Genomic DNA, 72,089 nt, shown 5'->3' with positions numbered 1-72,089 from the left:
AAAAAGAATGTTTTAAAAGGATACCCTCAACAATTCCATAGAGAAGGGCACAAGCCTGTACCCAAACATATACAAATTGGCATAGTGAGGAAAGTAGTCAGAGAATAGAGCAGAGTTTTTAGGCAGAAGCTGTAGTTTTCTGTAGATATTACAATAACAGAAATTCCATTTAACACCATTACTAGCCTAACATAGCAGTTTGCACATTTCACAGTATATCGTGTTTTAAAAAGTCGACGGCGTTTCAATCCATTTAAAGAATCAGAGGGATCATCATCAGGACAGAATAATGCCTAAATATTACAAGCCATGATAGCCTAAAGGGAAAAGAAAAATAAAGAAATCATACAAGGTACAGTCTAGAAAAAGACGCATAGTAAGGATACCATATAATGTACAATTTAGAGGAGCTCACACCGATGAGGTAATCATTTAAGAGCCGTGATAGTGACTTGGTTACACCCACATACAGTAGTGACAGGACTGTTGCCTTAAGGGCCAGTGCATAGAAAATTAGGCATAAAGGGTCAGAAGAACTGTGCCCTTAGTGTAAGAGACAGAAGTGCATGCTGCAATCTGTATTACGTCAAGTGATGCTTAAGAAACAACTGTATAGTGAGTAGATCAGGATTGTGGTGGTATCCACTACACTAATGGTGCGCAAGGTTGTAACTTTACTGACGGAAGTGCCAAAAGTGAGGATCTACAAACAACTATAAACGGTGAAATGATCTTGAGACTACCGGTGAAATGACAGATACCAGTGAAAACAAAGTGAGCAATGTAGGCATGCCGCAGATAACAAGTGCTTACCAAGGAAGTCAGCCTGACCACAGTGGGGGCCAGCCAGGTAGAAAACGGCGTGTTATTAGATCTAAAAATAACGAAACCGGGTAGTTAGGAAGTGCGGTTATCACTCAATTTACCGATATACGGAGTGAAAACAATTGGTTTCTTACCCAAGGAACGGAACAATCAAGGTACTGAGTTCCGTGTAATACCGAGTGAACGGGATCAGTCTCCTAAATGGAAAAAGGGCAAGGTGTTGAAATGGCTATGAGGCGACATGCGTGGCAGTGCGAGAGTGAAGATAAAAGCAAGCTTACCCGTTGTTCGGGAGATAGTACTTAAGGCGCGCCAGCGGTATGCTCGGTCGCGTGGGGGGAAGGAGCCTAAATCAAAAAACAGGGAATTAGATGCTAGAACCTCTCTGAACCCGATTTCCAAGGGGTAATTACCAGTCCAGTCGAACAAGTACGGGAGGCTTACCTTGTCAATGGGCTGAGATAGCTTCCCAGGCCGTTGCGGTGGCAGACCGGGAAGACCAAGCTATATCAATGCATGTGGTTGGCTAAGGGGGAGTCACATGCCATAATTAAAATAAAAGTAGGACAATGCGGCGGCCATATTGGGTGTGAGTTTGCATGCACCTAGATACTTGAACTCCTTATAGGTGGAAAGGAGCCACATGTGACGGTGGAAATAAGTGTTGGATGGTCCGGCAGCCCTAGTAAGTGAGTGATAACATGCAATAACAGTCAAAAAGTTTGAAAAGAATAGAAATTGTGTAGAGAGTTAGAATTGTGTTGAGATTAAAAACCTACAAAGTATACATGATTAATAGACATAGCTAACCCAACTTTCAACAGTTTATGTTAAATTGGTCCAGTCCTCCTGCTGGTTGAGTCCTGAATTCAAGCTGTCAGTTTGCAAGATCCATTTAAGCTCCTCTTTGTTTAGTATTTTCGATAGATCACCGCCTCTTGGGGGCAAGGTCACTTGGCTGATCACAGTCCATCTTACATCATTCTCGGTGTGTCCTTTATCAATGAAATGTTCCGCAAGAGGGGCATTCTCGGTTTTACATCTGATTCTGCTCCGATGTTGCGAGATCCTTAATTTGATTTTTTGTTTAGTTTGCCCCACGTAGATCAAGTCACACGGGCACAGGATTGCAAAACCAAATTACAACTGTTACAGTTAGTGAAAGTTCTCAATACATTTCTAGTTTCTCCAAAGACAAATTCTTTCCCTTCAATGCAAAAGTCACATAGTACACAACAGCCACATTTAGAATGTCCTTTCAATGGAGGAAGTGACCAAAGGTCCATAAGGGTGGAACTGGCCGATCTCGGGAGGGGGAGAGCAGCCCTCACCAAGTGATCTTTTAAGTTTTTGATTCTCTTGAACGCAAACATGGGAGTATCTAGATTCCCAGAGCTAAGAATGTGCAAAATTCTTTTTGATACTTTTGCGAATTTTGTTGGACACCGGGGAGAAAGTAGTGTTACAAACCAGTTTGTCAGATGGCTTTTTCTCTTTTGGTTCTAATAGTGTCTCACATGGGCAGTAGTAGGCCCTTTTCATGGCATTTTTTACTAGGCGGCGTGGGTACCCCCTAAATCTAAGTTTCTCAGCCAGTGTGTTCGCCTCCCTGAAATAGTCCACCTTGAGGAAACAATTACGTCTCAACCTCAAAAATTGGGAGTAGGGCAGGCTATCTTTTAGGGCTCGAGGGTGACAACTGCTATAGCTTAATAGCGTATTTCTCTCCGTTGGCTTACGGAACAAGGAGGTGAACAACAGACCATCCTTATGCTGTATACAAAGATCTAAAAAAGGGATATTAGTTTTGCTGTGGGTTAGGGTGAAGGTTAGACCATTACAGTTGTTGTTCAACCAATGTTGGAATAGTGGCAGGGCTTCAACTGGACTGCCCCAGATCATAAAGACGTTGTCTATATATCGTTTCCATTCAACCACCCCTAGGTGGAATGGGTTGGTAGATGGTAGGATAATGTCACATTCAATCCAGTCCATGTATAGAATAGCCAGAGTGGGAGCAAAAATTTCCCCCATGGAAGTGCCCTTCACCTGTTGGAAGTATTCATTGTCATACATAAAGAAATTACGGGTCAGGCAAATTTCCAGCAGTTGAATAATGAACAGAGTTGGTACAGTGTGAGGACGTGGTCGGGTATTCAGAATTCTCTCCATGACAATTAGGGAGTCTTTTTGGGGGATGTTCGTATAAAGCGAATCAACATCTAGAGTGCATAGAGTTTCGCTAGCAGGGTCAAAGGGATGGTTCTCGATAAGATTTATCATATACATGCTGTCCCGAACATAACAGTTTTTCCTGGGTACAAAATCTTTCAGAAAGTAGTTTACATAATGTCCAAGGGGTTCCAACACAGAACCACAACCAGAGACTATGGGACGGCCGGGGGAATTTTCCAGCTGCTTGTGAATCTTTGGAAGGGTATAAATAACCGGGGTTCTGGGGTGGTCAATGTTTAAGAAATTCAGTTTGTTTTTAGTGAGGAATCCGGTTTCGAATGCCTCTGTCGTGACATGTTTCATTACGCTTTGTAGCTCTCTGGTGGGGTTGATATGAAGTCTGCAGTAGTGGTCTGTATTGGAAACCTGTCGTGACAGTTCGATTTTGTAATTGTCTATGTTTTGCAGCACAATGCCACCTCCCTTATCAGCAGACTTAATAATTAAATCACTCCTATCACGTAGTGAGGAAATGGCCATTTTCTCATCAAGTGTGATGTTATAAGGAATGAACGTGTGGGCTTTCGCCAGAGTTGTGCTTTCCTTGAGAACGACTTTTTCAAAAGTTATGATCTCTTTGGGTATCATACTGGACGTGGGATAAAAGGATGATGGTGGTCGGAATGGGGTAAGGGCAGCTCTAGGTTGAGCGGGATTAAGGTAAAAAAATGCTCGAAGTCTTATCTTACGGAAGAACCCCATAAGTTCAGACTGGAGATTCAGGAAGTCGGGGTAGACTGTAGGTACCGACGAGAGTCCTTTACTTAAGATGCAGATCTCCTGCGATGAGAGATTATGTTCTGATGAATTAAATAGAGGGATAGTCATGTCTGAGGGATCAATATCCATTACCACTGATAAAACTTGCTCCTCGTTTGCCTCTCCCCTGGGGGGTTGTGCCATCTCGCTTGCTGTTTTATCCGGCCCCTTTTGGGTGTTTCCCCTCGTCCTCTCCCTAAAAAATGTGGGTTAGGGCTACGGTTGGCAATTCTGGGGCCTTCACACGAGTCAGAGTTATCGGAGAAATCAGCAGGGGAGTCAGTTCAACCAACCACTGTATTCCTCCGATTGAACCGGCCCCAGGGTCTGGGGTTTTGTGGGTTCTGGTTGAAGTTGCGGTTAGTATAAAAGTCTTTTTGAAGATAGGGGTATGTTCTCTCCTGAGTAAAAGATTTAATATCTTTTTTAACTTTTACAGATTTCTTGTTCTGTTCTATGCAATGAAATTCAGTTATATTTTTCTCAATTTTCTCTAGAAGTTTTTTAGCGTCAGTAATGGTGTCGTTTTCAGAGATCTGCTTCTCTAAATCTTTGATAATGTCAGCTAGTTTCTTAAGTTCCTCACCGGCTGTTTCTATGCCCAGAACTAGCCAATGTCTGGAGCAGGTAGTTCCTATATGGCTGAAACCAGTGATATATTTAGGGTTATCTGTGAAGAGCCCTGGGATATTTCATACCTGTAACCCCAGTGGTATGGTTTTGGATTTCAAGTATTCAGTTAGCATAAGGGTCATAAGCTCAAGGCGTACAAATTTCTTTTTTTGTTTTTCAAGGTCATCTAGAAGGTTGGGACTCCCTGAGACCGTAATATTGTCTTGGTCCGTGAACAGAGAGCGTCCAGCACAGATCTTATTGATATATTTGTCAGAGTACAGTGGGGGTGGGTCAGACATTTCAGTTAGACAGTGTTTGTAGGTTGAAACAAGGGGAAGGAGGGGATAAAAGTGTATGTCAAAATGACCTACGTAAGGGCAGTGAGGACAGTGACCCACTCCTAGAAGTGGAAGGACACAAAAAGCCCTTGCAATCAACCGATTGCGCAATCTAATTATACAAAACAACAAGGGCACCCATTCGATTCAGCACAGGATGTCGGGGAACATATTTATGAAAACAACAGTGGTCCCATTCACACGAGAGATAAGAGCACAGAATAAATATAGACACAATGGAGGCTATATTAAGTACTGCTGGACAGAGGTCCAATTTTTACTTTAAACAAAGAATGTTTTAAAAGGATACCTTTAACAATTCCATAGAGAAGGGCACAAGCCTGTACCCAAACATATACAAATTGGCATAGTGAGGAAGGTAGTCAGAGAATAGAGCAGAGCTTTTAGGCAGAAGCTGTAGTTTTCTGTAGTTATTACAATAACAGAAATTCCATTTAACACCATTACTAGCCTAACATAGCAGTTTGCACATTTCACAGTATATGGTGTTTTAAAAAGTCGACGGCGTTTCGATCCCATTTAAAGAATCAGAGGGATCATCATCAGGACAGAATAATGCCTAAATATTACAAGACATGATAGCCTAAAGGGAAAAGGGAAAAGAAAAATAAATAAATCATACAAGGTACAATCTAGAAAAAGACGCATAGTAAGGATACCATATAAGGTACAATTTAGAGGAGCTCACAGCGATGAGGTAATCATTTAAGAGCCGTGATAGTGACTTGGTTACACCCACATACAGTAGTGACAGGACTGTTGCCTTAAGGGCCAATGCATAGAGAATTAGGCATAAAGGGTCAGAAGAACTGTGCCCTTAGTTGTAAGAGACAGAAGTGCATGCTGCAATCTGTATTACGTCAAGTGATGCTTAAGAAACGACTATATAGTGAGTAGATCAGGATTGTGGTGGTATCCACAACACAAATGGTGCGCAAGGTTGTAACTTTACTGACGGAAGCGCCAAAAGTGAGGATCTACAAACAACAATAAACGACGAAATGATCGTGAGACTACCGGTGAAATGACCGGTACCAGTGAAAACGAAGTGAGCAATGTAGGCATGCCGTAGATAACAAGTGCCTACCAAGGGAGTCAGCCTGACCACAGTGGGGGCCGGCCAGGTAGAAAACGGCGTGGTATTAGATCGAAAAATAACGAAACCGGGTAGTTAGGAAGTGCGGTCATCGTTCAATTTACCGATATACGGAGTGAAAACAATTTGTTTCTTACCCAAGGAACGGAACGATCAAGGTACTGAGTTCCGTGTAATACCGAGTGAACGGGGATCAGTCTCCTAAATGGAAAAACTCGCAATGTGTTGAAATGGCTATGTGTCAGGGCTCCACGAATTTCCAATTCTTGTCTCTATGTCGACTTGCACAGGAACAGAAGATGCTTGCTTTCCAACTCCCTCTCTTCAATCAGTCGGAGCTAGATTAGAATCATAACTCCAAGCAATCAGAAAAAGGGAAGGGGAAAAGTGGAGAAAATAACCATAAGAAAAGAAAGGCACAGAAGAGACTGGTCCGGGTCCCTCGATACTCCAGCGAATCCTTCTCTGACTTAATCAGCCAAACTAGGTTCCTGTGAATACTAAGCACATACAAATATTTTAGCCTATAAACCTTAACTCTGTTCTACCTGCTTCTATTGATAACTAAACCTACATACCCATGGGACTGCATAGACCTGTAGCTCTTCTTTCTACTGTGGGGTTTCTTTATCTGGAGTTGCCTTTGTGTTCAGTCTCACTAAAATGAAATGACTCAGTTAATATTCCACTCTAGCTGCTCTCTTAGAATATGTGTTTTTTTTTAAATAAAAACTATAAACCTACCACGCTATGCAACTTTGTGTCTTTTATTCTTCCTCTTGTGTTATATGTTGGCTTGTGAATACCTCATCAGTACTGAATTCCACTATCCTTATAATGTGTTCTGTTCTTGTCTTTCTTCTTCTTTAGGACTGCTGCTTTTCCTGCTCGAGTTATTCGCCTCACTAGATTCAGGTAAGCTTTTCTTTCCTTTTAACTTCAAGAAATTGCCTAAATTGCTTTTTAACGAACTATTTACATTTCCCTGAAGAACGTATTTTATTTCTTGTTACTGAGTCTTGAAACACCTGCTTCTATAACGCTACTGTTATCCCTTTGAATTTTAATTGTCACAGGCTGTAAGCGTTATACAATTTCAGCCAAAAACAGTCTAGATTTAATTGTCACTTAGCTCTGTGAAAACCGTTTTTTCCCTCAACGTGAAGACTGCTTGCTCTGCTCCTGAAACGGCGACGCGTTGTCTTGACTAAGTCGCTCTGAAGTCTCTTTTCTGCCAGCTGCTAGTCTTCTAAGTGGCAATATCTGCAGGAAACTAATATACTGAGTTGATACTAGGAATATATCTCTTTACCACTCTGGAATTCTGAAAATAACTTTTCTCTAACAAACGTTTCTACTCTGACAGGATTTATCTAACTGACTCGGGCTGAATTCTCGGTGAAGTGCGCAGCTCTGATAGAGCGCGCGCCTCACCTGAACTCCGGTCTGGAATGTTCAGAACACTAGACTGGCAACTTAGGCTGGCAGTGGTCCTGCTCGCCCGCCATCTTGGAATCCGTGAATTCCACGCCTTGGACCAGGAAGGAGCCAAACTCCAGTCCTGTTTCATCATTTTGAGAACTCTTGCTGACCGTTCATTAGGAAGGATCCTGACACTATGAGGCGACATGCGTGGCAGTGCGAGAGTGAAGATAAAAGCAGGCTTACCCGTTGTTCGGGAGATAGTACTTAAGGCGTGCCAGTGGGATGCTCGGTCGCGTGGGGGGAAGGAGCCTAAATCAAAAAACAGGGAATTAGAGGCTAGAACCTCTCTGCACCCGATTTCCAAGGGGTAATTACCGGTCCATTCGAACAAGTACGGGAGGCTTACCTTGTCAATGGGCTGAGATAGCTTCCCTGGCCGTTGCGGTGGCAGACCGGGAAGACCAAGCACTATCAATGCATGTGGTTGTCTAAGGGGGAGTCACATGCCATAATTAAAATAAAAGTCGGACAATGCAGGGGCCATATTGGTGTGAGTTTGCATGCCCCTAGATACTTGAACTCCTTATAGGTGGAAAGGAGCCACATGTGACGGTGGAAATAAGTGTAGGACGGTCCGGCGGCCCTAGTAAGTGAGTGATAACATGCAATAACAGTCAAAAAGTTTGAAAAGAATAGAAATTGTGTAGAGAGTTAGAATTGTGTTGAGATTAAAAACCTACAAAGTATAAATGATTAATAGACATAGCTAACCCAACTTTCAACAGCTGGTGGCTGTCTGCCTGTAGCTGATCAGAGACTACACCAGCCGGTCAGTAGGGAATCAGGGGGCACCTCTGAGGTGCTCTCTGTCTACATGGTACAATAAATCCCATACTGGCATCAGTGTGGGTTTTGAAAGTAGTTGGTAAATACAAAACACTCCTGTATTCACTGAAGCCGTCGTGATGCTGTGGAACTCAAGTTGTTGACTTCCCAACCAATGTACTTTCTATGACTTCGCAACACTTACAACATCAGGAAATGGTGCCCAATATTGTAGGAGCTTATCTGCTAATGCAGATATGCCCTCACTTTTTATATAGTGCACCCTGCCTTAGTACTATAAGGCCTGCTAAAGGTGTGATTTACCTATGATGCCAGGCAGAGATAACTGGCATGGCACCCAGGCAAGGTATCATGTCGACTTTGTTATTTTCTCCCTCACAGGGGCATACATACAGCAAGGGCAGTGGTATGGTTCCAGTGAGGGATAGCCCAAGGCAACCTCTTCAGCTCTCAGGACCCAGGTCCCCAGTGTACCAGTTACTGGGGACTTTAAGGGGGAACACCTCCCAATTAGGAGTTTGTATTTAGGGAAGGAGCACTGGTACAGGGCACCTAGCGAACAAGGACCCTGTGCACTACATTTGAAACAACCTTCAAACCCAGGCAAACAGTGAGAGACTAACCATGCAAAAGAGGTACTTTTTCACACCCATACATAACGTACAAATATAAATTGGTAACAGTGATTAGGGGTCTGTTTTCCACTGAGGTGTTCTCAGTAACAACATATGGACCGTGAGAGTGAAGCTTGAGTTGTCTTAATTTCAATTAGAACCCTGAGGTGAAGATCATCTATTGCTCACTCCTTATCCACATAGTATTTCATGTTATGTATGGCCTCCCAAAAATGATCTGCCCCTGCTTTAAGCTGCTAATAAGGGGCAGAGGAATAATGGCTTCTCCTCATGTCCCAAATGCCAGAAATCACTGGGTTCCAGTGAACCAGCTCACCACCCTGCATCCCATCCCACACCCTCCCCTCCCAAACACCAGTCCTCTGTCCTCCATCAGATAAGCAAGCCAGGACTATACTGAAAGGGTCTAACATGGCCTGTCAAAGCAGTACGAACGTCTCTATGCCATACCAGCAGATATGTTTCCCACTGTTGCTTTTTCATAGCAATGAATAACCAGATTCAGAACCTGATGTTCACTCTAGTGGCTCTCAGTGAGAGCCATGCATAACAAAGATATTCTGATAGGCCTCTCAGGTTATCAGCCCCATTATCCCAGTACAGTGAAACGTGTCCAGGTGGGGCATTAGTCAAACATTGGTGTATGGATTAGTATTCTGCCATCATGGCCTGTGCCCTGTATGCCCCAAGAGTTCACATTGTTCATTCATTCATATTGCGTCTATAAAGATTCCAACTCTATGGTTACTTTGATCCCGGTACCATTTCGAACTATACTTAATTTATCCTACGTTGGTGCAATTAGATCCCGGTACCATTTCGAACTATACTTCTACTCTTGTTTTAGATCTTTTTGTTAATAACTTGGAGAAGAAACCCGGAGCATGGAAACAGTGTCTGAGACAAAGTCGGGAGGTAAAGCTGACTGCTAAAGCTATTCGTAAATGGTACACTCAGGAAAACTTAATATTGTCACCGGAAATATGGAAAACTACTAATCAGTTTAATTTCTGTGTACTGCGTGGTGCCAATTGGCGCCGGATGTTGTATTTTAGCAAGTGGCTATTATATCGTACACCAGTAATAATTGCTAAAATGTATAACAATGCATCTGCTTTCTGTTTTAGACATTGCAATTGCGAACAAGCCAATTGGTCACACATTATAGTGTTTTGTCCTAAAATTAAGCATTTCTGGGAAGAAATTATTGGTTTTTTAAAAACTTATTGTAAGTTATCAGTCCCATGTAATGCAATAATGTTATTATTTGGTTATGATCCTGATTGTACATTTTCAAGTCACTTGGCAAAATTGATTTATATTATAATGGCCGTTGCTAGATCTTTACTGTTGCAGAATTGGCTTTCAACCTATATCCCGACGCTGCAGGAATGGCTGGAAAAAATGAAAAGGGTTATAAAAAGCGAATTGTTATATGCTCAAAGAGTTGGGGGTATTAGAAAATTCGATCAAATTTGGGGATGTTATTTTGAGTAAATTGGTTTGACATTACGTTAAGTTGAAACCAAATGTAATTTTTATTTTGCTGTGATTTTCCGTTTTTTTTTTATCTAGGCTGCATAAAACCTGTATACAACCTCAATAAAAAGAATTAAAAAAAAAAAAAGAAGCTGAAGTTAGGAAAATGCTGTCAGCTCTTAAAAAGATCTAAACACCAACAAAACCTTACTGTTCAATAAGCATTTAGCTGGACCTTTCAGACTCTACATTTCATATCACTTTTTAAATCAATGTTATTCTTCCTTCCGCTAAAATGACCCTGAAACCCAAACAACACAACTCCAGAAAAACAGAATGCATATATTGCGTCTATAAAGATTCCAACTCTATGGTTACTTTGAAAATTCTGAGGCTCAGTTCCTCCCATGCGGCATGACACTAACAATTCTTCACATCACAAGAGCAAACTGCTACCATCTGAAAATCTGCAGAAAGTACACAGGTTCACTGTGACAAAGTAGGGCTTTTTGCATTGTACCCTCGATTATTGCCCCCATTCGGACTACTAGATGTAGGTTTTCTGACTCTGATTGTGTCCTGGGCTCAGTTAACCAGGTCCAGGACTAGTGCTCTGTGTAAAAGGTATTTGTAATAAGGTGTGATTACAATTGGTACTGACAGTCTACCTGGAAGACTCTAGTATATGGTAGGGCATGTAGGTTCAGAGGCACAGTAGAATTAATGCACTGAAATGTGCACTGCTGTAGCGCCTGTTGTCGTTTGAAAGCCAGCCCTGCTTGGCAGGCTGCTTCTAATATAAAACTATGTCCAAATTCGACTTTGGAATTAAAAGTCTTAAACAGCCTTATTTTTATATATAGGTGCCCTTCGAGGTCTACTCTAGGTGCCTTTTATTTTTATTTATTTACTTATTTATTAAGCACACAAATCATCCCAGAAAGGATCTCTAGGTGCCTTGGCAGTGGGGGATATTACACTGTACAAAGGTACGATTATAGGGTGAATAACCAAGTTTTCAAGAGTTTTTAAAGAGAGTGAGATCAGAACAAACACAGATGGACAAGGGCAGCTGGTTCCAGTGATGAGGTGCCAGGAATGAGTATTAGCGGCTCCCAAACCTGGTCGTTCGAATACGTTTGGGGAGTAATAGTTTAAGATCACTGAACTTAAGCTGACGTACAGGAGTGTATGGCTGTGATTTGTTTCTGAGAAAACAAGGGCCATTTACGTGAATGGTTTTGCTGACTAGACAAAGAAGGTTAAAAAAGCAATTTTTTGATCAGTAGCCAATGAAGGGAGAGTAGCATGGACTTCGATGGAGAGCGAGGAGGGAGGTTCAGGACAAGGCATGCAGCTGAATTCAGCACCACCTTGAGCCTAGCATGGAGGATTTCATTTATTCCTCCTAATAAAGCATTCCCATATTCAATGCAACATATTAACAGGGCTTGAACTAGGGGTTTCCTGGCTTGTAGTGGGGACCACTGAAACACTTTCTTGAGCATTCGCTTGAGGCCTTAACAGGTTCCAGAGATGGTTTTGACATGCTCACTCATGGGGAGATTATCATCTATGAGAACTCCTAGGTTCTTTACATATTTTTTAGGGGTAGGTGGTTGACCTAAATCCGGAGGTCACCAGACTGAATGGGCTTTTCTGAACAAAAGGATCTCAGTTTTATTCGTATTGATCTGCGAAACGTTTTTGGTCATCCACATAGCAATTCTGTGACAGAAGTGAGCTAAATTATAATTCAAGATGTTAAAATAATAGTTGCAATACATCCAACAACTTCCCAAGGTTAGATTTATTGTAACTATTGCAGGAAAGTAGTTTTAGAACTGCTTTCCTAAAGATTCCTAAAATCATTCTTGTAGCAGCCTCTTCTGATTGGCCAGCCTTTAACAAGCGAAGCCAAGCTCCTTAATGAGGCGTGAAGTGACTGGCGCTGAGACAAAGGTGACATCTAGTGGGAGGAGTTCTGCTGCCTGCAGATGCCAGGACATGAACGGGGCTGGGTAGTCAAACCAGTCTTCAAAGGGAAAAAGACAGTAAGGACAAGAACCAGGACCAACCCCACTTCCTACACCTCCAGCCAGATGCGAGCCACTGTAATTGAAGTAGGAGAGTGGCTGGAAGGGGAGTGTAGGGAAATTTTAGCCACACCTGTGGGTTGGGTTAGCTAGACCTGAACCTCCAGGAGAGATTTCCTCCATTTGATTTTTGTGGAACACTGCTTTATTGAACAAATGCCATACTTATAAGGAAGTTGTCATCACAAAGGGAAGCACCCTGCACTCCATTGGTCAGGGGTACCTCCCATTCTTCCCAGCCCAGAACCTGGATAAATATGAGAGAGCTGCCCAGAAACACACATTCCTGCCTAGAAACATCAAGAGGAGAAGGTCCGCCCTGCTAAACCCCTGGTCTGCACCAAGAGGGACTGTACTCTGAATGACTGCACCTGCTGCACACTCTGGGCTTCAAAAAATATTACTTTGACTTGCTTGAAAGGTTTAAGAAATGTAATCCGTGAAAGCAACAAGAGCGTCAAGAAGTCACCTGTATCAACTCCACCAAGAAGAGCCCAGCTGACCAGTCTGAACTTCAGGTTTGCCACGCTGAAAGCTCCAGAGCTCTTGATCTTCGTCAATGAGAACCTATCCCTCCTGGAACCACTGATACCTCATGCTGAAGCAAGTCGCCATCTTCAAACGACAACCCTGCCTGTTCAGGAACCTCGCTTGACATCTAGAGAAAAAGAACCAAAAAATGACTAAGTGCGAAGGTAAAATATTGACCGGCCACAACCGCACCATTGTATCCGAGCAGTGCTCCGTTGCATTGGCCTGAAATTTTGACTTGATCCCAGTCATGTGTGGCCAGATGTCCCCAGTTGGCGCTTTATGCTTTTAGCCACTAGAAAGCACATTTTTTGCATCTAATCTTTAAAAATTCATATCTCCTGTGTCGTACATTTGATGTTTTTACATCTTGGTATCATTTGAAAGATACAAATATTTCCTACTTTTATAAATGGGTGCTGGATTTTTATTGTGTCATGTGTCTTGCTTATTTTCTGTTTTGTGATATTAAATGTTTTACATACCTGTTTCCTAAGTAAAACCTGACTGCTTGTGAGCAAAGCTACTAAGGGTTGGGCAACGATTAATTTATTGAGACTTGACTGGCCCTTATTTGTGATTGTGTTGTTAGTACTAGCTGTAGTTGCCTTCCTGCACCTACTAATAAACTACCTTCCAACATTCACCAACACCAATACCCACAATATGTGGCTTTTCCACTTTGAAAATTACAATAGGATAGTTGTTCTGCTCAGTTTGTAAAAATGTACATGGGCAGCCAAACATAATGCAAACACACTATAACTAATCCGTTCATATTTTTTTACTAAAGGACATGTAGAGTTGTAATAATTCTGAACAGAAGTGATTTGATTAAAAAGCGTACCTAATGCTAGGTTCCCCGTGATCCCTGTGTATGCATTTACCTCACACCACCCAAACATATGGAACAACCATGTACCCCAAACAGATATGATTACAACCCACTCACTGTTATGTGTTTACACATTGCACCTAAAAGCAAGGACAAGATACACATCCACATACATGACATTGCATTAATATAAGGAATATATGCCACGTGTATGACCTGCACTCTACTTGAACCCCAACACCTGAATGTTTGCCCAGAATTTGGGGCATAAGTAACAATATAAAATAAAGCCAGATACACTTCCACTCTGCACGCAACATATACTATCTCCTCACACGATACTAGACCTGCGCGGAGTTCGTGGAGTTCTGCTCCGCGGAACTCCGCGAAGTTGCAAAACAACTCAGCAAAGTTCTGCGAGAGGTAGAGTGTACTGTGAACTGCAGTTCGTGCTGGTATTCCTTGCGCTTGGGTAGAATTTCGACCCGAGCGGCAGCTCGCAAAAAAACTCCGCTACACTCTAAGAGTTCCGCAAACTCCACGATTTGAGCGAAGTTCACCGCACAGGCCTAACAATCACTCCCAGTCCCAATAACACACATGAAAAGGCAATGAACTACATTTCGCAGAACTCCACACCCAGGAAATCATGGTACCTGGAAATTGAATCAAATGGTTAATTTAAGTAACACATAGAAATCTGCAGTCATATATGCAATAAGAATTAATATATTCATCAACACCCAATACCTAAAAATAAACACATAAACAACATAAAATAAAGAGTTTTATATAGCTTTTTAAGAGTACAAACAAAATCTTCAAGCTATGATGAATTAGTCCAGAAAATAACAATCATTGGTAGGTAGGTTTCGCCTATGCGAGATCCATGTTCTCAGTCAATGTTTGTTTACATATTGCACGCATCATGACAAAATAGAGCAAAAAGCCACAGTACAAAATGGATGGCATTGACCGCTGACCGCTTCATACTGCTTTTTTCCCTTTAAGCCGTGTTGTACAACAGCCCTCACTGCTGTGAAATATATCTAAAAACAGCGCAGGAGATTTGGAGGTGTCCAGCAACATGAATGACGAGGCTGGAGAAAAAATGGACAGTGGGAGGACTGAGATAGAAAGGACAGCGGGAGGAGGGCAGGGGGGTGGGGAAAGAACCAGCAGCAGGAGGAGGGCTGGAGAGTGGGGAAAAGGAGCTGACATCAGGAAGATGGTGGGGAAAAAGAAAAGACAGTGGAAGGAGGGCAGGGGTGTTGGAGAAAAGAACATACAGCAAGAGGAGGGTGGGAACTGAATGCACACAAGCGGTAGTGGTGAGTGCTCACCTGCGATAGGATGAGTGTAAGCGTGCAGATGCAGAAGGGGAGAGTGTGCACATGTGGTAGGGGTGAATGTGCACACACGGTAGGGGTGAGTGCCCCAATGTGGTGGGGATGAGTGCTCACGTGTGGTAGGGGTGAGTGCCCACGTGTGATGGGGCGAGTGCGCACATGCGACAGGGGTGATATGATCAAGCAAGATACGTAGGAGCATGCATCCAACATGGCTCTTTGTGTTCATATTTGGAGATATGGGGTGCTGTAGATGTGTGAGGGAGCAACATTCAAATATCGTAGTTCTGAACCTAGATGTGCACTACATTCTAATCCAACCAACTTCCAATTTTCAGAGAATATATCATTTCATATAGGACACTTGTCACTGTTGTTAACAATACCCTAGTGAGCATACCCTGTGTGCTGTAGTTCTGCTAGTTGAGCTTTCAAATTCCATCAAGGGCAAGCTCAAATTTGCATCTCTCTGAGGTCTAGAACGTGATTTCCCACTTGCTCTGTCCTTACACACATCTCTGCAGTTGCAAGGACTGTATTTATCATTATTCATCTATTCCCTTGAAGGACAGGGGGTGGGACCTAGAGCTCCTTACCCAGCCAGCGACTACTACAGAGTCAATGTTATTTGTGTGCCCAGAGAGTTGCCGGTCAGTTCGGAAGTTGATGAAATTCCAAAGCGGCGAGGAGATCTTAAAACACATGTTGAAACGCTGTTCTTCTAAAGGAACCTCAGATAACCCATAACTGCTTATATGATGAAATGCCATCCCTTCTTGGAAGATGTGAGGAGTGGTTGTAGTATGTATTAAATGGCTGCACTGTAATTGGAAACAAAGACACCTCTGTAAATCTTTGAAATTATAAAATGCTGCACCTTCTCTGATGATATGCACAGATGAGATATTCCAGTGCCTGTTAAAAGGCTGTTCAGCCAGATGAATCTCAGGTAAGCTCAATGATCATTTGAAATGCTAACCTTTCCCAGATAATATGCAGAGAAAACAGATCGCTGTGCATTTTAAATGATGACTGACCCCAATACTACAGCCAAAAAGAGGTATGGGTGAAGAATGGGGCTTGAAAATCTAAACTATACAGATCAATAAAGTCTATATAAGTTGTTTTTTTTACCCAAGGGTCCTAACACAGATACTACCACATTCGTCTCTCTCTTGCAAAATGTATCTAATCTCTGTATTAATTGGTGTTGCCGTTATAACTTCAATTCACAATGGTAGCGATTGCATCAGGCAATGCTTTCAGAATATATAAGCTTCCCTACTCTATGAAGCTCACATTTCACATTCCAGACAGCTGATCTTAGCACTTATACACCCTTATTTGTACCCCTGTTGGGAGGCAGAGCTTCTGCTAAAATCCAGAGAGTAGCCTCACACCTCCTCTCAGGTTGCATATTTTGTAGACACTCCCAATGCTCAAAGGGTGTTCATTCCTGCATTTGCCGTGCTGCCATTCCGCTTAGAATTGCATGAAGCACAAGGTCTACCTCTGATATTCCACATTGGAATTCACATGCCTGAAGACATATATAATGAGCCAGTGCTGAAAGGCCTATAGGAGGCAAAAATAGAAAAACAGCAAGCACACTATAAAGCAGCTATTTGCAATACGTTGTATAAACAAACAGTGTACAGGGCTCAGAGGTAACTTGCAAAACCTCTAGGAAATAAGCAGAAACATAGCGCCAACAAGACACAGGCATAGAGAGAAAACAAAAGTGCTATGATAACGCCTGACGGAAACAAGAAATAGCAAACGATTCCAGCAGCAGTAAACTGACTGAAGATGACAAGGAAAACAAGGAGGTTTTGGTGTACATAGACATTTTTCATAAGGCTGTGCTTATGCACGGTAGATATATTGACTGTGAATGTTTTTATACAGGTGAAGAAGGTAACCATGGGGAAACCACAGATATTGATCCTTACCCTTGCATACACTCTGCACATTTAGCAGCAGAATAGAGCAGTCCACTCAGAAATTATTTAGGCACAGTAAAAGCAAGAAAGTCCATTGACGCACGTAGGGCGAAGTAAAGATCAGGTGGTTGTCCATAGATGATTGTGCACAGAAACTGCTGAAGGTAAGGCAGAGTTCAGCCTGAGTCCCAAGAATTTGCTGTCTACTGCCTTGTGTCTGTAATTTAAAACAAGAACAGTACAAGTGCTGTGCATGAAAAACCTTTAAAGAACAGTGCTACAAAAGTGGATGGAATGAATGAATGAATGAATGAATGAATGAATGAGTACGGATTTGTATAGCGCTGGCTACCCGGAGGCGATGGAAACTATACTTAGGGCCTGGGAACCTGATAAGAGAAGCACAAGGAGGAAACAGTTTGCCTCGGTCAATAGAAACAGAGGAAATATAAATGACAAGCACAGGAACCAACGCAGAGCAAGGAAAGTAAGGGGATGGGATGTAAGAGCCTTTTAAGATTTGAATTAAATACTATAGATTTCACAAGCACAGGGCAAGAGAAGTGCAAAGACTAAATATGTACAAAAATGATGAAAAATAAAAGTTATTGGGATAGAACAAATTGTGTAGTATCACAGTTCCAACAATAAACATTAAGTTCCACAAGGCTCCAGCCTAAGTGCTTGCCTCCCAACATTCCATGAAAGTTCCTCTTAGGGGGCTCTCCATCCTTTTGGGGCAGATGGTAATCAGGGTTTCTGTTTTTGGGATAGGTATTTTTTTTAGGTTTTAAGCAATGCAAATACTGTACAATAAAATAAGCAAACTGCTAACAGTCAGATGTAGAATGAAAATCTATATTAAGTTCCCATATACTGAAGAGGAAATCAATGCCATCAACAATGCCACTACACCAAAGGCAATTTACCACCCTGTATCACAGTCACAAATTCCATGCACATTTCAATTAAATAGATGCCCTGCGGAAAATTCCATGAATCGTGTTTGCTAAAAATGGGATTTCTGGTTAGCTAGAGCATGCGCCTAAGCCAGGCAGAAACCACCACTCTAGTCAGGGCTCGGGAGTTACAGGCTGAAGATAACCCCTGCTCATCCCCTTGGTAGCTTGGCAGGAGCAGTCAGGCTTAACCCAGAGGCAATGTGTAAAGCATTTGCACAACACACACACACACACACAGCAGCAACACACTAGGCACACCACAAAAGGCACTTCACACAAGGTCATATCAAAAATAGCCTTTGTATAATCATTAACACATTAGATCAAACCCACACATATAGACTGTGCCAATTGGCACTAGGCAATATTCACAGGAGACTATACACAGGATAGGGCCAATCGGGCCACTGTCAGAACCATCATAATGCAGGTAGTAAACACAAACCACAACCAGTACCTACTGGTACAATAATGATCTCAGAATTATCAAATTAGCATTATACACCATCCTCAAATATCATAGCATGACATTAGGCATAAACACATTAGGCCCAAACCTCATTAGCATAAACACATTACGCATTAGGTCTCACCAGCATAAACACATCGTGCCATAACCTCATAAGCATAAACACATTACCCTATAGGTATCATCCTAAAAACATGATAGCATGACATCAGGCATCGTGTTACAGCAAACAAATGATGGACGGAATGCTGACAATGCAAACATTCTCCCCCAGTCAAAAGATCTGAGTTAAATCCATCGTTCTTTTGCCCACTACGCCACCCCAGTTTGGACCCAGCCATATGCAAATCAGTCTTGACCCTGTGCCCCATGGGATTAGCCCAGACCGAACCGCCAGGCAAGGGCCTCCCTGGACCGGAAACAAGCATCCTGGGACCTCTTTCAGGTTATGAAATCAGCCCCTCTTCAGCCAGGCTAGCTTGAATCCAGTGGCACAGTGAGCAAGGGACAGAGTCAAAAGGGTACCTGCCAGTCAAATTCAATCAAAGCCTCATAGTGAGGTCATTGGATAATTACAAAAAATGCTCCACGGAACAGACATGAGAGAGAATAATACAAATATATAAAGATTTATTACATGACATAAATTCTTCTGTATATATAAATATCAAACCAAATATTGAATTCTCTTAAAAATCAATGCATAATCTATCATAACAGTCCCACATAACAATCTCATACATAACTTTCATTCCAACATACATTTCAGGATCACATACATTCCATACAACATACACACAATTTCAATTTTTTTTCAATTTCAATTCTATTTAAATATGATTTGGAACTCCTCAGAGATCCACATATAACAAAGCAACAGACAAGTAATATAAAAATGAAACCACGTGTGATCTGGCTTATACAAATTATCATGCAACTCATCTAATACAATTCTAAAAAACATTTAAAAAAATTAAAAATTCTATTACAGAAAATTTAATTTGGGGGACAGAAGATAGCATCAATAAGAGATCTTGCCGATAAAATACCAAATTGTATACATACAGGTTTCACCCACAAGCGGCGGTGAACCATTAGTGCTGGACAAACTAACAGAACATGTATAGAGTCTTGGACTGAGTTATTACAGAAATTACATATATTAGATATACCATACCATTTGGCCAACAACTTATTCAGTGGAAGAAGATCCTGCCTAAGAAGCAGCCAAAAGCGGCGCAGACCGTGAGGTATATTCCAAGAGGCATAAGGTTGTATTTGTCTAAACAGAAGAGAGTTAACAGCTTGAGTAACCCCCTTCTTCTGTACAATAGAGTTGCAATCCCTTTCGTAGCTTAACTTCCATGTAGCTTATTTTAATGTAAATTTTAGTTGTTGCATAGAGAGGTCTTAAAGAGTAGCTTCCTCCAGATCCAAGAGAGTAATGGCCTTCCTATAGTTCTTTATTAGTAACGAGTGCTCTTTTAGGGGGCCCATCAACTCTTTTGTGATAAGGGATCTTAATGTGGCTGGCTTTCCTTTGATCAAGCAGGTAACCCAGTGAATAACTCCTGCCAAACCCTGTGCCCAGCTACTTCTTAAGCCGAATTCTAATCGAAGGGCTGCTGCACTGCAACTATTATTAACCGAAGTTAGGTTTCTCAAGAGGGAACCCTCAATAATGTCCAAAAAACCCCATTCACCTAAATCAATAAGTTCTATGCCGTAAAGCAAAGTTGAAGGGATTTTTGCCCGGAAGGCCTCCAGCAGATACCCGAAGTGTCTTTTACCGGTTGATTCATATAAAGCTCTCAACCCATTTCCCTGCGATTTTGCCTTACGAGAACTACTATCTATGTGGGATTTGTTGTTCAAGTTGCTATTGACAACCTTACCCAAGAATACATATGATTTTACTCTTTCTAATTTTTGACCTCCCAGCTAATGTGTTCCAACTTCAGTTTTTTTCGCCCCTCCATGCACATTACCTTGCTTTTAGAGATATTTATTTTCAGGAAATTATCTTCGGAGAATACATATAATGAATGCAGACGGTTGTTAAGATCTTTCGGGGTAAGGTCTAGGATTAGTATGTCGTCCGCATACATTAAGCAAGAAATGTATGTATCTCCCAGGCGTGGGAGAACAGTTTTCCCTTCTCTACCACGTAATAGAAAAATGCAGCTGCTACAAAATAGGTGACAAGAATAAGACCATAACTTGCAATATTACAACAAGGTATATATTATTTATTTCATTTTTATAAATATATGCTCCATAAATTTACTTCTAATAACATTGTTTCAGAAAATTCATCAAACATGAAATTTATAATTTTTATACAAACAAAATATTTTTATAGATATAGAAAAACAGAACACAAAAATATAACAACGAATGCAAGTGAGTCAAACATTTATAACAAATCAAATGACTAGAGACTAACACATATATGAAATGACCCCTGGAAAAAAAGAGAAAAGATAACATCCGAACACATTCATAACAATCTCCACATTACCACTCAAACTACACACATTCTCACAACATTTAAAGCACGGAAGAAAAATCAAGAGTGAAGGTCTCCATGGTAAATGGGAGACCCCGCACTTGGTCGACGCGTTTCGGCGGCTCAGGGCCACCTTCTTCAGGACCACTTCCGGTAAAGAAACCCAAATATCCAGGGGGTCTACAATATATAAATAATCACATTGTCACCAAAAAGAAGTATATATTTTTCACATAATTTGAAAACAACAGTGAGACATCCCGATGGGAGTGACCAGCATGACATGAGAAAATACAATCAGACAATACAAGATGCTTGATACATGTACAAACAACAGTAAAGGAAAATTAAGAACATACATGGATTAGCCTGTAGGACATGCAGTGGTCTCAGTAATGTAATCTGATGTCTAAAAAAGAGGTAAGACGAACCCCTCATACCCTGCACCCTCTCACCTTAAAAGCTAATTTTGTTGTAAATGAAGGGTCCAATTAATAATAATCATGAGGGTATGGATACTTACAAAGAGGAGCGAGGGTTGACACTACTGATGACGATCTAGTGGTGCAATCCAATTATACTAGTATCCTGAAGGTAGTATATCATCTATAAATGATCTGCAGAAAGAATATGCAAAAAGGCCATGCCATAAGACAGACGTGTAATATGTCTCTCTGTACAAAGAATTAACACTGTGCACAATTGGCTCTTACCCCTATATAGGTAGCTGTAGGAGTAAATCGTATGTTCTGAGATTACTGAGATAAGATTAGTCCTTGGCCTTCTATTTATTGATAAAAACCACCAATAGTTGGGTCCCAGCTGAGGATCATAATAGAGATAAAAAGAACTGAGTGGAGGAATCAATTATGATTTCTTACTATCTACGTGGCTCTAAACCAGTTATTACAATACTTACCTCTTTTAGATTCAAATTATGTCCACAAAGTATTGTTAATTCATATTCTATTCAGAATACTGAGAATGTTGCATCCACACTATGGCGCGTCCTAATAAATAAAAAATAAATATAAAGATCTTACAAGACTGATATACAATGATGCCACCCGTACATGTAATATACATGTTTATTTAAAGCACCACTACATATATGCTGTTACAATGTGGTGAAAGCAAAACTAACATGCCATAGCTCAAATTAATTAAAAGAAAATGAGCAAGAGTGGTATTTAAGGCCACAGGATCCTAGATCTAATCCAAATACACTATACATTCCTTACTTCCATTAGCTATTTAAGGATTGCCAAACTAGATGAAGGCTTGACGATATATTGACAACAACAGAAAAATAGACCGAGTTGAGCCTATGCGACAAACGGAAGCACACAAATGCCAACTAGTAAGGTGTTATAGAAATACTGAAAAGGGGGCGGCATGAGACAAAAAACATCCCTAAAAGTAATTGTCCATACGATGTAATGCGGCTAGACACTGATTCAGTAAACACACACGCTGGACGCTGATCAAAATTGGAACACCCAGCCCCGGAAGGGAGAAGAGTAGCCAATAAAACGACCGAAATCGGCGTATTAGATTTAAAACAAGCCACCCATAATGAGAGCCATTCCTGTAACCCATATACTGCCGCTTACCTGATAAGATGTGAGCCTCGATTTTAATATATCCGCATCTGATGTGATCTCAAACGCCGGGAAGGAATCTCCGACATTGGGTCACTCATTTTAAACACTCGCGCAAGAGCGAGATATCGCGATAGGACATACAACAAGGGAAGCGTAAAGAATGACCTTCCCGAATGAAAATAAAGAACGTACTAAGGTGACACCATATTGTAATGGGTGCTAATATGAATCACTTAACGCGGCACAAATAGATTGAAGCAAGCCTGAGTAAACGGAGGAAATATGTTTTAAATGTAGAATCGAGACGCCAGTAAGATGGATCGCATACTTCATCACGATTCACATTACAGTGAATAATTCACAAAGAAATAACAAATTGCACACATGGTGAATACATAAAACACGCTAGGGTAACGCCACCTTGGAATAGGCACCAAAGCATGGAATACAATGTGTTCAATGCATACATAGAATAAAAAACAAGAAGTGCCATGATGATAAACTGAGCTCCCACAAAGATGAAATAAGTGGCCTCAGTAATGCAATAACGGCAAGAAAAACAGAATAAAAAGACATTTATTAGCAATAGTGAAAAACTCTAAATGAAATAATATATATGTAAATATGATCCCTATAAGATAGATATGAAACATAATCATATGTGACAGAAAAATAATCAACTGTATTAGTTGAAGAAAAAAAGAAGTCTTTTAAATACAAGATGAAACACAATCATAAGGATAATGAGGTATCAAGAGAAAAGACCCCATGATATTGACAATCTAAATTACAGAAGAGCAATTATCTAGTGACGTACCAGTTAATATCTTCATTGAGGCCACGTTTAACGCTATCAAGATGGAAAATCCAAAATGTTTCTCGTTTTTTGCGAGTGACTTCCACTGGTTGTCCTGGTAGGGGTTGAACCTTTTCAAGGATTGACCATTTAAGATCTTTTTCACTATGGTTCATGTCTGCACAATGTTGTACTAATGGTGCTGGCAATTTCCTAGTTCTAACTGCAGACTTGTGCTCACTAAATCGTAAGCGAAATTCGCGACCAGTTTCTCCTATGTAGGCTAATCCACAACTGCAGAACAGAATGTATATAACATTGTTACTGCGACAGTTGGAAAGATGCCGTAACTTGATTTCCTTCCCATTGTATGAGATGCCGTCTGATACAATGGCTGCCTCACAAGCGTGGCAAGAACCACACCTATGGTTGCCTAATATGATTGGTAGGCCCGTTATGGACGTTTGGTTCATGCATTGCAATTTCTTGCTAGGGCGTGAATGAACTAACATGTCTTTAAGGTTCTTATTACGTCTATATGCCACCAAGGGCAATGGTAACGCAGGAGCATTGTCATCATAATTTAAAATCTTCCAATTTTTATTGATGACATTCCTCATTTTGAAATTTAGCATAGAATGGTTAATGACGCAAGTTATCCGGTCTTGTTTGGGGCGTCTCGACCCCTGTAATAATGCCTGACGATCATAATATTTGGCTCTCTTATAGGAGTGTCTCACAAGCCTGTGAGGATAGCCCCTTTTAAGTAATCGTTCTTTTAGTGCATCTCCATGCACATGAAAAGAAGTCATGTCCGTACAATAACGGCGGATCCGCAAGAATTCGCCAAACGGTATGGATTCCCGTTGACAATTCGGATGGTAACTGTTGAAATCTAGGATCGTATTCTTGGCCGTACTCTTCCTAAATAGACTAACCTTCAGATGTCCGCTAGTACCATCAATCTTAATGTCCAGGAAATCCACCTGAGCATGGCTATAATTCGCCGTGAACTTCAGGTTTGGATCACTGGCATTCAGCCAGAGAATAAATGATTGTAATAACTCAACAGAACCACTCCAAATAAAAAAAATGTCATCTATGAAGCGTTTCCAAATAGATACATTTTCAAAAAATGGCGCCATTTCATTATAAATGTGCTGTATTTCCCATTCTCCCATGAATGTATTAGCCACACTAGGGGCACAAGAAGCCCCCATTGAGGTACCCTTGATTTGTTTAAAAAGGGACCCATTGTATTCAAAAAAATTATTCATCAATACCGTCTCCAGGCACTGAAGAATAAAGTTATCAGGCCGATTATCCGGGAATCTTTGAAGTAAAGCCGACACCGCAAGCAACGCTCGACACTGAGGAATGTTGGTGTACAAAGCCTCAATGTCGAGCGTTACCAGGATGTCAATCACTTGATTGAATGGGATGCCCTCTATTTTCTTGATGATGTCACCAGTATCACGTATGTAAGAAGTGTAGTGTTGAGTTAAGGGGCACAGAAATGAGTCAACATATTTGGATATTGGTTCGGTACTAGAGCCAATAGTTGAGATAATTGGTCTCATGGGGGGGTCAGTTTCAGATTTATGAGTCTTGGGAAGACTGTAGAGAACAGAAACAACTGGACAGGTTTTATTAAGAAAAACATATTCGTCATCACAGATGTATCCCTCTGTGAGGGCTACCAGAGTCATGTCTCGGATCTGGGCATTGAGTCTGTCAAGCTCCCTGCGTTGAGCTGGTCTGTAATGATCGGTAATCGCAAGCATACCAGTCATTTTTTGATCATATGTATTCTTATCAAAGATGGCAATCCCTCCACCTTTATCGCAAGATTTAATTACGAGACTAGAATCATCTTTCATTTTTTTCAAGGACAAGCTTTCTGACTTAGATAGGTTGAATGAGGGTTTGTACGGATGGTTCACAATACGGGCAGTGTCACGCAATACACTTTGCTCAAAAATACGAACCTCAGGTCCCACCATGTCAAGTGTGGGAGTGAAGGTGGACGGAGGTTTACATCTAGATAAATTGTTGTCTTCCTCCATAGGAGCATGATCAAGGAAAAATCTGTTGAGTCTGACCTTCCTGAAGAACGAAAAAAGATCTTCGTACAACTTAAATTTATTAAGACCTGTACTAGGAACGAAAGATAAACCTCTGCTCAACAACTGTGTATCTTCAGGTCTCAATATCTGGGATGATAAGTTGTAAATAGGTAAATCTCCTCCAGTATCCGTGGTAGAATTGAAGGTATTATCTACCACCAGTACTGTTGATTGCGAGTTCTCACATATTGTTGAGGAGGTTGTGGGCTCATTGATTGCTGAGCTCCCTGGTCCTGCCACCTCACATTTCTTCCTCGATATGGGCCCCTGGGTAAAAAACCCCTTCCCTGGAATGTTCTCTGAGTTGATCTTCCTCTAAAGGGTCTAGAATTAAATTGACCACTACCTACATCTTGGTAATTATCACCTTCAGAACCTGAGGATCCTGAATCAGAGAAATTTGTATATCTCCTGCGTTGGTACCCATTATAGTTGGTATTATAATTACCTTGTCCTCCATCTTGGTAGTAGGTAGGGTTAAGGTATGGGTAGATTTTTTCTTTTGTGAACCATCTCACATCTTTTCTTAGCTTTTCTGTTTTCTTTTTTTTTTTTTTTTTTTTTTTTTTTTTATTAAATTTTTACTTTATTACAACTCCAGGTCACATACACAGCCAACATCGCCTACAACCCGGAGGCCGGCGGCATCAGGAACGGGAAAGGGGAGAAAAAAATAAATAAAAAACACACCTATCAAACCCCTGCGTAAAAGTAAATGACACAGCCGTAACATCCAACAGCCCAAGGGCCTGGCGGCAAGAGCGCAGGCGCGGAACCAGTGTGTAGAGGTAGCAGAACATATCAGCTACCACCGGAGAGCCATATTTTGTAAGCAGGATGCAAGCACCGCAATGCAAACAGAGTCAGACCCAGGTGTAATAAGGCGTGTCAGAGTAGGAGGATCGACATAGCCATCCGGGAGGGACTGTGCAGAAACCCAGACCCAGAACAGAACAAACCCACCCACCCCCAAAGAAGAACCAGCCAGACTACCTAAACCCGCGTCCACCACCCACCCCCCACCCCACACTACCACCATTAACCCTCCAGCTAGGCTGAGGGGGAATGAACAGTCGCCCGCGAAGGCGAGATGATGCTCCAAGAGGGGGACAGTGGTTACCGCCAATCAGCGTGGCCGTCTCAAGTCACATCTACCTCACACACCTCAAACGCCAGGCGAGAACCATCATTCTGACACAACGTGGAGGTTATCAACCATCATACTCCTCAAGCACAGCTGCAGTAGCCCCATCTTCCTGTAGTACATCAAGCTCCACACTCTCTGGGTCCGATTCATCACCCTCCCTCGCAGTCTGGAAAGCCCGAAACATACCCCAAAAGTTTTTGGGTCTACTCTTGGGCGGTAGGAGTTCACTATACATCTCCGATTGTGTGCAACAGTAAAGCAGGTCTGTTTCCCATCTTTTTTTGGTAGGGACCGGCCCCCGCATCCAGCATAATGCTAACAGCCGTTTCGCCATGAGCAGTGCCATGTCCGCGAGTCGTCGCAGAGCCACAGGGAGGGGTTTTGAAAAACCAAGTAAGGCGAGCGCCGGGTTGGGCAAGAGCACCTCACCAAGGATGGTACTGAGGTCCGCAAAGACTTCCACCCAGTATTTGTGTATTGCAGGACAAGTCCAGGCCATATGGAAAAAGTCCGCCGTGTGAAAGCGGCAGCGCTCACACTCCGCTGAGTCACGAAGGCCATATCTGTGCAACCTCTCAGGAGTGTAGTAGACTCGCTGCAAGAATTTAAAATGCACCAGCCGGTGCCTGCCGTTGAGAGAGATCTTCCTAGTGTTAGTGGCACAATACCTCCACATGTCGTCTGAGATAGGAGATTGGAGGTCAGTCTGCCAGGCCAAGCGGGCCTTGGAGGGGGAGCACTGCCGCTGACCATCGCCCAACGACCTAAGAGCCGTTATCAATTTGCGCGCTGAGGGGGTTTTGATGACATAGGTAAGTTCCGGCACTACCGGTGGTTCGGCGAGGCCCGGGCCCAAAACGGCCAGAGCCGCTCTGCGGACCCTGTGATATTGGAAGCGATGCAGCATCGTCGCCCCGGGACAAGACTGAAGGACGTGATGCAGCGTTTTCAGAGTGCCCTCTGTAAAGAGGTCCCCCATGGTAACGATGCCAAGGTCACGTAGCGCCGACAGGACACCCTTCTCCGTTAATGGAGTCAACCAGGCCGCCCATTCTATCCGGAGCAAAGGTGAATACAGCAGGGAGCACTCGCGGGGGCTGATCAGAGCATGCCAAGCATGATTCGTGGCAGCTATGGAGTCCAGATTGCCGACCCGTCTATCGGGCGGATAGCACACCATCGCCGGGAGCGGGACAGGGTCTGCAAAGAGCCGCTCCAATTTGACATGAGGTATGTCCGGGTCCCCGTGAATCCACGTATGAAGGTGGGCACCCTGTGCGAGTCTGTAGTATCGCTCCAGATCTGGCGCCCCCAGGCCTCCCTGTTCGTAAGGAAGGGTGAGCGTTTTCCACTGCACCCGCGGCTGTTTGCCTCCCCACGCTAGGCGGACAAGTGTCTGCGTGAGTTGCCGGAAAAAGGTTTTGGAAAGGACTATTGGTATATTCACGAATAGAAAAAGGAACCTGGGGAGCACCACCATCTTCATGAGTGCAATCCTGCCCATGAGTGAAAGTGGGAGCTTAGACCACACCTCGACGTCATCCGTCAGTTTGGAGTAGGCCACCCCGTAATTCTCGCGGATCAAAACCTCCGGATCTGTATGGATGCGTATCCCCAAGTAGCGAATGGAGTCCGTGGTCCATTGCAAGGGGTACTCCGAGTCAAAGGGGAGCGTCACCGGGGTCAGGGGCAGTGCTACTGATTTGGACCAGTTGACGCGGAGGCCCGATAGAGCCCCAAACCTCACCACCTCTCGCAGCACCGCAGAGAGGTTGGTCTCCGGTTCTCGGACATATAGTAGAGTGTCATCTGCGTACGTGGAGATACCAATTTGGTATGTCGGGAAGTTGATCCCTTCAAACCGGTGGTACTCTCGTATAGCGCAGGCGAGAGGCTCCGCCACCATAGCATACAGTAGCGGGGAGAGGGGACAACCTTGGCGCGTGCCCCTCCCAATTTCGATGGGAGCGGTGACCAGGTTACCCATCCTCAGTCTCGCAGTGGGTTTGTAGTAAAGGGCTCCCAGCATTTGCAAGAACGGCTCCCCGAGGCCGAATTTACGAAGGACCTTCAGCATGAACGGCCACTCGACCGAATCGAAGGCCTTCTCCATATCCAAGAATATGGCCACAGCCTTGCTTTCGTGTTTGACATGCTGGATCGTGCCCAGGACTGTGCGGATATTGTACGTGAGATTGCGAGAGGGAACAAATCCAGCCTGCTCTGGGGCGACCAGATCCGGGACCAGCAGCGAGAGGCGAGTCGCAAGGATTTTAGCATACAGTTTCGCGTCCACATTGATCAGGGAAAGCGGCCGGTAAGAGCCACATTGGTCAAGGGGTTTGCCAGGTTTAGGGATGGTGATGAGCAGCGCCTCTCTCATGGATTTCGACATGCTGCCCTGCTGGCAAATATCGTCGAACAAGAGCATCAGATATGGGACCAGTTGCGCCTTGAAGGTTTTATAGAATGATACCGTGAGGCCATCCGCACCAGGAGCGCTGCCGGATTTCATGCTTTCCAGTGCCTCCGTTATCTCCTCCTTCTGGATGGGGGCCATGAGAAACTCCCTTTGCCAGTCAGCCAGGAAGGGCATCTGCAGGTGGCCTAAATAGTCGTCGATTTCCTCTTCGAGGTGTGCGTCCCTCGAGGAGTAAAGGGTAGTGTAGTAGGCGTGGAATTCCGCTAAGATATCCTGCTCCTCCGTGACCACCGCCCCAGCAGCTGTCACCAGCTTCTCGATAACCAATGGGGGCCTACTGTTGCGCATAAGTTTAGCAAGGAGGGCACCAGGCCGCTCCCGTTCCCCATACGCCCGCGCCGTCGCGTATTTGCCCATATGTTGAATTTCCCTGTCCGCCTCCTCCTGAAATTCATCTAGTAAGGTTTTGCGCTCGACTGTAGCAGCCGTGTCCCCCGAGTCCGCCGCCCGACCCTCCAAGGTCGCTAGCTGCGTTTCGAGCAGCTGTAGGCGCCGTCTGATGGCTTTGAGCACTCCTGAGTGCTTCGCCATAGTCATCCCCCTGATGTAAACCTTAAACGCGTCCCAGAGAACCTGAACGCTGTCCACCGAGCCCACATTGGTCGCGAAATAGGTCTCTATGTCGTCTGCGAGTTCCCCTCTGAAGACCTCATCTAGGAGGGAGTATGGGGGGAACCTCCACGTGAAGGGGGGGATCCTCTTGGGAGGAGCAACGAGCAACAGGAGCAAGGGTGAGTGATCAGACAGTGTGCGCGGGAGGACCGTGCAACCCTTAACCATGTCGAGTAAACTGCGGGAAGCAAGCCAGTAATCAATGCGTGTGTGGATGTTGTGGTAGGCCGAGTAGTGAGTGAACCCACCCCGCCCCGAGTGTTTATGCCTCCACACATCAAATAAATCAAGTTTCACACATTCAGACAAAAGGAGGGACGCGGATGGCACAGGGGACCTAGGGGGACCCGCAGATCTGTCAAGGGCCGGGTTCAACACTAGATTAAAATCCCCTCCCCACAGCATTCTAGATCCCACAAACTGCCTGCAGCTGTCCGCAAGCGAGGAGTAAAACTCCGGGGAGTCGTAGTTGGGGCCATACACATTCACCAGCAGGAGATCATGTTCTGTTCCAACACAACGTGCAATCACAAACCTCCCCTCCGGGTCACCTGCCACTCGGGTCAGCGTCAGTCGGGATCTGGGATTGGCCCATGTGAGCACCCCCCTGGCATGCGTTGTGAACCCCGCGGAGACACAAGCGGGGCCAAGACCCCTCACCTGTAACATAGGGCTGGAAGGCGGCAAATGTGTCTCCTGCAACAAGGCAAGGTCAATGTGATGGCGTTGCAAATAGGCCAGGACCTTCCTGAGTTTGCGGAAGTCGTTGAGCCCCCTCACGTTCCAGGATAGCAGTCGCAAAGAGCTCGGAGAGCCCTCCGCACTCAGTGATTCAACATTAGACATAGCAGATTAGAAAGTAGAAGACCGCAGAGCAGGCAGTGTGGCAGACACAGTGCGGTAGTCGGCAAAAACAAACCCCCCACCCGGCAAACCCCGGACCCCAAACAGCATGTCAGCAATAATGCACAAACAGTCAAGGAAACGCCCCCCCCCCGCCCACAGCCGACCATCCCCAACCCGGTCAGACAGGAATCATCACCACCCAACATCCCCCCGTGTTCAACTATAAACTGTATAGAACCCCAAATAGCTCCCGAGGGAGCCGGAAGCCAAAAGCGCAGAGGCAGAGGGATCTAGCCAGCAAACTGCTCAGCTGGGAAATCAGAACAAGTAACCTCTCGCGTGCTCCCATCCCGCCCCCCGCCAAAAAGTAATGAGCCCTGCCAGCTCTAGTCTTTACAGTTCCGCAAAACCAGTCTCTCATGTAGAGGGGCCTACCCCCGACCCCCCCCGGCAAGTGGAGCGGCCTCCCACCCAATCAACGGTGTCACCCAACCCGATCAGGAGTAAACAGGTAGATCTCACCCAAAAGACATATCTCGGTGGGTCCACACCGGTCGTGTGTAAGTCTTTGCGCCGTCCAGTGCCAACAGGTCAGCAGCGTCCCTCATGTGCTGGGCTACTCCTGGTCACTCAAGTGGGAGGAGGCGCCTGGGTCCTCCCGCCTATTCCCCTGATTGTTGCGGTTGTCCCTCTCCCAATCCTTCAAGGATTTCTTAAGATCCGCTGGGTCAGTAAAGAAATGTGAGTGACCTTGCCTGTTGATGCGAAGTCTCGCAGGATACAGCATGGCGTAGTCGAGCCCCAGGTCCCTCAGCTGTTTCTTGTAGGGGGCGAAGCGCTTCCTCTCCTCTTGCACTCTCGCCGTGAAGTCCGGAAATAGGGAGATGGCCATGCCTTCGAATTGTAATTTCCCCTTTTCTCTGGCCAGCCGCAACGCCAAGTCTCTGTCCCGATAATTAAGCAACTTTGCTACGATCGGGCGCGGCGGGAGGCCAGGTTGTGGTTTCGGTCCCAGAGTGCGGTGGGCCCGTTCAACAATAAACATAGGGGAGAATGCATCTTCCCCCAGCAGGGTCCGCAGGAGTTTCTCCACAAACAGCTCCATTTTACCGGTGCTAGTGGATTCCGCTACGCCCGTAATGCGTAGGTTGGAGCGCCTCGAGCGTGCCTCCAAATCTTCTGTCTTATCTTGGATAACCTGGAGCAGCCGATTAAACTGTTTGCGATCCTTGTCCCACTCCGTTTGAGCCTCTTCCGCCTCCGTGAGCCGCCTCTCTGCCATGTCCAGCCGCTCCGCGTGTTTGTCTACCCTCTCGGACATGCGGTCCATCCGGTATGTCAGCGCATCGATCTTGGTGCTAATCTCCGTCATGCTGACTTGAAGACCTTTCTCCATCGTCCCAAGCATGTCCCGTATCTCAGAGCATAGGGAGGACTCAGATGTCGCAGGGCGCAGCGGGGAGGTTTGTGTTGTCCCCTCGGCTCCTTTCGCTTTCCTCTGGTCGAATGTCAGCTTCGGCTGTGACTTGTCTCCTTTCACCATGGTGGCTCTAGTGGACATGTGGTCAACAGGGTCAGACGCGTGGAAACTACCACTCGGGATTCTTGATCAGGGTCAGCAGTGGGCGCAGGGTCGTGGGACTCCCTCGATCAGGGCGATGTGTCGTGGGGCCGGCGCCCAAGATGGCGGCTCCCCGCCCCAGAATGCCAATCCAAACGTTCCGCAGAACGTGGCGTCGGGCAGTGCCCTGTACTGTCCGGCCGCCCAGACGGCGGGCAAAGTGTCACAATGCTCGGGATCCGGGCGCCCACCGCAACTCCGAACTCCTTCCTCCTAGTGGCGCTAGGTGCCGGGTGTCGGCGGACGGTGCCCCTCGCCGTCAATGTAGTGATTCTCCTCGGGGCCTCCCCACAGGTGGCAATGGCTCCGTGCACCCCCTGGCCGCCCTCTCCGCACGTCGCCTCCAGACAGGGGGATGTCTTCTCCGCAGCGCCTCAGTGCCGGGCGCAAGCGCTATCGCCGTCCAGGAGACTCCGTGGGTGGCCGGGTCCGCCGCGGGCACGCACGCCGCACGTACCGCGACGCAACCCGGGTTGCAGTTTAGGCAAGGTCGGGGATCGCGGCCTGGGTCTTCGCCGCTCCGGGTGCTGCGGCACAAAGTCGCACCGCGTCCAGTCTCCGCCGAACAAAGGGGCCGCCGTCTCACCGAGGGGTCGCCCAAGAGTTCCCCACAGGTTTCAGTGCCGGCAGGGTCGATGAAGGATTTATTGCCGAGGTTTGGCGGGTTAGCGGCAGGGAGCTCCGCGCTCGCGCGTCTTACATGGACGCCGGCTAGCTCCGCCTCGCTTTTCTGTTTTCTTATTGGTAAGATAGGTATCAAAGTCTTTCATTTCTATTTGGATTTTATCCAAGCTGTTTTTAGCCTCATCAACTGCTGTGGAAGAATTTAATTTAGCTTCCAAATCATTAATTTCTTGCTGCAAGGTAGATGCCATATCCTTTGCAGTTTCAATGATGAGCATCATCCAGTCCCTGGAGCAGCGGTTCGAAATGAGGGACCACCGCTTCAGGAACTTTCTGATCTCAACAAATAGTGCAGGGGCATTGCGTACTCTCAATCCAGTGGGAATGACACCTTCCTTAAGATACTCAAACATATAAAATGCATGAAATTCAATGCGTTTAAGTTTTTTACGCATATTTAATAGATTTTGCCATTCACTATTTTCAAGGTGATGTGAGGTGGTAGCCCCTGTATCTCCAGCTACTCTACCCATTAATGAGTTAAAGTCATCGTCAGTAAAGCCAAATGTTTGAAATTTATCCATGATTTTTATATGTTGGAAATTGCAGATAATCTACTACACATATACATTCACCTTAACTGTCAAATGAGTCAAGTCCTAGAAAGTATAAAACAAAAAGAGGGCAAGGATGAAAAAATATAAGCAAGAAACAAGTATATAACCACAAAACACAAAATGCAACAAGGAATAACAAAGAGTGAACACCTGGTCATACGGGAATGTCTAAAGTTGAGATCAAGGTAGTGAAAAGGTATGTACTGACTACAACAAAAAAGCAAACAAATCAAGAAAAAACACTTTAAATCCCACGGTTGAAAAACCGCGAATGCTATTAGCAATGATGATGGGACCCCCTCAAGACTTGTGCAAGCCAGGGAAGGAGGGGAATGAAATGATCAAACAAGGAAGAACAGTTTTCCCTTCTCTACCACGTAATAGAAAAATGCAGCTGCTACAAAATAGGTGACAAGAATAAGACCATAACTTGCAATATTACAACAAGGTATATATTATTTATTTCATTTTTATAAATATATGCTCCATAAATTTACTTCTAATAACATTGTTTCAGAAAATTCATCAAACATGAAATTTATAATTTTTATACAAACAAAATATTTTTATAGATATAGAAAAACAGAACACAAAAATATAACAACGAATGCAAGTGAGTCAAACATTTATAACAAATCAAATGACTAGAGACTAACACATATATGAAATGACCCCTGGAAAAAAAGAGAAAAGATAACATCCGAACACATTCATAACAATCTCCACATTACCACTCAAACTACACACATTCTCACAACATTTAAAACACGGAAGAAAAATCAAGAGTGAAGGTCTCCATGGTAAATGGGAGACCCCGCACTTGGTCGACGCGTTTCGGCGGCTCAGGGCCACCTTCTTCAGGACCACTTCCGGTAAAGAAACCCAAATATCCAGGGGGTCTACAATATATAAATAATCACATTGTCACCAAAAAGAAGTATATATTTTTCACATAATTTGAAAACAACAGTGAGACATCCCGATGGGAGTGACCAGCATGACATGAGAAAATACAATCAGACAATACAAGATGCTTGATACATGTACAAACAACAGTAAAGGAAAATTAAGAACATACATGGATTAACCTGTAGGACATGCAGTGGTCTCAGTAATGTAATCTGATGTCTAAAAAAGAGGTAAGACGAACCCCTCATACCCTGCACCCTCTCACCTTAAAAGCTAATTTTGGTGTAAATGAAGGGTCCAATTAATAATAATCATGAGGGTATGGATACTTACAAAGAGGAGCGAGGGTTGACACTACTGATGACGATCTAGTGGTGCAATCCAATTATACTAGTATCTGAAGGTAGTATATCATCTATAAATGATCTGCAGAAAGAATATGCAAAAAGGCCATGCCATAAGACAGACGTGTAATATGTCTCTCTGTACAAAGAATTAACACTGTGCACAATTGGCTCTTACCCCTATATAGGTAGCTGTAGGAGTAAATCGTATGTTCTGAGATTACTGAGATAAGATTAGTCCTTGGCCTTCTATTTATTGATAAAAACCACCAATAGTTGGGTCCCAGCTGAGGATCATAATAGAGATAAAAAGAACTGAGTGGAGGAATCAATTATGATTTCTTACTATCTACGTGGCTCTAAACCAGTTATTACAATACTTACCTCTTTTAGATTCAAATTATGTCCACAAAGTATTGTTAATTCATATTCTATTCAGAATACTGAGAATGTTGCATCCACACTATGGCGCGTCCTAATAAATAAAAAATAAATATAAAGATCTTACAAGACTGATATACAATGATGCCACCCGTACATGTAATATACATGTTTATTTAAAGCACCACTACATATATGCTGTTACAATGTGGTGAAAGCAAAACTAACATGCCATAGCTCAAATTAATTAAAAGAAAATGAGCAAGAGTGGTATTTAAGGCCACAGGATCCTAGATCTAATCCAAATACACTATACATTCCTTACTTCCATTAGCTATTTAAGGATTGCCAAACTAGATGAAGGCTTGACGATATATTGACAACAACAGAAAAATAGACCGAGTTGAGCCTATGCGACAAACGGAAGCACACAAATGCCAACTAGTAAGGTGTTATAGAAATACTGAAAAGGGGGCGGCATGAGACAAAAAACATCCCTAAAAGTAATTGTCCATACGATGTAATGCGGCTAGACACTGATTCAGTAAACACACACGCTGGACGCTGATCAAAATTGGAACACCCAGCCCCGGAAGGGAGAAGAGTAGCCAATAAAACGACCGAAATCGGCGTATTAGATTTAAAACAAGCCACCCATAATGAGAGCCGTTCCTGTAACCCATATACTGCCGCTTACCTGATAAGATGTGAGCCTCGATTTTAATATATCCGCATCTGATGTGATCTCAAACGCCGGGAAGGAATCTCCGACATTGGGTCACTCATTTTAAACACTCGCGCAAGAGCGAGATATCGCGATAGGACATACAACACGGGAAGCGTAAAGAATGACCTTCCCGAATGAAAATAAAGAACGTACTAGGGTGACACCATATTGTAATGGGTGCTAATATGAATCACTTAACGCGGCACAAATAGATTGAAGCAAGCCTGAGTAAAGGGAGGAAATATGTTTTAAATGTAGAATCGAGACGCCAGTAAGATGGATCGCATACTTCATCACGATTCACATTACAGTGAATAATTCACAAAGAAATAACAAATTGCACACATGGTGAATACATAAAACACGCTAGGGTAACGCCATCTTGGAATAGGCACCAAAGCATGGAATACAATGTGTTCAATGCATACATAGAATAAAAAACAAGAAGTGCCATGATGATAAACTGAGCTCCCACAAAGATGAAATGCGGGGTCTCCCATTTACCATGGAGACCTTCACTCTTGATTTTTCTTCCGTGTTTTAAATGTTGTGAGAATGTGTGTAGTTTGAGTGGTAATGTGGAGATTGTTATGAATGTGTTCGGATGTTATCTTTTCTCTTTTTTTCCAGGGGTCATTTCATATATGTGTTAGTCTCTAGTCATTTGATTTGTTAAAAATGTTTGACTCACTTGCATTCGTTGTTATATTTTTGTGTTCTGTTTTTCTATATCTATAAAAATATTTGGTTTGTATAAAAATTATAAATTTCATGTTTGATTAATTTTCTGAAACAATGTTATTAGAAGTAAATTTATGGAGCATATATTTATAAAAATGAAATAAATAATATATACCTTGTTGTAATATTGCAAGTTATGGTCTTATTCTTGTCACCTATTTTGTAGCAGCTGCATTTTTCTATTACGTGGTAGAGAAGGGAAAACTGTTCTTCCTTGTTTGATCATTTCATTCCCCTCCTTCCCTGGCTTGCACAAGTCTTGAGGGGGTCCCATCATCATTGCTAATCTCCCAGGCGTGGGGCAATTCCTTCACATGTGGATATAGTGTGGGGGAGATCACTAACATAGAGGGAAAACAAAAGGGGAGCTACTAAACAGCCCTGTTTGAGGCCATTCGCAGATGGAATAAGCTGAGATAAGCCCCTTTCTCCCCCCAATAGCACTCTACGCCATGTGTTGTCATGCAAGTCTTGTACCAGAAGTAAAAGTCTATGAGGCATTCCAAGAGCAGATAGATTTTTCCACAGTAATTGTCGATCGACCTTATCAAAGGCCGTGGAAAAATCTATGAATGCCACATAGACTCTCCCCTTTCTTGCTCCTATGTATTTATCGGTTATTACCTGGAGGGCTGTTAGATTGTCCATGGTGCCATGTTTTTTTCTGAAACCAGTCTGCTCGAGTGGAAGTATGTTTGAATAATCCACCCAGTCATTTATTCGTTTCAGCAAACATCTTGTAAAAACTTTGCCGATTGCATCCAACAATGCAATCTGGCGATAGTTCTGAGGGGATAAGCGGTCTCCCTTTTTAAACAATAGCACCAGGATGCTTCCCTTCTAGGAGGGTAAAACCTTACCTCTCAGTAGACAAATATTAAATACTGGACAAAGTAATTTGCTCCATTTAGCCCTGTTTTGTTTTAATACGGTGATGGGCAATTCGTCCGGGCCCATTGCCCCGGAATTCCTCATTTCACCAATAGCTAAATCTATGTCTTTTTCTGAGAATGGCTCTAGAGGCAGACTCATCTCTTTTGACCATACTTGTGGGGCCACAGGGTTGTTGCTTGCATAAAGGGTAGAAACAAAGTCCCTCCATATTTGTTCCTCAATAGGGATGGGTAAAGGTCTTGTTCTCAATCCGCACCCCTCACCTATAAGGGACCAAAACTGCCTCATTTCCCCGTTAGTAGCGGCTTCTCTCAATTTTACCCAGATGGTATCCTCTTTTTCTTTACATATTGTGACTGATAGCCTTCTCCTTTTCCTTTTTAGAAAAGTTATTTTTCGTGCTATAATAACGGATCTATTTAAGTATTGGGCCCTTACTAATTTATTAATTTCTATGTTAAGCAGTCTCAGAGGGCTTGGGAATATACAACATACACACAACATATCAGAGTAGATGACAGCCACAGGCTGATCTAGATGTTAAAAATGAATACAGGTTCTCGGGGAGATGGAAGGAAGATCAGTCAAAATATCCCCGAATAAGAAAACGACGACGCGCATTTCGGGGTATAGCCCCAGCCGGGGCTAAACCTTCATCAGGGCTGGGATGTACAAATCAATGTGGCACACATTAATCCGGATGCAGTATTCCAATAAGTGTCTCCCGGCGATGTATGCTTACAACACACCCAAGTATGGTTGGCCTCAAGCTCCTCAATGAGTCATAGGTGTATGCTCGACAGACAAATTTATCTTAAACTTCAGGGATTATTTTTTCTAATGTTCGTAGCTGTGTTCACGGTTGACCAATCTTCCAAAGACTGTCCACCGGCAACTCCGAGATATAGATGTCAGCGCTTTCCAAACAAATTAAGCGTATAAAAGTTGCCTTAATGTTCAGTGCTAAGTGCTTCTGAATTGCCAACTGTGTTCTCTAACTATTCATGCCGAGACGCCAAATGTAGTGACCGAGCGTTGATCCCGCGGAAGGATATCAATAGATCCAGTGAGCAAGGGACCCAGGTCTAGGCATACCCATCCACTTAGGGCGAAAAGTGTTACAGTAATCAAATGATGGATGGAATGCTGATAATGCAAACATTCGCCCCCAGTCAAAAGATCTGGGTTAAATCCATTGTTCTTTTGCCCACTATGCCACCCCAGTTTGGACCCAACCATTTGCAAATCAGTCTTGACCCTGTGCCCCATGGGTGCATTCCAGACCGAACTGCAAGGCCAGGTCCTTCCTGAACCGGAAACAAGCATCCTGGGACCGGTTTCAGGGTATGTCACCATTTTTCAATCAGGCTAGCTTGAATCCAGTGGCACAGTAAGCAAGGGACCCATGTCTGGGCATACTCATCCCACTTAGGGCGAAAAGTGGTACAGCAAACAAATGATGGACGGAATGCTGGCAATGCAAACATTCTCCCCGTCAAAAGATCTGGGTTAAATCCATCGTTCTTTCGCCCACTACGCCACCCCAGTTTGGACCCAGCCATATGCAAATCAGGCTTTACCCTGTGCCCCATGGGAACAGTCCCGACCGAATGTGCCGGGCCAGGTCCTCCCTGGACCAGAAACAAGCATCCCAGGACCGGTTGCAGGGTATGTCACCCTACTTCAGCCAGGCTAGCTTGAATCCAGTGGCACAGTAGCAAAGGACCCACGTCTGGGCATATCCATCCCACTTAGGGCGAAAAGTGTTACAGCAAGCAAATGATGGACGGAATGCTGACAATGCAAACATTCTCCCCCAATCAAAAGATCTGGGTTAAATCTATTGTTCTTTTGCCCACTATGCCACCCCAGTTTGGACCCAGCCATATGCAAATCAGACTTGACCTTGTGCCCTGTGACTCTGTGACAGGGTCAAGACTGATTTGCATATGGCTAGGTTCAAACTGAAATGCGCAAAGAAACAATAGATTTAGGCCCAGATCTCTGTGCCGGGGTGGATGTATGAAATTGTTCTGCATTCTGTCCATCAGCTATTGTTTTTGCACCAGGCATCAGCATAAATACAGTATGAACATCACCTTAGGCATAAAGCAGCAGTGCACCACAGTAAAACTACTACCAGGTGCATACATCACCTTATAGACTGACCCCAGGCCCACTGGCCTTTCACTGGGGCTAAAACTGTCCTATGTCCAAAATGTCAGGGCGTAGCTGCCTATGCAGCAAAATCAGAATGCTCATTGTGTATTTCACTCCTTTCTCATGGAAAACAAAATGCCCCCCAAAGAAAAATGGCACTGGCACTACACGTGCTATTGAAACCCCACTCTGGGACTCCTAGAATACTTTGCCCAAATGTTGCAGCTGCTCACTCTCTCTCACGTTGCAGCTGTGGATAAATTAGCCCAGGCACCACTGTGCCTTTGGAGCTCTACTCCAGGACTCCAACATACCAAATTTCCCCAAGTCCCACTCCGGGACTTCTCAAAATAAAATGGCCCCCTCGGTGCAGCTGCTCGCAATGGCAACACCGGCACTCACTGTGCTGCGGGAGCCCCCTTTACTGGGCTCCTCCTGGTGCCTTCACTCACCGGGCTTCCTGCTCGCCAATTCACTCGGGTCTGTATGCAGCACAGAGTGCAGCTCTGGTCTCTTTCTTGTGCCCTCATTCGGCACAACAAACAACCAAGGCTCCAGCATAACACCACTCACTGGGGGTGAGGTTTGGCTGATCCTGGCCTCTCTCTCATTGCCATGGTGTGAGGGACTCTAGTCTTCTTCACCAAGCCAAGAGGATGCTCACTTTGCCACTGGATTCAAGCAAGCCGGGCTGAAGACGGCTGGAATGCCAGAAACCGGTCCTCGGAAGCTTGTTTCCGGTCCAGGGAAGACATGGCTTGGTAGTTCGGGCTGAACTGTTCCCATGAGGCACAGGGTCAGACTTATTTGCATTTAGCCATGTCTGAACTGAAGTGGCAGAGTGGGCTAAAGAACGGTGATGGATTAAACCCAGATCTTTTGACTGGGTGTGAGTGTTTGATTGATTCGGATGCTCCGTCCATCACCACCCCCTTTTGTACTACAATGCACCCTGCCCATAGGTCTAGCTAGGGCCTACCTTAGGGGTGACTGATGTAGTAAAAGGGGATCATAGACATGGCACACACTTTAAGTACCACGTCACAATGGCAGTAACACTGCGTGCACAGTCCCTGCAATGCCAGAGTCCTGAGATAGGTTTGAAAGGCTACTGTGGTGGGTGGCGCAATGAGAGCTGCAAGCCCACCAGTAGCAATTAATTTACCAGCCCTGGGTATATGAGATAATACTTTACAAGGGACTGACAGGTAAATCAAGTAGCCCAAACAGGTGTATATCAATCTTACAATGTTTACCACAGGGAGCACACGCACTTTACACTGGACAGCAGTGCTAACGTGCCCAGAGTCCTAAAACCAGCAACACCATGTCAGAAAAAAGGCCAGGAGAAAGGCTGCCAATCAGAGTGAGTCACATATTGTGATCTCTATGACGATTTTTAATGAGGTGAGTTGGATTACTACCAATGTGAATGCTTAGTTTTGCAAATCAACCTATTCGTACATTGGTAAATCTGCATAATTCAAGATTGATCTAACAAATACTGGCAGCAAATTATGGCCAGTAATGTGACCAGTGCTATAGTATATCTGACCCCATATACTCGAATTCAATCCTATTCCATGTTTGGGTTACTCCTCATGTGGCAGGACTTACTGCAGTGCATAAATGGTTAGTAGCATCCATTTTTGCCAGGAGTAATTTATGATACCTAATAACAACATTGACATGTAAGAAAATGAAATTCCAGGGCAGCACAGGCATGCCTATGCATCCCCATCACAGGCAGATAATGGGCCAAGAGGATTATTTTCTAAAAAAATAAGACTTGCTAATATGCATTATAGAACTCCAATAGAAGTCCAGGTTAGATGTCCTGCACATTTAACCTGGGCTTCTATTGGAATTCCATAACGCATTTTAGCAAGCCCATTATCGCTGTTTTAGCAGCAGTTTCCTGCCGCTAAAACAGCGATAATTTTAACGAGGTTCTTGCTAATATGCCCCTTGATTAGGTAAGAAGGACCACCAAATGAATGATGGCAACCTGTAAAGGATGGATTGCTGAATAAGTTTACTTCAATAGAGCATTTGGGAAAACTGATGTGTGGCAGGTGGAGCCAGTGTACTAACCCAAGCAGTAAAACTATAAATGTTTTTTTTCTTGCTGCTTGTTTTTACTCCAAACATATATGCACAGTGGTGCTCGACCTGCCTTTTTTTGACACTGCTGTCTTAATTTTAAACTGCTAATCAGGATAGACCCCGTTTGACAACCTTAAATAATTTCCATTCAACAATGCTGCTAGGCTAACCCCGCATGTGTTAGCCATATTGGGGTTTTTTTTAAAACAGAGGCAACTTTTGTCACTGTGTGAAGTATTTTATAGACAATTATGCTACTATTCTTGATATTGTTGTTCTCGCATGGTATTATTAAGTACCACCTTTCATTTTATGGTTATTTTAGAGCAATAATTCTAGGAAGCTTGTGCATGGCAAGGACAGTTAAAGTACTGCCAGCTAATAGGAGGTGCTCTTGAACATTCCTCAGATACTGCCCATATGAGACCAACAGAGTAATTAAAAACTGAACAGATTTAGTTGGGGTTGCATTTTGTCTTGGACCCAACGCATTCTAGACTTTGGAGCCCAGCACCACCAGTGGTTTACTGTTGTACTTAAGGTATTAGAAGGATCATTGTTGAATCATGTGTGATGCAGCTGATTTGTGAATCTTGCAGCTGCTGCAACGAGTCCTTTTTTTTACATAGAAGCAGCGCATTTGCATCTCTACTTAAAACAAAACCCTGGACACTTTTGGGAGCCAATGGAAGTCTTTACCACCTGTTGCAACATGACAATCTTTCTACAGCATACTGTACACCTTTGCAGCTGAATGTGGAAGTTTATACACACTTAGGTATGTCCGAGTATATCAAATTGTATTAATCTAGGCACACTGTTCATGTACTTTCTATCATATCGTACCATTTTGTTGTATTCAAGATGGGATGATTTACAGAAGTATGGGCAGTTGCATTTTGAGGGGCAAGTTTTGAATTGAGGAACAAAATAGAGTTCATTGGTAAAGAAAAAGCCAAGGTTTGTGACTTTGTAGGAGACAACAGCAACCAGTCCCAGACTTTGAGACGAACTCAATGGAAGAAGCATGTGGTGTTTCACTTGGCCTTAGCCAGGAGGGTGAGGGGGTTGATGTGGCAGGGTCCTACTAGTTTATATGGCTATCTGCCTCCAAAAAATGATTGGCCTCAGAGTTCTACATTTATTTATTTTAGACTTAATTTGTAAAATGAAGGGTTCAGGTGAAGCTTGCAGAGTTCTGCTCCATGGTATTCCACAGAGTTACATTAAAAACCCCATGAGATTCCACGGAGTTACGCGTGTGGGTGGAATTCAGCATGTTGCATTGCTTTTGGCACCAGGACTTATTCCACACTATCAAATCAGCATGAATGGCACCACACAGCGCACCAAAGGGCACTGCTTCTTTCTACCGCTTGAGTAGATTTTCTACTCAATTGGAAGCTTTCTCAACACGAACAAACGTGACTTACAGCAACCACCCATGTTAGAAATTGGGGTTCTAGTTGGAAAAGATGTGCACCCTGCACAAGCATAAGCCACAATCATACTAACACACTAAAATATACCCTTTGCTCACCCTCTGGTAGGTTGGCATCGAGCTATCAGGCTTAGCTAAAGAGACAATGTGTAAAGTATTTGTGCAACAACCTGACACAGTAACACAATGAATACACAAAGGTTTGTAAAAATTGACTTTTATATTCTAAATAAAACAAGAGCAAAATGACAAAAATTCAATGTATGGAAGTTGAGATATTGAATTTAAAAAGAATACATGCAGAAAAGAACTTAGAAGCAAGTAGCTCTAAAAAGGTACTTTACGTTGCGTTGGATTGGGGTAAAGTCAACATTCGGGCCAACCTCATGGAATCGCAGGCTGGCTACAGGACCCATAAAGATTCTGGTGAACAAAGTACCTTTCCTGGATGCAAACAGCGCAGTGTGCGATCTTATTCAAGCAGTGAAGACACTGCCTATTCAAGTGAAATGTTAGCCCCTCACAACCATCCTCCCCAGGCAAGGCCTTGAGAATGCAGATGTATGTAGAAGGGTACCTATCCTTCCTGTGTTGTGACTTCCTAGAGGGAATGCACAAAGTGTAACTGTCACCCACCCCAGACATGGATTGGAGACAGTCTATCAGGCAGGGGTGGACTGGCCATAACAGGCATTGGGCATTTCCCCAGGAGGCTAGTAGGGTGGGGGACAGTTTTGCAGTGGTGGGGGGCAGTTTTGTAACTTGGGGCGGTTTTGCAGCAGTGCTGTAATATCGGCCCCCAGTAACAAAAGCAACAGTGCTTCACACTTACCCCCACCCGGGGTGGGTACGACAAAATTGCCAGGGCTTCTTTGAGTTCTCAGTCGGGCCCTGCTATCAGGCAGTCAGAGCATCAAGTGTAGAGAAATGTCCAATTTCAAAAAGTTGTATTTAAAAAAAAAATGTTAAATACAACTTCACACGTGAGGAGGATTTTTCATTACCATTCCAAAGATATGAAACATGAAAAGCTACTCCACTCTGATCAGGATTTACAGCTTAAACATGTACTAAGGAATTCTCAATAATAGCCTATGAGAGGAATAGGCTTCACAGTAGTGGAAAATGAATCTGGGTGTTTGTCACTACCAGGACATATAAAGATTTTAAACACATGTCCTACCTTTTACTTACATGGCACCCTGCCCTTAGGGTTACTTTGGGCCTACCTTAGGGTGACTTATATTTAATAAAAGTGGGTTTTAAGGCTTGGCAAGTAGTTGTAAATGGCAAGTTGAAGTGGCAGTAATCTACACACACAGGTACTGCAGTGACAGAGTTGAGACAGGTTTCAAAGGCTACTTCTGTGGGTGGCACAGTCAGTGATGCAGCCCACTTAGCATTGGCAAGCCACACACAAGATAAAATTCCTCCACATTGCACTTTACAGAGTTTTGCTGAAACTCCACGATACTCACATAGCACGGAGTTGTCAAAACTCCACAAACTCTGTCGGCAGAGCGGGATTTTCTGCCCACTCCTATTAAAGATACAATATCTGCTGCAACTCTTTAAACCTGATGACAATTGTGTGAACAAGGACTGAATGGGAGTAAATATAATAAAATACACACACTTTAAAGGGAATGTAAATTTAAGTTAAGAACGTCTTTATGAAGTGTTTTGTTCTCATAGGAAACCTTACTTGGTTAATGGAATCTCTTCTGATATCTGTGTGACAAGCTTGAGAGTCACTGATTTAAAACCTGGCTGGTGCATTGGGGAATAGTGACATATATATTTACAATGCTAAGACGTCCTTGTCTGTGACAGAAAGTAGTGTGAATGTGTAAGTCAATAGTTTAAAAATTGCATTACACACAGTATAAAATAAGCTGCTGCAGTTCAAAAAAACGCACCTGTGTAGTACAGTTTGTACATATTATAAGATAGGAAGTTGCCTAATGTGCAAAATGTATAGGGCCAAATTTACTATGGGACTGATTATGATCTTGGCAGATGAGATACTCTGTCACAAACATGACAGATATCCAGTCCACTGTATAACAATTCAATTATATTCTCTGGAACTTGTAATATAGCAGACGGGATATCTGTCACGTTTGTGACGGAGTATCCCATCCACAAAGATCATAAGCAGGCCCCAAGATTCAAGGCAAAGCAGTGCATCAATAAAGGTTCCTGCAGTGCATTGCGTCAAGGTAGAGAGTGGAACAGCACCTTGTGTACTAAGCTATGGTGCTGTTTCTCTCTTACCCTGTGCTAGTGCACCTTTGGCTGCCGTGCAGCATGCACATCCCTGCACCATAATACAAAGGTGAGTGTGTGAAGTCTAGTATAGGTTTTGGATTGGTCACTCCAGTACAAAATGATATGATTCGGCATAATGAAAGTGTTTTCTAACTTTACATGTCCATACATGCAAAATTAGAAATGGTTTTAGAATGGAAAACTTTTCTCATGTTACGCATGCCTCTAGAAGGCATCATTTTTATAGAAATCCCTTTTCTGCATTTTAAGTAGATAGGGATTTCTGTTAAAAGCATGAGTGGTTGAATGGAAATGACTATGTACCAACCATGGCATGCACCCTTAATCCATATTAGCGCACAGTGCTAATTTGCGTTATTTTTTGTTTACCTTCCATTCAAAACTAATTGTGCTCTGAAATGTAAATGACAAAAAACACTTTGCGCTAATTCACATAACTTTTCAGACACAACACTAGCGTAAAGTGGCAGTAAGTCTGGGACTCAACGTTTAACCCCTAAGTGCATGAAGGATCCAGACACCACCAGCCTCAGCTTCCAGGAAGAAATGAAAGACCTCACATCTTGGATGAGCAGCAAATGTCTGAACTCAACTCAGAGAAGACAGAAGTCCTTGTCCTCGGACTCACCCCCTCCACAAGGGACAACACCTGGTGGCCCATCACCCTGGGCAACTCCCCCCCCACACCCACAAACCATGCCCGTAACCTCGGCATCATACACGACTCCTCCCTCACCATGACCTGACATATCAACGCCGTCTCCTTCATGTGCTTCAACACCCACCGCATTCTCTGCAAAACCTTCAAATGGATCCCCTCGAATCCAGAAAGACCCCCACCCATGCACTCATAACCAGCAAACTGGACTACGGAAATGTCCCCTGCGCCAGAATCAACAAATTCCTGCTCTGAAAACTCCATGCCATCCAGAACACCACCGCCATACTTGTCCTCTGATTCCCATGACACCACCACATCATCCAGCCCCTACAAGACCTCCACAGGCTACCCCTAGGGAAGAGAGTCCCCTTCAAGCTACTCACACATGCCTACAAATCCTTCCACAACACCGGACCCCAATACCTCCACAAAAGAGTCTACTTCCACGCACCCAAAATAAACCTCTCCTCCGCTGACCTCACCCTTGCTGAAACCCCATGCATCAGCAGAGTGGGTGGAAGAGCCTTCTCCTACATCGGGGCAAAGACCTGGAACGAGCTCCCGCTGAAAATCAGATGCTTCCCCACTCTGCGCACCTACAGGAAGAGCCTCAAGACCTGGCTCTTTGTCTGAATTGGAGCTGCAGAACACCTCCAGTGCTTTGAGACCCTCACAGGTGAGTAGCAAGCTTCACAAATCCCAGATTGAAGAACTGATGATAACCCTGTGTCAGTGGGTTGTTCTTGGCAATGAAAAAGAAAAAATAGAAGCATTTTCTTTTTCAAAATCAAAGTCGGAATTTGCTTCCCTCGCAGCTTGAGTTTGATTATTTCTTGGTTTGTTGTAACATCAGTGCACATAGCATGTTGACTCGACAACAAAACAAAATTCAAAGCAGAATGCGCTAATGCCACTATTGATCCATGCTGGGGGGCATAGAACTGTCACCTGTCCACGGATCTCTGTGGAAGGGGCAGTGCTGGAAAAGGATCCTTTCCAACACTGTCTCTTCTTAGTTGATCCATTCTTGTAGATCACCCTCAGGCTCTTAGAGCAGAAGTTCACTTCACTAGGCCACCAGGGAATTGTGAGGAGGGGAGCAGCCCTTTGGCAAGGGACAACTCCCTCCCCCCTCAATAATGCAATAGACTATCTACCCCCTCCCCAGGAGAGTGTAAAGACCACTAGACACCAGGGGGTTCCTTTGTTATGGAGTGAGGTCCCATGGGCCAGTGCCCCCCTCTAAAGGCTAGGCAAGAAAAGCATGACATTTCCAAACATTTCTGTGATGTAAACTTTTGGAAGGGACAGGAACAGATCAAACTAGGGGGATGACTTCCATCATCCATGGTTTTTATCCACTCCTGCTGCTTTCAGTAGATTCAGCCACACTAACGGGCTAGCATTTTTATCAGGACAAGTGGAATATGCTGGGTGGTAGGAATTCTGTGGAACCCTGCAGATTGCGTAAGTTCCCATCACAGAAATGTAAAGGCAAATGTGTGATCATAGCCAAAATTTGAGGTTTTCAAGTCAGTGTGGTAAGAAACCTTTGTGGGATTTGCACAAGGCACACACCCAGGACATACCAGAGTGTCTAGTTTTAAGGATTGTCTGGGTTTGGTAGGGTTCCCTCAGTGGCTGCTGAGCCTGGTCCCAAATACCGCAGCCACCCCTAATGTCAAATCAGGTATTTTTTGATGGTATGTTGATGTCTCCACATTGCCCTTTCGGGGCTTTCCTGATATGTGCACTAGATACACTCAAACCCATGGGGTAGTCATTTAATCGGGAGACATATGAGAATGCTGGATGGTTGTAAATTGGTGGATTCCCACAGGTTCCCGAACTTTTCCTCACAGAAATGTGAAGAAACTGTGAATTTTTAGCCACTGTTTCAGAGCTACAAGGGCTTTCGGGCAGAAATAATTGATGACGTCCATACAAGTAACACCATCCTGGACTCTCTCAGGTGTTTGATTTTCAGAAATGCCTGAGTTTGATAGGTTTCTCTGGGTGCTTGCTGAGCTAGGGCCTGAATTCCACAGCCACTCCGTGTTAGAAATTGGGTTGTTGCTTTACTGGTGTTGTGACCTTTACCTCCACCCTCTTTCCTTGTGTTGTTTGTTCCTTATTGCCCACACCCTGGCATTTCTCCCATGTACATGTTTCTGGTATAGCCCCTGTGCATTAATGCGGTTATAAGGCTGATCAGACTGTTATTTCTCTTTGATCCCCAGTTAAAAGGCCCTGGTACCGTAAAACACTGGCCCACACTTCCAGTTGATTTTCAGTACTCCTGCATGTTGTCACAAGATCCTGTGATATTTTGACCAAGTCACACAACTGGCTTGCCATTTTGTGGATAAGTGAATATAAATACCACCCCCCCCCCCACATTCATGTGCTTGACTTCTTCTCTTGGCCTAAGAATACTTCTACTCACTTGAGTCAGCACTTCCGATCTTGATTTGTGGTTCCTGGTTCCTATGCCACATCTGATCCGTGTTCATCATCGACAGCTTGAAACTTTCGGCTCCTCAAATCCTGCACAGAAAGAAAGAAAGACAAGGAGTGGTATCATATTTGATTCGTAAGAACCAACAACAACAAAAAGTTAGTGATTTTACTACATAACAATTCGGAAAAGCGTGAAGGCAGTTCTCGTCAATATACACTCATCAACGGGTTTGAACCATGGTTTTCGTTACCCACAATTGTGACCGTAAAAATGTAGGTATGGTGAGGCATCAAATGTTACAAATAACATTTTGGATAATGAGCACAGTGCGCTCAAAAAGGATTGATGAACTATTCAACCTATGAAGATTCAGTTGCATAAGTGAATTTGAAAGAAACACAGTTGTACATATTGTCATTGTTGATGCACTGGTTTGTGAAACTGGAGATACTGTGTTATTACTCTTCAAACATTGTAACCATTAAGCGGGGAACCTTCCGACTAGATACATTGTTTTTTCTTGCTATGGAGACATTGTTGCTATTTGATGATGAGTCATTTCCACAGAGTATTTCACAGAAACCCTTGTTAAAAATGAACCAGAGATATTCCATGGAAAGGCATTGAAATAATCCTGTAATTTGAATGATTTGTATACAAATTTATAAATACATATGTATTACAAGCAGGACGATTGTTAACTGATCATACTGATCTCTACCTTGTTGCTTATAGACCACAAGAAATCACATTCATCATAGGGTGCACATGCTATCCTGAACCATACCCTGATTCATACATCACATCGGGATCTGAGCACGCCCACTGAGGAGGAAGACAGCTGACAGTTATTTCTTTTTTATCTGTCCTTCCCACCCCCCTTCCTCTTTTGGGAACATCTCCAGCACAAGGTTACTTACTTTGTTGAGTGTAATGTTGAGAGAGGTTGGAGGGTTTGTATTGCTCCTGCAGACGTCCTGCATGCTCTGAGGTGAATGGCAAATCTGACAACTGGGATATGAGCCCTGGTCAAGTAGCAACCACAATCCTAGTTAGGGTAAGAGGCAGGCAAGCACTATATTTACTTGTGGTCACCCTCTGGTAGCTTGGTATAGAACAGTCAGGCTTAACTTTAAAAACTGTGTGTGAAGTATTTGTTCAACACTTCAAACAGCAAATCAGTGAAAATACCACACAAAAGATCCCTCACCAAATTAGACAAATACCTATGTTTTTAATAAATAATACAAGGCCACAATGGCAAAAATCAGATTAGTAGATCTGAAGATATTGAATTTCAAAGGTTTTTGTAGAAAAATAGCACAAAGAAGCAAAAAGGAGCTATTGGGGATATCTTGTCTGCGTACCAGGAAAAAGTCACAAGTTCAGTCCAACTGCATTGGAGCACAGGCCTGATTTAAGACCCAGGTAGGCCCTCTGAACAAAGTATTTTAAATCCAGGTTGCAGAACACCACGTGGATCCACGTTGAAGATGCATTGCAGAGTAGAGGCAATGCAACAGTTCCAAGATGCGTGCAGGTTGCGGTGGAAGGTACTGTTGTGCTGTCATCAAGAATCTTGTTGATGGGGCTTGTGATGCGAAGTCTGGTGTTGAGGATGCGGGATGCAGCAAAGGCGGCACTTCGGTTCTGATGAGAGGTGAACCTTCAATTCAGATTTTCGGCATCAGTGCTGTTGTCCACGATGGATGCAAGGAGTTTGTGCTGGGTAAAGCATCACATAATGACAGATCCAAAGGAGACGAGCGATCCCAAGATGCAGGAGGTGGCGGCAATGCAAGTCTGTTGTGATGGGTCCAATCCACACAGCAGCATGAATGATGCAACAGTTCTGCTTATGAATGCGTTATACAGCTGGGGAGACGTATCAGTTCTGCTTGGGGATGGGCTACTCAGCAGAGAAGATGTTTTGGTTCTACTGGCAAGCACATTCGACCAACTTCCAAGGATCCAGGACTGGGGTGGCACTACTTGGCAGGGTAGACTCACAGATAGCAGAGTCTAAGTGCAGTATTTGGAAGCCTGCTATGTCCCTGAGGCTTCATATCAGGAAGCCAGCCAGCTAGCCCTTGGATTTACTCAAGAGTCTGGGGTCAAGTGATGCAGTTGTGGTCCTTCTCAGCCAGGCAAGAGGGCAGCAGGCAGCAGACCAGCACAGCAAAACAGGAGTCCAGCAGAGTGCAGTCCAGCAAAGTGGCAGTCCTTCAGCAGCACAGTAGTCATTATTCCTGGTAGAGTATCCACAGGTCCAGAGAGTACTGAAGTGGTGGTGTCTGAAGTCCAGTACTATACCCAGTGGAACCTTTGAAGTGAGAGAGACTTGAAAACCATGCCTTTGAGGTACACAGAAGTCCTCACTTCTTGCCCTGGCTGCAGACTCACTACTGGGGGGTATGCAGCCCTTTGTGCGTTGACAGTACACAGTCTATTCAGGTGTAAGTGAGGCTGTGCCCAGCTCCTCCCTCTTATCCTACTGGAATGGCCAATCAAGTCCTGCTTAAGCTCCCACTGTTTGTGGCTGTCTAGGAAGAAAACACAAATCCCAAATTTCAAATACACACAGTCTTGGGGTCGGAGGAAAGCTTTAGGCACCATATAGTTAATTAAACAAATGCAAACTTTCTAAAAGTGAAGAGAAAAAAGAAATTTCAAGAAAAAAAAATTTACCTGAACCTTCAAATTACTTTTAGCTTGTGCTTTTTTTGGCTGAAATGATAAACAATTTGAACTTTTGTTTGATTGGGTTTTTATTAACCCGTATTACTTTTTGAAAAACGTATTTGTTTTCTGAAAATTCATAGAGAAAGACATGTCATCATATCCTAGAAAATTACATACAATATATGAAAAACAGTCAACAAATTAATTCAGGTAATAAACAATACACATTGAACATTACACAAAATGAAAAACCGATAACAAACTAATCACAACACTAATCACATTAAGCAACTTTTCTTCTTCAAGATATCACAGTTAATCTTTACAGTGTATAACTCATCAAAACATCAGTCGGCTTTTGTAATCAAAGGGAACAATATTTTGCAGATGAGGGAAACAGTTCAACTCCCTCTGTATCTGCGAATACTCAACTAAAGTTCCTCTGTGAAAAAATTGTCAACGCGTTTCGAGTCCTGATTCGCAGTAAAAAGACTCTGATCAGGGCTTCTGAATTTCTAGATTTGCACTATGCTTTATTCCTGCGCGCAATGATGATTTATCTAGAACAATATTAAACAAAGTATTGCTGTTATTCATGCTCCATATTTACTCCTTCAAACGAAACCTCAAGGGTTAACTGCCTAGGGTCTACAAAAATACCTGGCGTGGAAATGTCTCGTCATCTCCAGATTGTAAATAATTTATTGGAGACCTGCCGAAATCGAAACTATTATCAGTATCGGAAACCATAGTAAAACAAGCATTTGCAATGCAAGAGGTCTTGCAGTTGTAAGAGTGTGAGCTATTGGCATTGTAAATGGCAATGACTTTTATTTACATGTTGTTTTTTAAAACATTAATAAAAGGCATTGTCATTTGCAAGGCCAATAGCTTAAAGTCTCGCAGATGCAAGACCTATTGCATTGCAAATGCTTGTTAAAATGAAGCCCTTGTGTCCTCAGAAACCCTCCTTTGTAACAGCGGCTCGGTGAATTAAACATTCATAAAGTCATTTTACTCTTGATAAACTGCAGGAAATGTTTGGGGAAATCATGTTCCTTGTATAATTTGCAGCACCCGTCGCATACGTTACAACACAAGCACTCCAGAGAGCCGCAGCCTCTGCTGCAAGAATGGATCCTTATGAAGCGGCAGATATTCTGAATAGATGACAGACTTCAGACCCCCTCCCAGTGGGGTAAAACAACTGACCTGGGTCTCTGCGCGGATGCAGTGATGGATTCAGACACAAATCACTATTCATGGGGTTACAGATGCTCTGCATCGCCATGGAAACTGTGCAGTAGCGGGATGTGCTCTTCCAAATTATTGTCGCCTCAGTTGTCTTAGTCTCCACGTTCCGGACACTCCCGGTGAGGTGAGGGAATGTTGGGTGTCACTAAGTGAGGGACAGGCCTGCTCTAGTGGCAAGAGTCTTGTGACGGAGGGTGATGTGTTGGACGGAGGGTGTGTGCATGGAGGGAGGAGGAGGAGGCTAGTAGCATGTGCCTCAGATCACTCGCAGCTGGGGGCAGCAGCAGCTCCATAAAACGTGAAAGATGGGGAGCGAGCATTAAGGAGCTGTCCATGTGCCTTTCTTCTGGTGGCATTTGTGGTGTTCTCAAAGACAGCGGGGCACACATCGTGCCCTCAGCCTTTAGTGAGGGGACATCCCTGGCAGCATCCCTGCAATGGAGTGCAGCGCACACGATGGAGGCATGGCTGATCTTGTCTGGAGTATATCCGTGTGTGGGTGGGATCAGTGTGTGTAGTGTGCAGAGGAAGGTGTATTTTGTATCACACGCTTTCTCGGTAGGGAATGTGTCACAGTGGACGGGTTTGGCATCACCGGGCTCAGACTAGTCCCGGTGTCGCTGTGTAAAAGGAGCGAGGGTGCAGTGCGAGAAAAGTTGGCCAAATAGTAAATGTGTGACTTCCTTTTATCTGTAAGTGATGCACCTACCAAGATGAAAACATTTACAAGTGCAGGGCCATGATCTAACATATGTGCAGAGAGTGGTGCAAAATGCGACAGGCGGTATTAGTCTAAAAAAAAATATTAATTGTACAAATATATTAATATAGGGAAACTCTGTAGCCAATGTAACTGCTAAAGTCACTCAAGCAATGTTTGTTTCTGCCAACAGGTTCTCAGGCGACTGCGCCAATACAGGAGCTACAGGTAGACATAGGAATGTTTCAGCCATTTACATCAAAATACTGGGGCTTTCATCGGGAGAAATGACCTTTTTCAGTATTATGTAAATCACCACATCGTATAATTTCTAAAACACAAAGTAAAATCTCACTCCCACGGAGCAAACACAAATCATTTCAGTCCTGTTTAAAGTAGAAAAAAATATTCAAATTGTATGCCAAAAACGATCTCAAATACAGTGCTTCGGGCGCATATTAATTTCGTGATAAGGAAGAGAAATTCCTTTATTCGGGCAAAAAGGTCAAATGGGTCACATATGCAATTTCTTTCTATTGTTGTATGGCGAACATCCCACAAAAAAATAAGTAATCCGTTGTAAAGGCTTTAAGGAATTGAGAGTTGCTTATATTTATAACCCGTCCAGGTTCCAGAAGGTTTTCTCCAGTGCTCGATGGCAACAAGCCGTCTACTGAGCCCGGGAGGCAGCAGAGCTCGGGTTGGAGGGAAGCGAGACTGCGCTTTGTAATAAAACCTTAAGCTTCGCTGCAGAGCCTTGGGAAAACAGGAGGAGGGGGCAGGCCGTGGTCTCCGATCCCTGCCTTTCATTCTCCCAGCCTTGTTTCAATGCAGGCAGACCCATTAATCAGGGCATTATCTGCCCATGGAGAAGAAGTCCGAGCTGTATTGGATTCTTTTCACGAATAAATGATTTTGTTTGTGGGATAGTGTGGAAAGGATTTGTGTAGTATTACACGTCTAATAAATGAAGCCGGCGGGATCGATCGTTTTCCTGCGGTGTGTTCAACAGGCTGCGTGAAATATGGCCCCCGACTTCCTCCCCACTCTACACTCGGGTATTGCTCTATGCATGTGGTTGGACTGTGATTCTCCACAATAGCTCCTCATCAGTTAGTTACAACCAGACACAACTGCAAAACGGAGTGTTGAAAGGCGTTTATCACAAGTCCCCGCCGGGCCGCCGCGCTGCCTGCGACGACCCGGAAGCGGTTGGGCAGCCGGCCAATTCCATCGCGGCCCCAACCGGAAGTCCCGCCCCATCACGGAGAGAGAGAGAGAACCACGAAGGTTCCTGATTCAGTCCAGGTCCCGAGATGGGGGACCGGGTGAAGAGCGGCCGGGCGCATGGGGAAGGCGGGGCTCTCATGTGGTGAGAGAGCCCCGCAAAGTGCTACCGCTGCCCGAGAGGCAGAACCGCCGCCGAGCACCGCCAGAACCGGTGAGTGTGTTGAGGGAGAGGAGGGGTGAGTGGGGGTGGGGTGTACACGCGTGTGTCTGTTTGAGTGTGTCTATGCATGCGTCTGTCTGTCTGTGTGCGTGTGTGTCTGTTTAAGGGGGGGTGCGTGTGTGTATGCAGTGTGTGTATGTGCGCATGTGTGAGTGAGGCTTTCTTTGCGCATGGGAATACGTGCACGCTCACGAGGTACAATCTCCGGCAGGAGAAGCTCGTGACAGTCTGCTGTCCACATTCCCCCAAAAGTGATTACATAAGTTGTCTCGCCTTAGACAGCAAAAGCTTTGCTTTTGCTTTCGTCTAGGCGAGACCTAAAAAGACGCACAATAAGCTTCCTTTGAAAAAGGTTCCTACCTGCTGAGATACTGTATCCCCTGTTTGGATGCAACACAACTACAAGTCAGTACACTACGGGATTTCTGAAAGACAAGCACCCATTCTCAAACCATTCTGTGCTTCCCCTTGGTTTCTTCCTATCGCTTGTGACTGCAAATGAGAATTAATAGTATGAAGTCTCTATTCTGTTGTAATTTGTTTTACTACTAAAACTGAATGTTTTGTCAATATGGGCTTACCTCTATAATGGAGAGGCCTCCTACAGAAGTAGCTCACAGGCTAACTAAAACTGACCACTCACGTCGTGTATCATCTTGCTGAAAGCTGAAGTTTAAAAAAAGAAATCAATCGGTCTGCTCCCAAGCGTGACGCGTTTGAAAAAATTTGAAATTAGTACACGGGGGCTTACCTAAAGTTATCTACTATCATTGTTGGTACGTATTCCACTGGTACATTCGCTCTAAATGGCAGGCAGTTGGCATTTGAACAAACCCCATTACTTATTGCTAAAATCTGAGGCACTTGGGTAATGTAGTATATTGGTGAAGAGCCAATCATAATTCAAAAGGAAATACTGCTAATCCTTGTGCATTGTGGGACACGTGGTCCAAAATTTGTGTATATCTCATGAAATGACCAGAACAATAGCTGGATTTTATTTCTAAACGCATTCAAACGAAGGCATAATGTCTTACACTATTTTACATTCTCGAAAGCTCAGTCATTGTGTTAAGGCCTGTTGAAGCATTATCAAATTTCAAAATCAGATACGCCTCTTTCTGAAGTAATAAGCTATCCACATCCATCATTTGTTTTGATGCATTAAGGGAGAAGAGGACTGTCCACTTTATATCAATCTCGCTATGGGATTTAGCGATGAAATGCTCAACCATAGGGGCAGTTAGCACATTTTTCATTATACGGGAGCGGTGTTGAGTAATCCTCTGGTGGACTTGTTGATTTGTCTTACCTATGGATACTTTGCTGCACGGGCATACAATTGCATAAACCACATTCTTGGTTTTGCAAGTTGTAAACGCCGTGTGTTTCCATTTTATGGAATTAAGAACGAATTCTGTACCTTCTAAAGATGTATTGCAAACAGCACAATTGCTGCACTTCTTGTGGCCCTCAATGGGTTTTATTTGCCACTTTGTGCAGAGATCACTTTTGGCCTTTTTGGGAAAAATGTCAGCCCTCACAATTTTTTGCCCAATACTTTGGTTCCTCTTCATGGCTAATAATGGTCTTTGATAGGTGTAATCAAAAATTTGCAACATATGCCAGTTTTTCAAAATTATCTGTTTGAACTTATTAGCAGCCGGACAAAATGTAGAAACACAGACAAACCTGTCTAATGGAGGTTTCTCCTTAATTTGTACTAGGACTTCCCGAGGTGTGTTCCCCGCTCTTTTCATTGAATGCCTGAGCAGCTTCTTTGGGTACCCTCTTAATGCCATTCCTTTACAAAAAATCACAGCATGATTCTCAAAATCAAGTCTACAAGAACAATTTCTCCTTATCCTGAGTAGCTGGCCATAAGGCAGATTCACTTTGAGACTCCTTGGGTGCGCACACTTATGATGTAGTATTGTATTCCTATATGTACTTTTTCGTTGGAGAGACATGATTAACTTGTTCTCATTTACCTGTATTTGAATATCTATGAAGGTCAGATCAGTTTGACTATACGATAAGGAGAATTTATTATCTTCATGTTGCATGTTTAGCCACTCATGGAACCTCATTATCTCTTCTAAGGACCCTTGCCACAAACACCAGATGTCATTGATGTAACGCAGCCGTTGCTGCACATTTTCTTTAAAAGGATTGTTACCATGAATTACTTTTTCTTCGTACTGTGCCATGAAGAGGACCACCATTTCTTGAGCAAAGGGACAAACCATGGCGGTACCCTTTTCTTTAGGGCAATTTCAGCTAGCTGTAAATTGAATCCAGTAGGGACCCTATGAGGTCTTTTTTCAAGATAACATTCAATTACCAAATGCCTCTTCTTGGAGTATTTGAGTATATAATGATGTCACATCAAAGGATACCATCAATTGTGTTTCGTCATTAAATTGAGAGTCCTCAATTTCAGTGATAAAATCAGTTGTATCCCTCAGGTACGAGGGAACCTCAGCTATACAGGGCTTTAAGAAGAAGTCGATGTATTTAGAAATTGGCTCCAAAAGGGAGTCGCACCCCAAGACTATTGGTCTCCCCGGAGGATCATTGAGTCTCTTATGAATTTTCTGTAGAAAACATAGGACCGGAGTCCTAGGGAATCGTTTCATTAGGAACTTAAATTCTTTTGTCCCCAAAATGCCTTCTTCGAGACCAGACTTTAGTATTTCACCAATTGTTCCCTGAACCTCTCTTGTGGGATCATCCGTTAACTGGCGGTACCACTCTTGATTTGTTTCCTGCTTTGTGCCCTCTAATATATACATATCTCTGGGACAAATCACCACGGCCCCTCCCTTATCTGCCTGCTTTATGACCACTGATGTATCATTTCTAAGGTCCTCCAAAGCATTCTGTTGTTTCTGTGATATGTTTCTTTTGCAAAATGTATTCTTTTTTTTCACGCTGATTGATTGAGGACAACACTGTCTGTTCTGAGGCAATAATTTCTTTGCAGATACTACTGCTAAGTGGGATGAAATTAGATTTATTTCTTAGGCCAGTGACTTCTCCAGTATTGGTGAATTCCTTGTCTGTGAAGAATGCCTTTAGGTTAATTTTCCTACACAATTCTATGGCTTCTAACTTGAGTTTGATGTAATCTGTTGGTCTATCTGGTACAAGATTAAGCTCCAGGCTAAGAACCTCTTCCTCCTCATTAGCTGTTTTGAGGATAACTTTACTATAGAAGTTTGTTTTACGACTTGTAGGACCGATTTCTGATCCTGATTTCCCACATTGGTTTGAATCTGCTTCTTTTTTGCTGGCCCTTTTCTAAAAAAGACACCTGTTTTTTTGATGATGGGCCTTACCTTGAGTCAGACTCTCCCGAAGACTCAGAGGATGAATTCTCTGAGAATGAGAGAAAGCGATTTTTCAGACGCCCTTGGTAAGTGGAGTGTTCTCTACATGATTCTAAGGAGGTATAATAATCCTCTTTTAAGAATGGGTATACCTGTTCAATGTTAAAAGATTTAGAATCTCTCTCAAATTTTGCCGTTGTAGGAAAATAGTGCTGTCCTTGAATGTTTGAATATCATTATCTGTTTTTTCTAGTAATGACTTAGCTTCCAAGACTGTACGGTTATTATGAATCTTCTGTATCAATTGTTCCAGTTCGTCCAGTTCTTTTTTGCACAATCTCTGGGCCGTTAAAAGTGGCAGTATGAGAATTGAAATTTAAAATCTGACTTCACCATAAGTCTGGATTTCAAATTGTGATCCAGAGACACCAAACTTAGATCAGTTATATCTTCCTATTTGGAAATCACTCTTATAAAATGTAATGAAGTAATTCCTATGTAATCCCAGCTTGCTGTAGTGAAAAACAGCTTTGAGAGTTTTTCACTGCCAGGACATGTAAAGCTTAAAAGCATATGTCCTGCCTTTTAAATACTATGCGCTCTGTCCTTTAATTTGTCAAGGGCGTATATTAAGGGTGACGTCTGTGTATAAAATTGGAAGGTTTTAGCCTCTCAAAAGGTTTATTTTGCCAGATTGACATGGCAGTGTAAACTGCACATACAGGCTCTGCACTGGCAGGCCTGAGACAAGGTTAAAGTGCTACTTGACTAGGTGGCACAAGCAGTGCTTCAATCACACGATTAGCATTAACGTTACAGGCCCTGAGTACAAGGAGTACCACTTAACTAGGGATTTACAAGTAAATTGAATATGCCAATTGGGGATGAACTGATATTGCAATGTTTAATGGATAGACCACACGCACATTAGCACTGGCTGGCAGTGGTAAAACTCTCAGATTACTATTGCCAGCAACAAATGAGGTCAGAAAAGTGGAAGTGGAAGGAAGAAAGTTGAGGGCAAGGCCACGCTAGACTGTCAGGTCTAACGCTCACATTTAAATAAAGGTTTGGTTTTGAGTGGACATTTTTTATCTGCTCATGTTGAGTTTATGACCCTTTCCTAATGCAGGCACTAGTCCCATTCACACAAGTTGAATAGTGTTCCTATCAGGTAATATGTGGAAACACAGAATAGGTAAACATTTTGTATTACCTAATGGATTTCTCTCCATTTGTGGCTTCCAAATGTAAGCCAGTATGCAAGAAAGAAACATTTAGCAAAATTCCCTCTGAATCCCATGATAATATAGGTAACCACAAATTCAAAGGTGTACACCACGTCATTGTTTCTAAACTCAGCATTCAATGTACTTTCAGAAATAAATGTTTGTCATTCCTATTTTTCAGCCCCTATATTTTACTGTATGAATTGCTGTATAGATGGCACAAAAAATAAAACATCATTGAAAGATAAAACTCAGTTGCTGGCTCTTGGGTATTGTGTGTTTTTGGAGAACTAGCCCTATAACTTCTAGCAACCAGAAAGGTCTATCAGCCGTAATTACAGATTTCTTTTTTAATTGCCTATTGTGACAAAAATATTACAGATAAAAACTTTGTCACAAACGTTGGCTATTTTACCTGCTTATCTTCATTCAATTTTAATTTCAACTGGTAATTTATTTGAGGAAAACCTTGAGGGAGCTACACAAATAATCAATTCATAATGTTGTATACTTTTCAGAAATATATACCTTTCCGGGCTTAACCATGGATTTTCATCTGTTTCAACTGCTAACTGAGACTGAAACCAAAAACATAAGGGAAAACGAATGATAACTTGGAAAAATGCAAAAACGGTGGTAAAAACGTCAATTATTGTTACAACTCCTGGAAGCAGGGAAGACTGTGATCCTAGCACAGCAAACCTTTTAGTGATAGCCTTTTTAGAAATATAAAACATATGTTTTCCTGCACAGCACTTTTTTCCAGTTTTCCTCCTGGTGAATGTACAAACCTTAGCTATCTTTAGAACCCACTAGGTGTTTGAAAAAAATTATGCTAAATTGGTGTGGATACCTTATGTGATAAAAAGGTATGAAGATGTAAGGGCAAAGTATCCCGAGCATCAAATAAAGGCTCAGCACTAAGGAGTGGGAAACCTTCAGCATTTAACGATTATGTGCTTACACTGTTTCAAAGGTAATAGTTTTAGTAGAATCAGATTGTACCAAGTGCATCTTTTTTGTTTCAATTTTTCATTAGGAGAACACATTGCACTACTGGTATCACCCGTACAGTACTTTTCAAAAAGGAATTACAGTTTGGCAATATGAATAACTCTATCAATAAAAGCTAATGCTCACTCCCACGTAGCCTTAAGATTTGTTCATCAAATAATCAGACAGATTTGCATTTATTTAGGTAGCAGAGCACCCAGGGACCTGCACCTCCTCACAGGGGCTAACATGCTCTAACGTACACACCCTTGTGCCATAGTGTATGGATCTACGTGCGATATCCAGCATTGGTTTTGTATTGGAATGGGACCCAAAATAGTATGCTTTGACACAGTATAATCCCTTTTTACTTCTGTTTGAGTGTTGTACATGGCAACGCACATGAAATGTCAGAAAATTTTTAAAAAATAAAATGTTTCTCCAATTTTAAACCTTACTTTAGAAAGTGCAAATGTTTTACAAAAATCCCTGTCTATCAATGTTAGCAGATAGGGATTTGAGTCATGAACAACCCAGGTTATGCCACCTTGATGCAAAGTAGCACACATGTGTGCAAAGCACTCCTTTGGTTCGCTTTGAGGCTACTTTCCAGTGCAGTACATCAAATCCCAAAAACATCTTTTGAAGTCAGTCTGCATCACATTTGACAAGTAAACCTGGTGCAAAGATTGATAAATTTGGCCTGTTATTTACTCCATGTACATTGGCTTCAAAGTGGGTAAGGGTGGTCAAATTGTGGGGAGGGAAGTTGGGAGGTAATATGGAATATTTGGATTAAGAAAACAAAATAGCAGAGTGAGAAGTTAAGATAAGCTTTTTTTTCTTCCTTTTGTAAAAATAACAATCAAATGAAAACAAGTTTGCTACCACTCATAAATAGCATCAAGAATTCCCTTTGCTCATGTCTCAAGAGATTAACAATAATTGTTCTATTAAAGAACCCTCACCCACTAATCTAGTTAGTGGCATGCTTCATAATTGTGTTCCCACCCATGATGCCCAATGCATCGCGGACGTGCCGCGATGCCTGAATTACAGCGGAGCAGACTGTTTTGTGAATTTGTCAGCTGTGAGTGCACTAAAACTGCCTCAAGGTGATCTGTGGGCAGGCTGTAATACAATGGTGTATGCTCTACTGATAACCAGTTTAAACTGTAACATTGTTGCACTTATTCCCACTCAAATATTCTCCACTTTGAAGCCCTTTTTCTTTTCCTATCTGCTGCACACACGAGCACTAATTCTTTACACCCCCCTCTTTCATCTCTCCCGGCAACCTTGTAATTCGTATTTAGTCAGTATTATTTTTGTGTGTTCTGCTTAAAAATAAACAATACAAAGTTTTCTAAAAGAAGTGGGTGTGCCTCTCTCTTTCTCATGGTGCATGTTTGAAGATGTTACTTTGATATGTAGTAATTACTGTGTGCTCATTCCTTTATTCCAGATTTACAAGGCTGAGGCAGCGCCAGAAACTAACACCATCTAATACCAGGCATTAGAATGGTGATACAAGGAGATATTATTAAAGTTCTCTTTGCTTTTTGCTATTTCCATGTGTGCTGCTTTCTGCAGAACACATAGAAAGAGCAAATAGACAATATTGATTGTTTATGTGCAGGAAGGTGTCCCTTCCAGCACATGAACAAATGTCCCTACAAAGCAGGCACCCTTGCAACATGGTGGCAGTGTTCGAGCAATACAAAGGATTGCTGTCTGTTTTTGCCATACTCGATCCAGCTACCTTGCGAAAATTTGATTGCCGGAAAGCTTTACCGGGTAACCAATTGAAGAATTTACACCAACCACCGTCAATACTCTGAAAACTAAAACATCAGATAGCTCTTTTCTGATTACGAAGAGTGTGAGCATACACAAGCCTCTTTTAAAAAATTCATCCAACCGCCTTGAAGCACGCTCACATTGATCTGTCCGCTATAAGGGTCTTTGAAACACCAGAAGACCTTTCCACTACGCTCGTCGATGCGGTGTTCTCTGGGCTTACCTTGGCCTGAATAAACCATTGTTACATCTATTCACGACTTCTCTTTTGAATCACCTATATTACTTAATGAAAAAGGACTACTTTATTAACTCTATTCTAATATTGGACATTTAATTATTCATCATTTATGAACCTGAAAGTCATACGTCCTATTCAGCCCTGAAGAAGTCCGGTCACGGACGAAACGCATTGGCTATTTGGCTATCAGCGACTTTTAAAGAAAATGAAAAACTGAATAGAGGACAGAAAACTGAAGAAACAGAGGGGCAGATGTATCAAGATACCATTTTGCACTTCTCAAATAGCGATTGTTAAGGAATCGCTATTTGAGAAGTGCAAAATGGTATGTATGTAGAATTTCGCTATTTATTAGCGAATCCTTAGAATTCCTTAATTGCGATTAGCAAATTGCTAATCGCAATTAAGGAATAATTTCCTATTCATTTCTATGGGCAAGGAGGCCCATAGGAATGAATGTAAAATTATACTCAATTTGCGATTAGCAATTAGCTAATCGCAAATTGAGAATAATTTCAAGGGTGCAAGGGTGTCTTAAGGACACCCTGCTGCACCCCTGAATTTGATATGTGTACGCATATGGCGCACATACATGCCCTAAGGGCATGTATGAGCGTCATATGGCACCTTTAGAATTTTAAAAAAGTGCTTTTTGAAAAGAATTCGCAAGTTACCACCAACTACAAGTTGATGGTAATTTGCGAATTCTTAGTCAAAAATCGCAACACTGAAATGCTTGATACATTTCAAATCTTAAATCGCAATTTGCTAATTCTTATAAAGCCTCGCAATATTAAGGAATCACTAAATTAGCGATTCCTTAATATTGCGAGGCTTTTTGCATGATACATTCCAAATCCCGTTTTTTCGTCGCAAACGCTGCTATTTTCCGAATCGCAGCGTTTGCGACAAAAAAAACGGATGATACATCTGGCCCAGAGTCTCTTGTCTATGTATTTGTTGGAAAAACAGTTATGACAATGTTGCATGTGCTTTAACTAAAGCTGAAATATTCTATATCTTAAATTGTGTATTTAACTCTGAAGTGTGCTGTCCATTCTCCAAAGTCATTGAAACATGCAATGTTTACTGTCCTGAAGATGGTCTAAGGGATTAATACCACAGAAGACCGAAACGTTGACCTTATCTTCCATTTCCTCGTTACTGGAGATATTTTAAGTGATTTCTGTATTGACTATGAGATATTCACTTGTTAAAATTGATTTGGAATGGATGTTTTATACACATGAATTATAGGTTTGATTGTAATTTACCTTCTTCCATGTGCTTGCATCAGATTCATTTCAGTTATGAATGCACCCTACCCAATATAATTGCCACAAGAAAATATATTTATATTCGGAGTATACAATATTCCCGTGTCTTTTTCTCTTTTTTTGATTTTGCAGTTTTATTTCTCTGCGCATTCATTGCAGAATTGTTGTAAGTTGTTACATTTTTAGTTCAAGATTTTCTGTAACTGAACTTTATTAATCTTTTGAACACAAGTCATTTCGAAACAGATTTTTTAAATAAAATCCATTGCAGGCACACTTCACCTAACATTATGCGCAGGAGGTAGGCAGCTTTTTTTGTGCTAGGCGAAACACAGGGGTGCACCGTATTCTTGTGAATACAGCACATCCCTCTGTTTTGCCATTATGAACTGGCTCTTTTGCGATGCAATGCCTTAACTATGTTGTTCCAATAGAAATCTTCTGCCCACAATGGCCTTTGCAGCATAGTATAAGCAGCATTACTGTGCTTTCAGTATGGAACCAATGAAAGAAGCATGGGCCATCATCACAATTAGGAGACAGGGACTCTAAAAAATGAGCAGATGTTTCTTATTATTTTTAGGTCTGGTGTAAGGATGTAATCAAAGCTTTTGGAATTAATCAATAGAAGAGGATCAAAAATATGTAGAAGGGTTGAGGAAAGTAGTTCGGCAAGAAAAGTAGAATTATCCAGTGTAATGTGGCACATTTTGTGATAGTATTCCTTTGTCGTTTGCATGCATGGCAACACTGTCTGACCAAAGGTTGTACCTCATTAATATCTAGTTTAAAACTCAAATACAGCAAAAAGCAACTGAAAGGGGATCAGTTAACCTTTATGAATGGCCTTTCCCTGTTTGGTAGCATGTGTCACTTCGTTTTTAGCCACTTTTGATTCGTTTAGGTGAGTAACAATTGTTTTCCTTAAAATCTGCAAATACTGCAGGAGACGATAGACAATGTTGCTAATGCAGCAAAAACATAAATATATCCAAAACACAGCAGAACCACATATTTCCTGTGCCTGTAAATATAATACACAATCCTTATACACCAACTCCCCTGCTTATCTGGCACAAAAACTTGTAATATCTGGAGGAAGCAGAAACTCCAGGTCCGCTAGAAACCTCCTGCTCCAACCTGGCCGTTTTCAGAAAAAAAGAACCTACAGTAGGGCGTTCTCCGGAGCAGCACCAAGAATTTGGAACTCTCTCCCACCTGATATCACAAAAATTCATTCTCTACCACGTTTTGTCAGAAGCCAAAACTTTCCTCATGGGTAAATTCCTGGTCTAAGGCCTGCTCTCATCCACCACAGTGTGCCTGATGCATCTAAATCTATTGCTTCTTCCTCAGATCACCAACTCGCCCGTCAAGAAAATGTGGGGCTTCTGTTTTTACTGATCCTAATTAGAACCGTAACCATACATTTGTGTCCCCTTTTGTCTCTATGCTCTCAGCAACCCTACTCTGCGTCAAACTTTGTATATTTCTGTACTTGAGACTGTTTGTGTGTTTACCGTGTAACTGTGTAAAGAGCTCTGATACCTTAACGGGTAAAGTTCGTGCTCTATAAGACATCAAAATAAAATAAAAGATATATAATGTTCTCCGAGTTCTAGCTGAGTTTTTAGCCAATGAAGTTCTAGCCGAGTTTTTAGTGATATTAGAACCAGCAATTAGCAACTCTCACTCCTTGAACACCTGTAGTGCCCTTCACAGAGCATTCTTTGAGCAATTGGCTACCTTTTTTTACATCCCCTTTTCAAAGACCAGCTCCTTCCGGGGTAGCCGCCTTGGAGCAAATCTGTGGTACAATATAGACTGTAGGCTTGCTAGGGCAAGATTGACCACAGCTATTAAAAATAGGACCAAATAAGCATCCGTGAATGCAGAGGGCCTATAAACAGGTACAGGGCATAGCCAAAAAGTTATGGGATGAAGGGAAATGGGAAGAACTAGAGGATTCTATTGATCATCCTGACCCTCGACAATTCTGGCTGTTAGTGGCCAAGACAAATTTTGAATGTAACCCTCCCCTGGCCAACAACAGTACATCATTAGAATGGTACAATCATTTTAATGAGCTATATTCTTTAGGTAATACTACCAATAGTTTTCGGATGCCCCCCAGCTTGGACGTCCAACGAATCATAATTGTACTTACCAGGAAAGAGATTATGAGCTCCTTAGATGCCATTATACCTGCTAAAGCCCCAGGCCCAGACGGCATCCCAGGTGATCTCTTCCCTGCTGACAGGACGAACTGGGCAACATACTTTATGAACTTGGCCAATGACATTCCCGGAGGAGGAAAGATTCTGAACTCATGGAAGAGGGCAGAAGTGATTCCAATCTTCAAATAAAGGGGACAGGTCTAAGCCCTCCAACTACCACCCAATTAGCTTGATAGATCGCGCTCAAAAGGTCTTCTGTTGCTCGCTTTAAACTAAAATCCAAACCTGGATGGATGAGAAGAACATCCTCTCTCCCTTACAGGCTGGCTTTCGACAGAAGACCAGCAATATTGACCAGGCTTTTCGCCTTCTCTTGCTATATTGGAAGGTGGTTGTGTTGGGCAAAGGCAGCTTATATCTTGCCTTTGTAGACCTCAAAACTACCTTCGACCTTGTCCCCGGAGACAGACTCTGGCAAACCCTCATGAACATGGGAATGCCCCTCGAAATTCTGGAACCTTTGGTCAGGTTGCATGAAGATAACTTTGCACGTGTGAGGTGGGGCAACCAGGGGCAACTTACCGACCCAATTAAGATCCGGCCTGGGGTACGCCAAGGGTGCATCTTGGCCCGACCCTGTTATCCCTTCATGTCAACCAGATTGTCGACCTTTTATGTTCAACTCGAGCTGATGCCCCTTTATTGGCGAATCAGAAGTTCACTACTTTGCTTTTCGCTGATGATACCCTTTTAGTATCTAAAACTCCTATGGGTCTAATGGAACTCCCTTGTTCCCCACAAAAATATTTGCACAATCAGCAGTTCCCCCCCCCATCAGCCCGGAGAGATTTCAAGAGCTCCTTGTCAAGGTCAAATCGGGTGCCCCCTCGGACAGCTGTCCCCTTCACATACTAAAATACTGTCTCTCAGCTCTCCCAGATCCTGCCCTCACCATCCTGAATGACTCCTTATCATCTGGCCAAGTCCCTTCAGCGTTTAAGGAGGCGATAGTAGTGCCTCTCATGAAAAAAATAGAGGCTGACCCCACCTGCATGTCGAATTATCGCCCCATCTCCCTACTACCTTTCCTAGCAAAGGTGATGGAGTCAAACGTAGCCAGATGCTTATATGATTTCCTGGAGGAGTCCAGCTACCTCGAGTCCCATCAGGCAGACTTCCGGCCTGCGCACTCGACGGAAGCCGTTGTACTCGCTGTACTAGACACACTCCGTGACTGCGCAGACAACGGTTCCCCTCAGGCCTTAGTGCTCTTGGATCTCTCGGCCGCGTTCGACACGGTCGATCATACCATCTTGATCGACCGCGTCAGCCAGGCCGGCATCCGGGGCAAAGCGGCCAGTTGGCTGAGCTCCTTTCTGGAGAACAGATCTCAGGCCGTCCGTCTGAACAATCTGGTTGCCCCCAAACAGAGAATCATCTGCGGCTTCCCACAGGGCTCCTCCCAGTCCCCCCACTTGTTCAACCTCTACATCTTTCCCCTAATTCAGTCCCTTAGAGATAGGAAGGTGACGGTCTTCAACTACGCAGACAACCTACAACTGATCTTCATGATACACAACATTGAGGAATCTATTGCCAACTTCCAGTCTACCATGTGGTTCATCCAATGTTGGATGGACCAAAACCACCTCAAGTTGAACCCTGGTAAGACTGAGCTGGTTCTCACAGGAGACAGCCACAAGCACTGGGGCCCACCTTACTGGCCTCAAGAGTGGGGCTCCCCTCCTTCTCCCTCATTGTCGGCAAAAACATTTGAAATCACTCTAAACACTGATCTATCATTGAAAACGTAAGTGGGTCTTGTAGTCTCCAAGTGCTTTTTCCAACTTAGGAAAATCAGAAAGGTCCTCCGCCTCCTTACGCCAGAGGCCTCACCCAGGTGGTGATAGCCACTGTCCTGTCCCACCTTGACTACGCCAATTCCCTTTACCTTGGTATGCCACTCTACCTGTTAAATCGACTGCAGATGGCTCAGACCCATGCATCCAGACTGATCCTAAGTCGACCCAGAAGGCAATCAGCCACCCTGTTACTTAGAAAACTTCACTGGCTCCCCATGTCTCAACGCTGCACTTTCAAAACGGGATGTCTGATTTTTAAATCTTTACATGGCAAAAGTCCTAGATTCATAAACAACTTGATAGTCAAATATACCCCCACCCGCAGCTTACGTTCAGCCCACCTCTCACTTCTCCACACCCCCTCCTTCATGCGGAAGCGCATAGGAGGCTGCAGATTTGCCACCCTTGCCCCTAGACTCTGGAATTCCCTCCCCCTGGAAATCCGAGCCTGTCCGGACCTCATGAATTCAGAAGAGCACTTAAAACCTGGCTCTATAAGCAAGCCTACAACTAGTGTCTTACCGACTAGCAAATTCTGCCTTTTCCTATAGCGCCAAGAAACCAATCGGTGTAAGTGCGCTCTACAAATCATTCATAACATTAACATTAACATTAGATATAAAATCCTCGAAATACCTTGAGAAATATTTTGATATCATCAAAGTGCCTGGGGACAGGAAATTTTATACCCAGTTTAGGTTTGGCTGCTTACCCATGAATGCCTTTACTAACCTTTGGCTAAACAACTTCAGCCAGCCCAAGGGATGCCCATCTTGTCCCGACCCAAATAAAACTGTGGGCCATGTTTTCTTTGCATGCCCAGCCTACGACAGACCAAAAAGGAATTGGTTAGTTCCGCTATGCAGACCGTTGGGGACACATAGCCATCTTGACGCACTACGGATTTTAAGATCAGATACAAGACCATCCTTTGCATGTGCCATTGCAAAATTTCTTGGCCGGTTCTGAGCCATTAGGCGAAGGCTCCTGTCCACTTTTCCTTGTGCCAGGGACCAGCTGTAGTACAAATCTTACGAATCAAGGGTGCTTTAATCCCTAGGATCCTGTTTTTACGTTTCTTCTCAAAGTTGTTATCAAAATCTTTTTAAATTGAGGATATTGTTAGTCATTATTGTATTTGCACCTTAGTCCTGTTTTATCCTATTTACTTCACTTTTAATTGAGTACACACATAGAACGGCTGCATCTTAGCGATTTCCTCGGTGTTTACAATTCTCATCACGTGATACTTGACCATTTGAACCTGGTGTACTAAATATCTATTTTTACTTGTCTTAACTGTATCATGGGCTCCACTGCTAAGGAAGAAAATGTGTGTATGTTTTATGGTTTTACAACCAAAATAAAGATTATGAAGATGATGATAATGTTCTCTGATTCGGATGTGAACTTCTGTGTCATAAACCCTTTAAATATTGGCTTGAGTAATTGCCAATCACATTTTGTATCAGTCCATACAAGAATTTTACTCAAGCTGCCTTCCTGTTGGATGATTGGTTTTATCCTTCCTCCATTCGAATTCATGAGGAACTGTTTTACATCCAAAAAATGTCATCAGTCAACACAGTGGCGTTGGAAGGGGGAGTGCTGTTGGTGCAGGCCGCCCCAGGTTTCATCTCTGAGGGGGGTGACAAAATATCAGAAATAATTGTTTTAAACACATATTTTTCCATTTAGTTAAGCCGGGGGTGACAAGAAATTTTCCGCACCGCTTGCCATCTGACCTTACTACGCCACTGAGTCAACACACTATTTGTCACATTCAATTACTTATGTCACACATGCATTTGATTTATAAACCAATCGTTTTTTTCTATGTAGTATTCATTTTTCTGATAACTTTTTTAGCACCTGAATGTCAACCTGACTTTAAGGTGGCTGCCCCAATGGCATGTAGCTTTGTACATTTGGACGGCATGACCTCAAGATGACCAAAGTCTTGTGAGATCAGCAACAAACGGCACAATCTTTCAAGGATTAGGATATGCACTATAGGGTCAGGCAGTCCGCTCTTCAGCAAGGCTGACTAGTCCCAGTGGCTCATTTGAATTATACTGCCAGGCTGCTGTTTTTCATTAGTGTGTCACTTGGTAGGATAAAAAGGGCCCAATACTTATGTTCAAGTCACCTGGTGGCTTCTTCTCATCCTGGCATTGGATAACTCAAAATGCAAGTAAACCTATTGGATTTCTCAATGCTTGTTACAAAAGAGAACAATGGCAGACTGTTAGACCTGGCATCATTGGTGTGAGTCTCCCCTCCATTTTTGACTGATATCCTCCTCTGTATTGATATGTTTTTTGCTGGTTATATGCTTTGGGCACTGTGCCACTGCCATTCAGCGCCACAGTGCAAGTGCTCCCTATGATAAATTGATGTACTAATTGGTGATTCCATGATTGGGTTATTTGATGTACCTGTCAGCCCCTAGTACAGTGCACCATGTGTGCCCAGGGCTTGTAAATCAAATGCTGCTGGTGAGCATGCAGCACTGGTTGTGCCACCCACAGAAGCAGCTTGTAAAGCGTGTCTCAGGCCTGCCATTGCAATGCCTGTGTGCAGTCTAGTACTGCCATGTCAACTTGGCCAAGTGCACCCACTTGCCAGTCCCTAAACCTTCCCTTTGCTTCATATCAGACACCCATATGGTAGGGCCAAGGGCAGGGTGCATTGTATGTATAAGGTAGGACATACTCTGGTGTGTTTAGCATGTCCTAATAGTGAAATACAGCCATTTTCGTTTTTCACTATTGCAAGGCTACCTGTTCTCCATAGGCTAGAATGGGCAGTAAGATTATTACATTCTTATAATACTAACTGACTCAGGATACATGGTAGAAATGTGAATTTAGTATGCCTGAACTCGGAATGATAAAATACATATTTTTTTAATATTCTGTGTTTGAAAATACCCCTTTTAGAAAGTAGGTATTTTCTTGCCTAACTGTCCAGGCCTTCCTCTGCTAGGTTGTGTATTCCTTGTCTGGGTTTGTGAGTGACAGGGCTGGGGTATTCCAGGAGACAGGCTGGGAAAGCCCAGTGGTGAATAGAGAGATCTGCATCTTGATGGTAGGGAAGAGTTGCACCTAGAACCTAAATAGGGTTGGGCCTTCCCTCTACAATGCTGGCTCCACCTCCTGTGGTATGTCTGAAGTCTCTGCTCTGCACTGTGAAAGGAGAGAAGGAATCATGTCAACAAATTGCTCCAGAGCTGTGCCTTCCCTCCCCTGTGCTGGCTCCATCTCCTGTGGGGCGATTGATGTCTCTGCCCTGCACAGTGAAAGGAAGGAGAGAGTCATGTAAGCAAAGTGCTCAGGAACTGGTTTGGACTAGGCAGAGGCCTCTTTGCCTTCAGAGGACAAAGGATTTTGAGGTATAAATATTGGGACCCAGACCTGAGAACATTAGATCACTTCTGGAACAAGAATCTTTTTGCCAAGGAGAAGAAACAAGGAAGCTGCAGGAGTTTTACTGCCCCTCTGCCAGTGTGCTGTTTGCTGGGTTGGCCTGCAGTGTTTGTTTCATTGCCAAGGAAAGAAGAAGGAACTTTTTAAGGACTTTCATCATCTACAGAATATTCTCCAAGGGCTTGAACTGTGCTTGCCTCGAGCTAAAGTCTCAGGGACAAAAGACTTCCTCTCCAGCTCCCCTCTGAATTTCCTTGCTGGGAATTCTATCTACAGACATTTGCGTGTCGCTGGAAGCTGGAAGCGTGACCCATCGAGAGGAAGCGTGTTGCCACCGCAGCTGAAATCGTCTCATCACCCTAGAAGCGAGCCTTCACCGCATCTCTCTGGAAGTGTGTGTTCCTCGAAGCTGCCTGCTGTCTCATTACCCGAGAAGCGTGACGCCATTGAGAGAGTCGCCATCGTATCACCGGAGAAAGGTGTTGCAGGGCCTGTCGCGGCTCCAAAGTACAGAGTCGTCACAAGGCTGTGAGGGCGCCTACGTATCATCTTCGCAGCGTCATCGCATCGTCGCATCAAGGGCGCCATTTTCCCGCATCGCAACCAGATCATCACAACGCATCAAGGCACCATCTTGCGCACCGCAACGGGCCCGCAGGCTGAGAACCTACGCATCACCTTCACACCGGTAAGGATCACATTGCACCCCCTACTCTGCGCAAGAATTGAGGCACAATGCTTCATTTCCCCCGGATCATGGAACCGACGCATCTCCCCTTTTGCGAGCCTTTTGTTTACTTTGGGTTACGCATCCAGGTACTTTGTTGACAGCTTTGTCGCATTTATCAACAACTTGAACTAAGTAACTTTTATCATCTTTAAAGCAATCTTAAGTGTAGTATTGTGGATTTTTGTCGTTTGTGGTCTTGTGTTAAGCCTATATAAAGAATACTTATTTTTATAAAACCTGTGTTGTGTTCTATCGCCTATTAGCAAGGCAGGTGGAGCGATAAAAAAAATGTGTGCTAAGTACGAATATCGATAAAAACTAATGCCTGCTCAGACCAGTTCTTAGCCAGTATATCCAATGGGAGGTGGATATTC

The sequence above is a fragment of the Lissotriton vulgaris genome, chromosome 8 (assembly GCF_964263255.1).
Source record: "Lissotriton vulgaris chromosome 8, aLisVul1.2, whole genome shotgun sequence".
In the NCBI taxonomy this organism is placed as follows: Eukaryota; Metazoa; Chordata; class Amphibia; order Caudata; family Salamandridae; genus Lissotriton; species Lissotriton vulgaris.
Note: the sequence above shows the minus strand (reverse complement) of the source record.